Below are 72089 nucleotides of genomic sequence, written 5' to 3' on the forward strand. Positions count from 1 at the left end.
GTATTGGTCAGGAGGTTCCACCTGCGTTTCCCCAGTAAGCCAGGTCCACTTAGAAAGGGTCCGGTGGCCCCTCATAAAAGGGGGGGTACTGTAAAGGATCTGCCAGGCACTGCTTCGGGGTTAACTCCCAGAATTAATCAGTCAACACCTGAGTGTACATCCCTGAGACAGACACCAGCTTCCTCCACTCAGGCTGGCAGGCTTAGGAGTGGGAGAGCCTATCGCAACCTGGCCAGACTCAGCTAGCTCCCGCCCTCGGTCTATTTAAGCCTGCTCTTCCTGTCCATCTGTGCTTGTGAATTCTTTCCTTGAGGTTTCCTGGCCCAGCTACAGCTCCTGCTACTTTTTGATCCTGCTCCATACAGACCCCGGCTTACCGACTACTCTTCTGCTTTTCGCTTTGTACCTCGCACTCTCCTGGCTTGACTCGGCTCGTTCACTACTCTGTTGCTCACGGTGTTTCCGCGAGCAACTGCCCATTTCCCTTGCTTGTATTCCCTTGTTTGTTTGTCGTGTTTGTCATGCACTTACTGAGCGCAGGGACCGCCGCCCAGTTGTACCCCGTCGCCTAGGGCGGGTCGTTGCAAGTAGGCAGGGACAGAGTGGCGGGTAGATTAGGGCTCACTTGTCCGTTTCCCTACCCCCCCCACCATTACAATATATATATATATATATATATATCTATCTATATGAGACAGCATATCTATAGCACCACGACCCTAAAGCTATGGATAAGATTAGATACATTGTCTTAGCAGACAGTAGCACACATTATAGGATTAGATACAGTGGCTCAGCAGACAGTATCACACATGATAGGATTAGACACAGTGGCTCAGCAGACAGTATCACACATGATTGGATTAGTTATAGGGCCCAGCTCGTTGACATTGCAGCTCCAGCGCTGGACCCAGGAAAGGTAAGAATAATAATTATTTTCCTTTTTGACGTGATCCTAATTATTTTTGTGTGTTTGTTTTTTTACAAGTTCGGTGGTTGGACTACTTCAGATTCGAGGACTCCTTTGATAACTGTGTTTTATTTTATTCTTAATAAAATGGATAACGAGGGTTGTGTGGAATTTTTATTTCAATAAAATATTTTATCTGTGTCTTTGTATTTGCTTAAACGTTATAACTACCGCCCTAGTAATTGTCGCTGGCTGATTCACAACGCTCATTACTAAGGGGGGGACTTAATGTTAGACATGAAGAGGTTAACACTAATACCCATTATTACCCTGGTACCCAGCGCCACCAGGAAGAGCCGGGTATGATCTAGTACCCGACCATCTGTAGTGACAGAGGGGCACTGGGGCGGCCGCAGTCTGGTATTATTAGGCTGGGAAAGCCCAAAAACTGTGACCCTTCCCACCCTGGTAATGCTAGGCGGCTGCTGCTGCTGCTATGTTGTATCTGGCTGGTTATAAAAATGGGGGAACCCCACATCGTGCTGTCCAATTATTTATTTTAAAAAATGACGTGGGGTCCCCCACATTTTTCATAACCAGCCAGATACAACACAGCAGCAGCATGCTAGCATTATTAGGGTGGGAAGGGCCACTGTTTTTGGCCTTTTCCAGCCTAATAATACCAGCCTGCGGTCACCCCAGTGCCCGACCATCACTACAGATGGTCGGGTACTGGATCGCACCCGGCTCTTCCTGGCACCCCTAGTGACGGTGGGTACCGGGGTAATAATGGGGATTAGTGGTAGCCTTTTCACCGGCTAACACTAAGCCCCACCTTAGTAATGGACGCTGTCAATCTGTCAGTGCCATTAGTAAATAGGCAGCGATAAAGTTAAAAAAAAATACAGACATAGAAAAAATAGATTTCTTAAAATAAAACACCCCCACACAACCCTCATTAACCATTTTATTGAGAATAAAAAAGCCACCATCGAAGTAGTCCTCGAATCCGACATAGTCCAACGACCGAACCTGTAAAAAAAAACACAAAAAAAAACATTAGTAAGCGCCTGTTCACATCACCGCTGACCTTCAGTTGATGGGTTCTGTCGGGTTAACCCCTCAACAGAAAGCCAAACTGAAACCTAAGCTTCAGTTTCCCTCACCATTGAGAGGGAAACGTTGCTAAAGAATTCCGTTTGTCACCGTTGTGACAGGGTTCCGTTGTTTTGCATTGTCGACTGTGCTATTGATTCCGCCAAAACAACGGGACCCGTTCACAACGGTGACAAACGGAAACCATTAGTAAAGTTTCCATCACCTTTGAGATCAATGGTGATGCAAACGGAATCTAAGATTTCCGTTTGCCTTTACGTTGAGGGGTTAACCAGACGGAACCCCTCAACGGAAGGGCAGCGGTGACGTGAACAGGGCCCATGTGCATGTGTGATACGGTTTGTTGGACCCTGTATCGAAGCCTAATGTAGGCTTAGATACAGGGTGCAGCAGACAGTATTCTTATGCAGTATAAGCTGGGGCCCTGTATCTAAGCCTAACACACGGTAGGCTTTAAAGGTTGTCCAGTCCCTAAACATTGATGGCCTATTTTCAATATCGGCCATCAATAGCCTATTGGTTTGGGGTTAGACACCCGGGACTCCCGCCAATCAGCTGTTTTGAAGGGGCTGCAGCCGCTCGTACGAGTGCTTCTTCCCCTTCATTTCCCTCACTTGCTCACACTGTGAATCGCTGACACGTCCATGTCGGCGATTCAGTGTGAGAATGTGACCGTAATGAAGGGGAAGTAGCACTCGTACGAGCGGCTGCAACCCCTTCAAAACAGCTGATTGGCGGGGGTCCCGGGAGTCTGACCCCAACCCATCAGCAAGACACTAAAATTCAATTTACCTCCTCTTCGGCCGCAGGTCCTCACTCCATCAAGTGTCAGGAATCTGTGCGCAGCACATAGCATTGTGACGTTATGCGCTGCGCATAGGGCTGTAACGTCAGAACCTCTGATGCGCTCCAGGAAGAGGAGGGTAAGTACTGTCAGTTAATTTATTACATAGGCCCCAGTTACTATAGTAACTTTTCACTGATGTGGTGTGGGGGCTGCGGGCCCCCGTGGATTCTGGGCCCGGTCGCAATTGCGACTACTGCGACCCCTATAGCTACGCCACTGAACGGCACTACCTTAGCTCGATTTCATCTATATTTATATGAAGCAGTAGAACATTTTTAAACACTACAAGCAGATATTAGGCTCAATGTTTGCGGAGTACGTTCATCATATGCACCAAGTGTATCCATAGAGCCCCAGTGACTTTTTTTTTTTTTGCAAGACCTCTCTAGATGGAATAGTGTAGCCTACTATGCTATTCCATACCAAAAATTCTATATACTAGTCCTTCTCAATGAATTAGAATATAATCAAAAATATCATTTTATTTCAGTAATTCAATTCAAAAAGTGAAACTCATATTATATAGAGTACACAGTTTGATCGATTTCCAGCCTTTTTTTCTTTTAATGTTGAGGATATAAAAAAGGACACACCTCTCCACACACCCAGTCTTTAGAAAGAACTCAGGATCAGAATTAGTTATCTTTCATTCATATATACACCTTGTGTGTATAGACACGGTTACGGCACAGGGTGTGGACCCACTAGGCCGTACCGCGTAGCGGGATAGCAGCTGGCCAACTAGGTACAAAACAATGTCTATAGTCCAGAACGGGTACCTGAGGCAATGCAGACAGTAGCGGTGACACAACTTGACTTTCACTATAGATGGCACAGTACATGCAGTGGAAGACACGACTTGACTTTCACTGTAGATGGCACAGAGGCACGGTAGCATGGGATACAGGGTACAGGGTACAGGCAGCAGGAACAGGTAACACTGGGAACTGGAAAACACTAGGAGACCATTTGCAAGACAAACTTTAGGTATACAACAACGCTCAGGCAAGGGTCAAGTGGGCAGAGCCCCTTTTATATGCGCTAATAACTGATTAATGACAGCTGGACGCATACTGGCCCTTTAAGGCCGTGCGCGCGCCGTGCGGGAAACAGTCCCGCAACCCGGAAGTGAGTGCCGGCGTCTCCCTGGATGGAGATGCCGCCGAAAACACAGATGTCCATGGCCGGGGCCGTCAGAGGGTATGTCTGAACGACGGCCCTCGGCCATAGATGTTACAGACACACACCCGCATTTATTTATTATATCATTTTTTTTGCGCCGCCTTAGTGAAAAGCCACCCCACACCATAAATCTATATTTGTAGTCATATATATCCTATATACAAGAGATACCAAGGAAGTTTACTGAAGGGGGGGGACGACGACGACTAGGGGGGGTGCTGTCATAGGTTCATGAAAAACCGATTACCGGTAAGTAATCCATCTTTTACCCTTTCACCTATGACAGTACCCCTGGAGATGTAAAATAGAACCCCAGTTTTAGGGTGGGACCACAGCTTGTAGAACTTTCCTACCAAACGCTAAGTCAGAGACTGAATGCAACTGTAGTCTATAATGTTTAATAAAAGGTGTAGGGTGAGCTCCATGTAGCCACCATGCAAATCTGGGCTAGAGATGTGTTGGCTCTTTCAGCCCAAGAAGTAGATACAGCTCTGGTGGAATGAGCTCCAAAGAAATCTGGGGGATTAGTGTTCTGGCCCACATAGGCTAATTGTATGGCCTGTTTAATCCACCGTGCTATTGTTGGTCTGCTAGCTGCTGAACCTCTATTTGGACCCTGGAACTGAATAAGGAGATTCTCTGAAGACCTCGAGTCCTTTGTGACCTCCAGGTAGTGGACTAAGCATCTCCTTACGTCTAAAAACATTAAATTCCTGTTCTCTTGGATTTTTCAGGGAGTCACAAAAGGAGGGAAGAATAATTTCTTGGTCTTGATGAAAAGGGGAAATTACCTTTGGCAAAAAACCTGGTAAGGTCTTCATAATTACTCTATCGTCCAATACTAAAGTGTAAGGGGGAAAGGCTGAGAGGGCCTGAATTTCACTTACTCTTCGGGCGGTGGTAACCGCTAGTAAAAACTTCATTTTTAGAGTGAGAAACTTAAGGGACAGTGGGTCCAAAGGATGAACCAATCAAAGCAGTAAGGACTAAGTTTAAGTCGCAAGGTGGGACTGAAGACCTTATTTGGGGTCTTATCCTGGAGGCCACAATCAGGAACCTTCTAATCCAGGGGAGTTCTGCTAATCTGGAATCATAGAAGGAGTTTAGGGCAGAAATCTGTACCTTTAGCGTACTGGGCTTGAGGTTTTTTGTCTAGCCCTGCCTGGAGAATGTCTAAAATTAGGGGAATATCTGGATCTGCTAATGGATCTATATCAATTCCTGTAAAGGTAAGAAAAGCTTTCCAGACCCTTAAATATATTTTAGAGGTAACCTGTTTCCTACTTGACAGTAAAGTAGAGATGACAGTTTCAGAGATACCTCTTTTCCTGAGGATTACTCGCTCAGCCTCCATGCTGTAAGATGCAGCCTGGAGATGTCTGGATGAACTACTGGGTCCTGGCACAGGAGATCTAGTCTGTCTGGAAGGATCCATGGTTGGGTTACGGACAACTTCCTCAGCCAGGTGAACCACGGCCTCTTTGGCCAAAATGGAGCAATCAGGATTACCGAGGCTTTGTCTTCTCTGATCTTTTTTAAAACTCTTGGAAGTAGACAGAGGAGGGAAAGGCATAAACCTGTTCCGGGCTCCAACTCTGGGAGAGAGCATCTACCGCTTCTGGATATTCCCTGGGATCTAGGGAAAAGAATCTGAGCACCTTCTTGTTCTCCCTGGTAGCGAACAGGTCTATGGAAGGATTCCCTCACCTGGCCACAATCACCTGGAAGACGTCCTGATTCAGGGACCACTCCGACTGCAGCAATTGCCTTCTGCTCAAGAAGTCTGCTACCTGATTGTCCCTTCTCCTTAGATGGACAGCTGAAAGGAACGATAGATGCAGCTCGGCTAGGGAAAAGATGTCTGTAGCTAACTTCATCAGAAGCCTTGATCTTGTACCTCCCTGATGGTTTATGTATGCTACTGTAGTCGTGTTGTCTGAAAGAACCTTTACCCTTCTTCCCGAAAGTATAGGAATTGTGTTTTTTATTGCCTGAAGTACTGCCTCTAGCTCCCTGTAGTTGGAAGATCTTATGGAGGTTTGAGGATCCCACTGACCCTGAAGGCAGAAGGATTCCCAATGGGCTCCCCACCCTCAAGGACTGGCATCTGTTGTAATGTTCAGGGTTGGGGACATTTCCCATGAAACACCCTTCCTGAGGTTCTCTACATTCATCCACCACCTGAGCGAGAGTCTGGCTACCGAGGAAAGGAGCAGGGAGTGATCTAGTGAGCGCTTGCTCTTGTCCCACTTTTCTAATATGTCCCCCTGCAGAGGTCTGGACCTGAACATTATGGCCGGGATACAGGAGGTCAAAAGGCCTAGGACCGACATAGCCCTTCTGAAGGAAGTCAAATGATACAAAAATAGGACTGAGACCCTTTCTATCAAAGGCTGGATATTTCCCTGAGCGAGAAAAGACATCTGTTTGGAGGAGTCTAGAAAGATCCCCCCAAAAAAATGCATCTTTTGGATGGGGTTAAGTTTGATTTGTTTATGTTTATATTCCAACCCAGATCTATCAAAGTCGATTGTACTGACTGTAGATGGAGTGTCAAAGTCTGGGCGGTGTCTGCCCCGATCAAAAAGTCATCTAGGTAGGGAATGATCAGAATGTCCTTTGTTCGTATATATGATGTCATTTCTGATAGAAGCTAGGTAAAGACTCTCGGTTCCTGAGAGATGCCAAATGGGAGCGCCCTCTATTGGAGGTGGATTAGGGAGTCGTTCAAAACTACTGCCACCCTCAGATACTACTGGTGAGTGATGCCAACAGGGACATGGTAATAAGCATCCTCCAGATCTATTGATGCCATCATACAATCCCTGAAAAGATTTACTGTAGAGAGGATACGCTCCATCCAAAAAAATTTGTAAATCAGAAAGGAGTTTAGCTGCTTTAAATTTATTATGACCCTGAATCGGCCCTCCTGTTTCTTTACCACAAAAAGGGGGGGGGGGGGAATAGTAGCCTTTCCCTATCTTTGGTCTCGGGACTGGTACCAGAACCCCCTTCCTGATAAGAGAAACAACCTCTGACTCCAGGGCCTGCTGTTTCTCGGAATCCTTCTACCTCTTTGTGGGGAGGAATCTGTCTGGAGCAGGGGACATAAATTCTAGCGTGTACCCGGTCTTTATGATATCTAGAACCCATTTGTTTGAGTAGATCCTTTCCCATTCTTTTTTTTTTTTAATTCTGTTTTTATTTATCAAAGGTGCTTGACAGAGAAATAGAACATTTCAGGACTCGGTGATATACAGTTGTTACATAGGAGCACAAATGAAAATTATACAGACATAGAGAATTCAAAGAAAGAGAGTGAACAGGAAAGGGGAAGGGAAGAGGGAAGAGGAAGAAGGGTATAGAGGGGGGACTTATCCTCAGCATCCACCCCATAAGCAGACGTCTCTTAGGAGGAATACGTAAAGTCAGTTGCACACTATTGGGACAGCAGAGCGATATACTCCGAAGAATTCTCATAGCTTACCCAGGTTGACCACACTCGCATAAACTTATCATGAGTGTCCCGCAAGGAAGCCGTAAGTTCCTCCATACGTTTCACTTCCTGGATCTTCTGAAACCAAAGGTGCACCGTGGGGGGCTCGACCTGTTTCCACATAGCATGTATGCAAGCACGTGCCGTGTTGATCAGATGTCGTACTATTGACTTCTTGTATGTGGAGATCGGGATGTCACACAGATGAAGCAGGAAGAAGCCCAGGGATCTGGGCAACGTATAGTCAGTAAACCTAGAGGCTACACTCCAAACCGTATCACAGAAAGTTGTTAATCGCCGACAATCCCAAAAGGTATGTAAAAGATCACCGACCCCCACCCCGCATCTCCAACATAAAGGAGACACCTCAGGGTAAAATTTGTGAAGTCTGGAAGGGACCCTGTACCATCTCGTCAGAATCTTATATCTCGCTTCCTGAATTCTACTTGATATGGAAGACTGGTAAGTCATGGTATACAGTCGAGTACGCACATCCGCTGTAATACTTAAGTCAAGGACCGTCGCCTATTTAGCCAAGTAGGATAAATGTGAGTCTGCCGTTGGGGAGTTTATGAAATTATATGTTACCGAAAGGGCGTGACTGACAGGGCCCGACATCGTGCATAGCATTTCAAATGCTGTAAATTCACATGAAAATTCGAAATGCAGGGGCGAGAGATAATAGAAAGTGACGGATTTGGGAGGCCTGTCAGAGTCTGTTAATTGATATGTCGTCTTCCAACTGTCATTACGGATATAATGGCGGGCCTGCGTCTCCCTAGCTAGACGTTTGTGAGAGAATGGTCTAGATTCACAACCCAGCTGAAAAGAGGGATTGCCTAATACTGGGTATAGTGGTGACGGTGACGGGGAGATACGGAAATGTTTGAATGCAAGCGTCGCAACTCGCAGGGTGGGACCGATAAGAGAGTGAGATCTCGCCGATGGTGGGATCTGATCCAACAACCATGGGGCCGCCGTTATGGAAACAGGTGGATTTATGTCCTCTTATGTTTTGATTTTTAAAGTCGCATTGTAGGGGGAATTTATATGCATGACGCCTCCCATGGTTGGTGAGGACCCGGGTCCCACTGCCTTTTTAGGCATAGGACCATATCCCTGCCTCCCCTGGAACGCCTCATGAATTCCCCCCGTATACATTTTGTCTTAAAAATTCTAATTATGCAGCAATTTAATTAATTAATAAATATTGACGGAGGAATTAATTCAATTTCTCTGGTTTAAATCATCAATTTTTGTCTTATGGAGACACACCACTGATTATCTATTATTTATACAGGGATTAAATATAATACCTTGTGTATGTAGATTAACAATAAAAATATGTATGTATTGTTTTTTCTCACATATTTTTTTGTGTTGGAATAGAAATAATAATCAATATACTCTGGAAGAAACATATACATATGTTTGCAATAGCCTGGATTTTTTGCATTGAATATTGTACCCTAATTATAGAACCAATAAATGAATGGACATATCCACATAAAGCTGGACACTATAAATACAACGTACTTGGCTGTACTTGCTAAACGGCTCTGAGGAAATCCCGATCAGGGATGAAACGCATCAGCTGATCAAATCAAGCTCGGCAGGTAGTGACGTCAAACCTTGCCTTGTAAATCTCTGGCTGTGCTGGAGACACACAATGGAAAATATTATCGTACGATTTGGAACTTACCTTCCTGGCGGCGTATGCTCTCGTCTCTTGGATCCTATGCCTCTTTGGGTGTGCCGTGGAGTGATCTTGTACATCTGAGAAAAAAGTAAGAGTTACTTGAAATGATAGCAAATTTAAAGGCATAAAAGAGTATATTGCCATATGAGCCGGAACTTACCTTGTGAGAATCCTCTGGGCCTCTTGCTGAATTTGCTGTTCCTCCACGTGGTCTCCTGGTGCTCTCTGGATGACTAGAGGTAAAAAAAAATCAATATATGCAATAGAAGTTGGAATTGCCGTATAAAAACAACTGGTAAAACGGCCTCTTGAAATAACGTTAGGGATCGGGGGGATCTATATTGACCTTATTGGTCTATGAACAGACTGTTGTTTACCCCTGATCCCTATAGAAACAGGCTCCAATATTTAAAAGGGAAGAGCTAAATAAACACGCCGCAAATTAATTTTTTCCATACATCGTGGCTATGTTCTTACGACAGGAACTATTATGTAAAGGAAAATCTTCCTCACAATCTCATTATCAACCCCTTTGAATAGGAACTTTCGCCAGCTTGAGGATAAGAATATATATATATATATATATATGTGTGGAAACCGCAAGTGTGAACACAACCCAGCGGTTTTCTCTTGTTTATGCAACTGACCTTGTTAGGGGTATAAATATATATACATAAATGTTATCTATTTTGTAAGTGATTGAACCAGTGTATAGGAGGTAGTTTCCATTTGAACGTAATTTTGTTTCCTGGCCAGGAGATTTTTTTAAATATCTGTGTCCATTTCCCCTTTCCCCGTTTTCATATATTTAAAAAATTATTTGGAGTTCAATAAAGCATTTTTTATACTTTTCTAATAACCCAAGAGTGCCTTGTTATGTTTCTGAAACATGTTTTCTTTTCTTTTGTCATACATATTGCTTCTTTCAGAAATGGCACCGTGTGATATATATATTACATTTTTTGGGAATTTCTATTAGGTATGGTTTCAAAAACCAAATTTAGTTTTTATATTGTTCCAACTTGACCCATGGTTTGGAACCGCCATGCCTACACCAATCTATGATGCGCATCAAGTGTGCCGAATGGTAGTATTGATAAATATCAGGCAAGCCCAAACCACCGTCAAACCTCGGGCGGGTCAGAGTCGTTTGTGCAATGCGTGAGGGTTTGTTTGACCAAATAAACTTAAGCATTAGGGAAGAGAGGGAGGTAAAGACGCGGTATGTAGATAGGGAGTGCCTAAAAGAAGTACAACATCCGTGGCAACACATTCATCTTGAATATGGCGCAACACCCAAACCAAGTGAAGGTCCCTTTAGACTATCTTTCAAGATCTCCCTTTAGTGTTCATAATATATGGGGATAGTTACATGCATAAAGGTGTGAGGGCCAATTCGCAAGCCAAATGCCTAGATATTTAATGGAACTAGCCGCCCAATTGAAGGGGAAGGAATCCGCCAAGGCTGCCACTAATTGGGGCGAGAGGGAGACATTGAGAGCTTCTGACTTTTGGAAGTTTATTTTAAAGTTGGACAGCGCTGCAAACGACCGAAATTCAGCCATCAGGTTCGGTACCGAGATGCGGGGCCGTGAAAGGAAAAAGAGTAAGTCATCCGCGTATGCTGCGACTTTGTGAGTCGTATCCCCCACCTGGACACCCGCAACATCTTGGTTAGCTCAAACATGACTTAAGAAGGGTTCCAAACATAGCGTGAAAATCAAAGAAGAGAGCAGGCAGCCCTGGCGGGTTCCGTTAGGAATGGGGAAGCAGGAACAGTGGTGACCGTTGGCCTTCACCGATGCCGAAGGGGAGGAGTATAGACTCAAAATCCAACTGAGCATACCCTGGCCCAGACCTATATAAGATAAAGTCTCCTGGAGAAACGACCAATCAATCCGGTCAAACGCTTTCTCGGCATCGGTGGATAGCAAAAACGCTGGAACCGAGGAGGCGGTAATGTGCTCAATGAGATTGACGGCTCGAATGGTATTATCCCTGGACTCTCTTGAAGGGAGAAAGCCTGTCTGGTCCAAATTAATTATTTTCGATAAAAATGGAGTGATTCGTGTAGCTGATATCTTTGAGAAAAGTTTTAAGTCTAAATTTAGAAGGAAATGGGGCAGTAATTACTGCATTGGGAGGGGTCCTTATCTTCCTTAGGGATTACTGTAATGTGGGCTCTTAATGTGTCTATAGGCAGCGATCTACGGTCTGGAATGGAATTAAAGGCCGCCAAAAGAGGACTAGTAAGGAGGGGAGTAAGTTTTTTATAATAGGCCAGCGAAAAACCATCAGGGCCTGGGGCCTTACCAGAAGGGGGTGCTTTGAGAGCTTCAAGAAATTCATCTGCCGTGATCGGGGCGTCTAGTGTTGTTACCGCCTCCTGTGGAATCTGGCTTAATCCCGAAGATTGAATGTATGATCTGATGGCGTCACATCTAGTATCGGGGAGAGGAAAGCCCTCAGTATCCCGTAGGTTGTATAACTTTAAATAGTAGGAATGAAAGGTTTCTGCAATTTGTCCCGGCGAGTGTACCTTGGTGTGGTAATGCAAGGGACATATGTGCGCGTCCTCCGCGCTCGTAAAGCACATGCTTACGTGCGACTCGGCTTGTTGCCAAATTCATAGTAGTGTGTACGGCATTTAGTGAGAGAGGCTTTGGCAGCTGAGAGTGTCCGAGTACGTAATTTATCCCGTAACCTTATTAGTTCCGCTCCTGAACCCGGGTCTAATAGCCTTTTGTGTGTGAGTTCCAGGGCGTGTATTTTCCCCACTAGTTCTGTAAATACTGCAGCGCGTTCCTTTTTGAGTCTGGAGCCAATCCGTATGAGAACTCCTCTCATAACACATTTATGTGTTTCCCAAACTGAAAGAGGATTAGAGTCTGCCGTAGCGTTGGTGTCCAAATAGATTCGGAGTTCAGATGTCACTTCCTCCAAGACCGCAGAATCTTGAAGCAATGAGTCGTTTAAACGCCACTGCCACGGAGTCGAGTGTAAGGAGGGGAGGGCCAGGGTTTGGTGGTGCACACCTGATGTAACTACACAAGGGCATCCCTGTGGATACTTTTTCATATAAATACCAGGGTTAGAGTTATCATGGCATGGTCCGAAAACAATATACAATCTATAGAATGCCGAAGCAGAAGGTAGTCTAAACGTGAGTACATATTGTGCAAGTGTGAAAAAAATGTATAGTCCCTATCATTTGGGTGTATTATGCGCCAGGGATCTACTAATTGATGGGAGTGGAGCGAACGCTGTAGGCGACGAGTGAAAGGTCTAGAGACGGCAGGCTGGCCCGATGTGGTGTCCAGTCTGGGGTCTAAGGGCATATTAAAATCTCCTCCCATAACCAACGTGCCGTCCGCAAATTCGTCTAGTACATTAAGGGCCTCTTCTAGTAGTTTCAGTTGACCCGAGTTAGGGAGGTATATGTTTGCAAAAATCATGGCGCAGTCTGCGATCTTACCTTTTACGAACAAGTATCGTCCGGCGTCATCTGTGTGACACCCCAAACACTTCCAAGTTACAGAGTTCGCCACAAGGATGAATACGCCTTTGGTTTTAGAGTCCGGAGAGAAACTGTGGTATACATCTGGGACTCTTGAGTTGCGGAGTGACGGGAGCTGGTCCGAGCGGAAATGCGTCTCCTGTAAGAAGACTACTTGAGCCCTTTTTTTAAAAGAAGACGTAGCAGTGAAGACCTCTTTTCTGGTATATTGAGACCCTGTGCATTTAGAGAGGTAATAGTTAAGTTAGACATGATGCAGCCGGTGCTATGACCCTGAGGATAAGGTGGAGTAGCGGGGGGGGAGGGGGGAGGGGAACAGACAAGAGGACAGGAGGCGAAAAAGGTACAGGGAGGTGGAAAGAGTAGAGCGAAAAAGAAGAGAGCCCAAAGGCTCCGAGGGACTACTGTGATTTGCACAACCCAAAAACAGGAAGAGTAAAGCCACAGGTCAATAAATGGAGTCGTAGAAAGGCACAGCAACATAAGATGTCCGGAGCATGCGGACAACACACTGCAGAAATGATATTAGGCAATAACATATTGACAGCCAAAAACCATAGACCGTCATAGAACCCAAGTGGAGAGAGAACACACACCGCCTCCCTTATGCAGTAACGTAAAGAACATGGCCTCCATCTCCCACAAGTCCAACAGTCTCATCAGTTCTCAAAGACCCTGTGGACAGGGGGGAAAGCCATTTTTGCGGACAGCACCATGGGTCATACGGTGAAACCGACCTCCAGGCCTATAACAACGAACACGGTCAACTTTCAACTCTGCTTACGGAAACCAAATGGTAGCTGGTAAAAAAGGCCAGTCAGTCCCATCAAACATCGTTCCCACTTCGAGGACTACAAGCTGGGCGCCTGGATCCCTCATCTCGCAGCTCTGGCCGTCGCAAAAGTGTCACCAGTTCTCTTCTGGGTGGTAGTGGAGGAGGAAGGTAGGGTCCAATCCGGGACCGGGACCCTCTCGGACTCCAGGAATCGGAAGGCCTCCGGGAGATCTAATGGAGTTTTACACGGCAGAGGTTTGGCCAGCCTTCCGTAGGATTATATGAAAAGGGTGACCCCAACGATATGAGGCACCCGCCCGCTTGGTGGCTTCCAATAGAGGTTTAACATTACGCTCCATATAGAGTGTTAGTCGAGACACATCTAGCAGAATCAGGACATCAGCCCCGTAGTAGGGAACCGAGCCGTGGTCCCATGCATTACGCAAAATGTCCTCCTTTTGTCTGTAGAAATGGACTCTACATATCACATCTCTGGGGCGGTCCCTGACTCTGGGGCCCACCGTGCGGTACACCCTGTCCAATTCCAACGGTGTCCCAGGTGCACGGTTCAACAGCTTATTAGAGATGGTGGACACCACCGCTTGCAACTCCTCTGGGGGCACTGATTCAGGGATCCCCCGTAACTTAAGATTGTTGCGCCTGCCTCGGATTTTAATATCATCCACATGAAAGGCAAAATCCTTCAGACGCATGGCCTGATTACTCACGGTTGTGGACAGCGTTGTCACATCTGAGGCTAAGGACCGGTTGTTGTTCTCTATTTGGGTGACTCGTTCATCCAGCGAGCGTACAGACTGGGATACCTCTAGCAGTGCTTTGGCCTGTTTCTACTCCGTGACATGTGCGCTGCCATGTCGGCTCGCGTGGGGAGAGCTCTCACCATCTCCCAGGGTCCAGCGAGGGTACGGTCCATCAGTGTGCCCAGCTCTGGTACCCCCATGGAGGACCCAGCAGACAAGGGTGAGGTCGACTGAAGAGCTGGCGGAAAGTCCTGCGACAGCTCCGTCAGGACGCACGTGGCCGGAGCAGTGGAGGACGCCATGACACTTGCAGGCGAGCGGCCGTCGGACTACTGCTGCAGAGATGGCGCTGGCTGCCGTAAACGAACCAGGGATGGTTCACGGGAGGCTCTGGGTGTGCTGGGCTTGGATTTGCCCCTTGGCATGACTTCTCGGGCAGGTAAGAGGTGGGTTATCGACTTGATACACTGATGTGTCCGAAGCTCCGTAGTAATGCTGCCTCACGCCGCCATGCCCAAGCCACGCCACACCCCCCCCTTTCTCATTCTTGATGGTGATCTTTATTCTTGGGACCGCTCTGAGGCCTAAACAAGAACCCCTGTTCTTATTAGGGAATTTAGAGGATCTAAAATCCTGTCCCTTGGGAATGGGTTTTCTATTAAATTTCCTGGGATGAAAGGAGTCTGGTTTGCCCTGGGTAGGAAACCCCTTCCTCCGCTTTCTCCAGATCATCATCCAGTGGGGTGCCAAACAAAAAATCTCCTGAACAAGGGATAGAACAAAGTTTCCCTTTGGAGCCTACATCTCCCTTCAATGTTTTCAGCCATATTGCTCTTCTGGCTGAGTTGGATAAGGCTGCGGATCTGGATGCAAGACGGACCAAGTCCACTGAGGCATCAGCCAAAAAATCTGTGGCCTTAGACAAAACTGGGAGGGAAGCCAATATCTGATCCCTAGGAGTCTTGTCTCTGAGATGAAGCTCTAACTGAGCTATCCAGATTTTAAGACACCTGGCTACACATGTAGCCGCAATGCGAGGCTTAAAGGCCCTCGCAGATGCTTCCCAGGGTCTTTTTAGGTAATAGTCTGCCTTCCTATCCATAGGATCGGGGGGAGACCCAAGATCCTCAAACAGTAAGGCATTTTTCCTGGATATCTTCGCTCCCAGGGCATCCAGTCTGGGAAAACTATCCCAGTCTTTATTTAAACCCTCCTCAAAGGGATATTTTCTCTTCAAAATCTTGGGAATGCCTAATTTCCTGTCAGGGTTCTTCCATTCCCTCTTAGTGAGGCTGGTTATATTCCCGTGAACAAGAAAAGTCCTCTGTTTCCTAGGACCCATGCCCTCAAACATAATGTCCTGAACAGACTGGGGTTCCTTGGGGTCATCGATATTCATATTGGCCCGAACTGCTTTAAGAAATTGTCACCCGCTGGGAATAAGTTCTTCCCTCCCCCATCCTCGTCAGAGGAAAACTCAAAGGAGCCTAGCTCCCCTTCCTCCTTAAACCTTTCCTCTTCACTAGAGGAATTAGAAACGCCTAGGTCTTGCCAGACGAGGTGCTAGGACGATCATGATACTTTCTGAGGGATCTAAGTGAGCTCTTAACCTCTGTATGCACTATATCTCTTATGCTAGAAGCAAGGCTAGGGGATTCTTCTGCCAGGATCTTATCTAAACAAAGCTGGCATAACCGTTTCTGATAAGGGGCTGCTAGCTTCCTACTACACACAGCATTCTTTATTGCGAGCCTTGTCCAATTTTTTCCTGGGACCCTCTCTGAACTAGGAAACATGCAATGTACAAGGAAGGACAAAATTAATAATGTGAAAAAAAAGGTTTATCCTACCATGCTTCCTAGAAAATCCCATGCCGTTTAAAGTACCGGACTGGAGGATCTTCCTGGGTCTGATTGCTCAGGTCGTTCCACGCGTCCTGCTGCTTCTCCTGGAGATTCCATGCTGGTTGCTTTGATGGAGAAGGAGCCGTTCTGGTTCAGGTCTAGAAATAGGCCTAGGATTGGCTGGGGAGGCTCCCAGGCCTTGACGTGCTGTAGCCCCTCCTCACCACATGGGCCGCTGGAGCATCGCTTCCTGGGACGTCCGTGCGTCATTCTCACCGGAAGTGACGTGTGCCGTGGCCGGAAGTGGTCACTGCAGTGTGCCGGAAGCGGCCGAACACTGGGTCAGGAGTCCTGGCTCTCTGCCTGTAACCCAGAGCCAGGCCTGACCCCATTTGAACTCCCCCCGCCGCAGAGGAGACCCCACCCACGGCAGGAATCTACCACCTCCGTAGAGGGAAGCAGTGACCGGGAGAGGAGGAAGATACCAGACCCGGACTACAGGTTGCTCCCCAAGAGGCTTATACCCTGAGAAAACATCCAGGAACACAGGTGAGTACCTGCTGGAGGGTCTGCAATCCTGGAGAGTGTCTTGATCCACAGGACAATCCCATCCGAAGGACAGGAAACCTGACTGGGTGTGTAGAGAGGTGTGTCCTTTTTTTTTATATCGTCAGGCTTCCTGTCCAGCGAATGGGATGTCTCTCCAGGGGTGCTGTCATAGGTGAAAGGGTAAAATTTGAATATTGGGTAAAAGTTGAAGATTGTAGACACTCTAATCCGCTAATCAAAACAAAACACCTGCAAAGGTTTCCTAAGCCTTTAAATGGTCCAACAGTCTGGTTCAGGAGGCTACACAATCATGAAGAACTGCTGACTTGACAATTGTCCAGAAGACAATCATCGACACCCTCCACAAGGAGGGTAAGCCACAAAAGGACATTGCTAAAGAAGCTGGCTGTTTAGAGTGCTGTATCCGAGCATTAATGGAAAGTTGAGAGGAAGGGGAAAGTGTGGTAGAAAAAGGTGCACAAGCAACAGGGATAACCGCAGCCTTGAAAGGATTGTCAAGAAAAGACAATTCAAGAATCTGGGGGAGATTCACAAGGAGTGGTCTGCAACTGGAGTCAGTGCTTCAAGAGCCACCACAGACGTATCCAGAACACGGGCTACAATTGTCGTATTCCTTGTGTCAAGTCACTCATGATACGGAGACCACGTCAGAGGCGTCTTACCAGGGTTAAGGTGAAAAAGGACTAATCTGTTGCTCAGTGGTCCAAAGTCCTGTTTTCAGATGAAAGTAAATTTTGCATTTCATTTCGAAATCAAGGTCCCAGAGTCTGGAGGAAGAGTGGAGAGAAGATTGCAGTCCAGTGTGAAGTTTCCACAGTCAGTGATGTTTGGGGAGCCATGTCATCTGCTGGTGTTGGTCCACTGTGTTATATCAAATCCAGATTCAGCGCCGCCATCTACCAGGAAATTTTCGAGCACTGCATGCTTCCCTCTGCTGACAAGCTTTATGGAGATGCCAATTTCATTGTCTGGCAGGACTTGGCACCTGCCCAAACTGCCAAAAGTACCAATACCTGGTTTAATAACCACAGTATCACTGTGCTTGATTGGCCAGCAAACTCACCTGACCTAAACCCCATAGAGAATCTACGGGGGTATTGTCAAGACGAGACACCACACCCAACAATGCAGATGAGCGGAAGGCCACTATCAAAGCAACCTGGGCTTCCATAACATCTCAGCAGTGCCACAGGCTGATCGCCTCCATGCCACGCCGCATTGATGCAGTAATTCATGCAAAATGAGCCCCGACTAAGTATTGACTGCATATAATGGACATACTTTTCAGTAGGCCAACGTTTCGATATTAAAAATAATTTTTGAAATTGGGCTTATTTACCGTATTTTTCAGACTACAAGACGCAGTTTTTAGCAAGAATAACTCTTCCTAAAAAGTCCCTGCGTCTTACAGTCGGCAGTCAAGGGACCCGGCCGCGTCCCCCTGACCGCTTCTTACTTAACCCCTTCCCAACCGATGATGTGTCAAGAAGGGGAGGGAATGATGTTTGGAGTGGGCTCACACGCTGAGCCTGCTCCATACACTGCAGGTCTAACAGCTCTGCTCTAACAGCCAGGAACAGCGATGGTAAAAAAAAAAAAAATGACACGGTCAATAGCTATTTATAGGGTTTCCCCATGAAAGACATTTATGACATATCCACAGGATATGTCATAAATGTCAGATAGGTGCAGGTCCCAGAGGTGGGACCCGCCTCTCTAGATCGGGGCTATGTTCTATCTTACCCAGCTCCGCTGTTTCCCGGCCAATTCCTGGTTAGGTGGTTGGAAGTTACAGAAATAGGTGAGTGCTCGCTGAGCTACGCGGTTTCCATAACTCACAAAGTAGTGAATGGGAGTTACGTTGACAGCGTAGCACCACAAGCTACGCTGTTTCCAGAACTCTGTAGCTCCGAAACCAGCGTACATGGTAGAGTTACAGAAACAGCATAACTCGCTGAGGTACGCAGATTCCGTAACTCCCATAGAAATGAAAATTTAGTTACGGAAACCGCATAGCATGCTACGCTGCTTCTGTAACTGCCATTCACTACTATGGGCGTTACGGAAACAGCGTAGCTCAGCGAGTTACGGTGTTTCTGTAACTCATCCATGTATTGCAGTGTATAGTACCAGTGATCTAATGATCGCTAGTTCAAGTCCCCTAGGGGAACGAATAAAAGGTGTATAAAACAAAAAAAAGTTAGATACATTTTCTGGAGTGTAAAAAAATATTAAAAGTTAAAAAAACCTTTACCAATGTAAAAAAATAGGAATGAAATAAAGTGATAAAAAAATTTTGTACGTACCAAAAAATGGCTCAGAATATGGTGAAACAGGACAAAATTTTTTTTTTTAACAAATAGTGTTTGCTGTGTAAAAGTAGTAAGAAAATAAAAAGTGTTTTCCTATATTTTGTTGTCTCAAACCTGGGTGCGTGTTATAGTCCGAAAAATGTGGTAATATTCTAATCTTCTGAGACCGTAAATGTTGGGTTTTCATTAACTGTTAGCCATAATCATTAAAAAGAAAAAAAAAATTCTGGCAAAAAAACAAAAACCGATCACTGTGTGTAATGAAGCTACAGGGTGGGCCATTTATATGGCTACACCTAAATAAAATGGGAATGGTTGGTGATATTAACTTCCTGTTTGTGGCACATTAGTATATGGGAGGGGGGAAACTTTTCAAGCTGGGTGTTGACCATGGCGGCCATTTTGAAGTCGGCCATTATGTATCCAACTTTAGTTTTTTCAATGGGAAGAGGGTCATATGACACATCAAACTTATCGAGAATTTCACAAGAAAAACAATGGTGTGCTTGGTTTTAACGTTACTTTATTCTTTCATGAGTTATTTACAAGTTTCTAACCACTTATGAAATGTGTTCAAAGTGCTACCCATTGTGTTGGATTGTCAATGCAACCCTCTTCTCCCACTCTTCACACACTGATAGCAACACGCAGAAGAAATGCTAGCACGCTTCCAGTATCCGTAGTTTCAGTTGCTGCACATCTCGTATCTTCACAGCATAGACAATTGCATTCAGATGACCCCAACGATAAAAGTCTAAGGGGGTCAGATCGGGAGGCATTTCTTCTGCGGTGTTGCTATCAGTGTGTGAACAGTGGGAGAAGAGGGTTGCATTGACAATAGAAAACAATGGGCAGCACTTTGAACACATTTTATAAGTGGTCAGAAACTTGTAAATAACTCATGAAAGAATAAAGTAACGTTAAAACCAAGCACACCATTGTGTTTATTGTGAAATTCTCGATAAGTTTGATGTCACATGACCCTTTTCCCATTGAAAAAACTAAAGTTGGATACAAAATGGCCGACTTCAAAATGGCCACCATGGTCAACACCCAGCTTGAAAAGTTTCCCCCCTCCCATATACTAATGTGCCACAAACAGGAAGTTAATATCACCAACCATTCCCATTTTATTTAGGTGTATCCATATAAATGGCCCACCCTGTATATAATATGAGTTTCTCTTTTTGAATTTAATTCCTCAAATAAATTAACTTTTTGATGATATTCTAATTAATTGAGAAGGACACACACACACAGCCATATAACAGCCTATTGGAGGCCAAATGAACACTTTTAGCCTCAGTCAGGCTAATGGATTCCCATGTAGAACATGAGCGTGTATGCCGGGAGGTCTCCCAACATACACACTAAGGCCAGTCACACGAGGCCCGTGCGGGTCCCGTTCTCACAGATCATCCCTCATAGACTGGAGCCTATCGAGGAATCTGTGAAAACAGAAGAAAATAGAACAGGTTCTATATTTAAACGGACCCTTCACATGGTCCGTTGAAACGCCGTGTGAACGACCCCATTGAAATACACGCGCCTGTGTGACGGCTGTCGTTTTAACGGCCGTCACCCGAACGTCTACTATGGTATTCTGTCTTAAGCCTAAATGTAGACAATGAACGTGGTGTGAAGGCAGTAGGAAATACACAATTCCGGAGCCTCATAGACATCAGGTTAATACTGCAGGCCATACAGGTCAGTGCGGGGTGTATCTATCTCAGTTTTCCCATAAAATGCATTACCATTGTATTGTGTGATATGAATCCCAAATACGGTTGTGTGCACAAGGTGTTAGGGTAAATATGCAGGATGGTAGGGAAACATCAGGCAATTTCAAGACATGTAAATTCTATGCATAACTAACCTTGCAAAGATTAGCTATGTACTGATGAGTAAATCTCAATTGCCCCAATTAGTCTAAAACGAAAAATAAAGCAATTTACAATATGTCTTGCTTAAAGAGGCTCTGTCACCACATTATAAGTGGCCTATATTGTACATGATGTGATCGGCGCTGTAATGTAGATTACAGCAGTTTATTTATTTAGAAAAATGATCATTTTTGACGGAGTTATGACCTATATTAGCTTTATGCTAATGAGCTTCTCAATGGACAACTGGGTGTGTTTTACTTTTTGACCAAGTGGGCGTTGTAGAGAGAAGTGTGACGCCTACCAATCAGCGTCATACACTTCTCTCCATTAATTTACTCTGCACATAGCGATATAGCTATATCGCTATGTGCAGCCACATACACAAACACTAACATTACTGCAGTGTCCTGACAAGGAATATACATTACATCCAGCCAGGACGGGATGTGTATTCAGCATCCTGACCACTTCTCTGCACCTCTGTGATCTACATCATAGCAGGCGTAGTCTCACGAGATTACGCTGTAAACTGTTATTTACAGCGAGCTCTCGCTGTGCTGTGCATCACAGAGAAGTTGTCAGGATTCTGAATACACATTACGTCCTGGCTTGAGGTAATGTATATTCCTTGTCAGGACACTGCAGTAATGTTAGTGTTTGTGTATGTGGCTGCACATAGCGATATAGCTATATCGCTATGTGCAGAGTAAATTAATGGAGAGAAGTGTATGACGCCGATTGGTCAGCGTCATACACTCCTCTGTACAACGGCCACTTGGTCAAAAAGTAAAACACGCCCAGTTGTCCATTGAGAAACTCATTAGCATAAAGCTAATATAGGTCATAACTCCGTCAAAAATGATCGTTTTTCTAAATAAAAAAAAACACTGCTGTAATCTACATTACAGCGTCGATCACATCATGTACAATATAGGGCACTTATAATGTGGTGACAGAGCCTCTATGTATGACTGCAGGATCAACCTACACAGGTCCCTTAGATTCCTCACCACCCTGCAACCCAAACCTAGATTTCGGCAATCCAGGAAAAGCTTGGGTTGCCACCTAGGCAGACGGCTGAGCACAGACAGGTATCCTTAGCGGTATGTTCACGCGCAGTGTTTTTAGGCATAATTCTGGAGTTTTACGCCTCGAATTACGCCTGAAAAAACGGCTCCATTACGCCTACAAACATCTGCCCATTGCTTGCAGTGGGATTTACGATGTTCTGTTCCTACGAGCCTTTATTTTACGCGTCGCTGTCAAAACATTGTGCGTAAAATGACGGCTTGTCAAAAGAAGTGCAGGACACTTCTTGGGACGCTTTTGGAGGTGTTTTTCATTGACTCCATTGAAAAACAGCTCCAAAAACGGCCGCGAAAAACGCGAGTTGCTACAAAAACGTCTGAAAATCAAGACCTGTTTTCACCTGAAAACAGCTCCGTATTTTCAGACGTTTTTGGTCACTACGTGTGAACATACCCTTAGATTCAGCGAGTGAAGGCCACTTGCCCCTAAACTTTGCAAGGCCTTCTGGCTCTGAGGGCTAGGGAAAAGGTTGGTGGGCCTTCTGTGGTGGCTTGCGATAGGCCACATCTTTGTATATATGCTGGTGTCAGTCTCTCTCATCCAACCATGTAGCCCTTCTCTCCGGACCTGCCCTTATCAAGAATTCATAGGGCAGTATTTTGGATACCATTGGAACGTTGGGGGCATCTAAAAAAAAAGAATCATAACTTAAGAGATCCATCTATGGGTTACCCATTATCCTCACAGAACCTTTGCGTATCCTTAACCCCTTAAGGACGCAGCCTAGCTTGGGCCTTAAGGCTCAGAGGCCATTTTTCAAATCTGACATATTTCACTTTATGTGGTAATAACGTCGGAATGCTTAAACCTATCCAAGCGATTCTGAGATTGTTTTCTCGTGACACTTTGGGCTTCATGTTCGTGGTAAAATTTGGTCGATATATTCAGTCTTTATTTGTGAAAAATTGCAAAATTTAGAGAAAATTTACAAAAAAATAGCATTTTTCAGAATTTAAATGCATCTGCTTGAAAAACAGACGGTTATACCACCCAAAATAGTTACTAGTTCACATTTCCCATATGTCTACTTTAGATTGGCATCGTTTTTTGAACATTATTTTATTTTTCTTGGATGTTACAAGGCTTAGAACATAAACAGCAATTTCTCATATTCTTAAGAAAATTTCAAAAGCCTTTTTTTGAAGGTACCAGTTCAGTTCTGAAGTGGCTTTGAGGGGCCTATGTATTAGAAACCCCCATAAAACACCCCATTTTAAAAACTAGACCCCTCAAAGTATTCAAAACAGCATATAGAAAGTTTTTTAACCCTTCAGGCATTTCACAGGAATTAAAGCAAAGTGGAAATGAAATTTTCAAATTTCATTTTTTCTGCTGAATTTCAATTTTATTCAATTTTTTTCGTGTAACACTGAAGTTTTTACCAGAGAAACACTACTAAATATGTATTGTCCAGATTCTGCAGTTTTTAGAAATGTCCCACATGTGGCTCTAGTGCGCTCGTGGACTAAAACACAAGCCCCAGCAGCAAAGAAGCACCTAGTGCATTTTGAGGCCTCTTTTTTATTAGAATATATTTTAGGCAGCATGCCAGGTTTGAAGAGGTGTTGAGGTATCAAAACAATGGAAACCCACCAGAAGTGACCCCATTTTGGAAACTACACCCCTCAAGGAATTAATTTATGGTTTTTGTTATCATTTTGACTGCACAGTTTTTGCACAGCACCTATTTAAATTGGGCTGTGAAATGAAGAAAATGATATTTTTTCCAATAAGATGTCATTTTTTATCAAAATTTCTTATTTTCACAAGGAACAACATATCCAATTTTGTTGCCCAATTTGTCCTTAGTGCGGCAATACCCCATTTGTGGTGATAAACTGCCGTTTGGGCCCATGGGAGGGCTCAGAAGGAAAGGACCACCATTTGGCCTACTGGAGCTTTTCTGGTGCTAAGTCATGTATGCAGAAGCCCCTGAGGTACCAGTAGAGTTGAAACCCCCGAGAAGTGACCCCATTTTAAAAACTACACCCCTTAAGACATTCATCTAGAGGTGTAGTGAGCATTTTGACCCCACAGGTACTGTGTAAAAGATAATGCGCAGCAGATGGTGCAGAGTGAGATTTGCAATTTTATATATATATATGCCATTTCAGTGTCCGATATAGTGTGCCCAGCATGCGCCACCGGAGGTATACACCCCTTAAATTGTAATGTGGGTTCTCCTGGGTACGGCAATACCCTACATGTGGCTGTTATCAGCTGCCTGGGCATACGGCAGGGCTCAGAAGGGAAAGATGAGGGGGGTAAGCTGTGCGGAGTGCATCAGGGTAAATTAAAAATCAAGGGATGTATGATACATTTTAAAACAATCTTTTATACAGAGCCCTGGTTTTTCGGGACGCGTGTCACATTGGTATAATATGTCCTCCCTTATCCCCCTCTTATAGCAGACTCCGCACCTCTTTTGACTCTTTCCCTTTCCACCGGTTTGGGGAACTTCTCCTGGAAAGTGTTGCCGTGGTACGATGCGTGTGGCCCCCCTTCCTGGTCCCTAAAGATTAGATCTTGAAATTACAGGAAAGTTCCCCTCTGGCCTGCACATCGACGTAGCACGTACCCATTGTACAAAGCCATCTGTATGATGTGCCCGGCCAGCTTCTTATACCACACCGCATGGCATTGTAGGGCTTCAGGACTTGATTTGACAAGTCCATCCCTCCCATGTACCTATTGTAGTCCAGGATGCAGTCTGGTTTGGGGGTGGCCTTTCCTTCATATATCCTAAATCTGTAGGTATACCCTGATGCACTCTCGCAGCTTATACATCTTCACGCCATACCTTGCCCTCTTACCCGGCAGGTACTGGCGGAATTGAACCCTCCCTTTAAAATGTACCTGGGACTCATCAATAGAATTACACTTCTCGGGGGTGTATGCTTGGGAAAACCGGGCACTGAAACGGTCTAATAGGGGTCTCCGTTTATACAAACGGTCAAAACTGGGGTCATCTCGGGGTGGGCACAGCTCATTATCAGTATAATGTGAGAAGCGAAGTATTGCCTCATTTTTTTTTTTTTTTTTTAGGTTCCAGTTCAGTTCTGAAGTTGCTTTGAGGGGCCCATATATTATAAACCCCTATCAAACACCCCATTTTAGAAACTAGACCCCTCAAAGTATTCACAACAGCATTTAGAAAGTTTATGAACCCTTTAGGTGTTTCACAGAAATTTAGAGCAAAGTAGAGGTGAAATTTACTTTTTTTTTTTTGTCAGAAAATCCTCTTTATACCATTTTTTTTCTATAACACAAAAGGTTTTATCAGAGAAACGCAACTTAATACTTATTGCCCAGATTCTGCAGTTTAGAGAAATATCCCAAATGTGGCCCTCGGGCGGTAATGGACTGAAGCACCGGCCTCCGAAGCAAAGGAGCACCTAGTGGATTTTGAGGCCTCTTTGTTATTAGGCACCATGTCCGGTTTGAAGAGGTCTTGTGGTGCCAAAACATTGGAAACCCCCCAAAAGTGACCCCATTTTGGAAACTAGACCCCTTGAGGAATCCATTGTAGTTTTCATGTCATGCATGCGACTTTTTGATCAGTTTTTATTCTATTTTTAGGTGGCGTGGTGACTAATAAACAGCAATTCTACTATTGTTTTTTTACAGCGTTCACCGTGTGCTATAAATGACATATTCACTTTATTCTGCGGGGCGATACGATTACGGCGATACCAGATGTTTATAGTTTTTTTTTTATGTCTTATGGTGTTTGCACAATAAAATACGTTTTGTAAACAATCATTCACTTTTATATTGCCTTATTCTAAGAGCCAGAACGTTTTTATTTTTCAATCAATAAAGCCGTGCGAGGACTTATTTTTTGCGTAACGAACTCTAGTTTCGATCAGCACCATTTTTCGGTACATGCGACTTTTTGATCTCTTTTTATTCCATTTTTTGGGAGGTGAAGTGACCAAACAATTGTGATTGTGGTACGGTTTATTAATATTTTTTTTTACGGCGTTCACCGTGCGGGATTAATAACAAAATAATTTTGTAGTTCAGGCCGTTACGGACGCGGCGATACCAATTATGTATAGTTTATTTGTTTGTTTATATATTTTTATTAATAATAAAGGACTGATAAGGTAAAAAGTGGGACTTTTACTTTTAAAACTCTTATTTTCTTATTTTTACACATCTTTTTTTACTTTATTACTTTGTCCCACTAGGGGACTTGAGGGCAGGAGGCCCTGATCGCTATTCTAATACACTGCACTACATGCGTAGTGCAGTGTATTAGAACTGTCAGCTACTCACTGACAGCAAGCATAGTGGGTCCTGACGTTGTCAGGACCCACTAGGCTTCCGTCTATGGCATAGCTGGACGCCATTGTTTGGTGTCCGGTTGCCATAGTCACCATCGCCGGCCGCTATCGCGTAGCAGGCCGGCGATGGCGGATTAACCCCTAAGAAGCCGCGATCGCTATTGAACGCGGCTTCTGAGGGGTTAATCGGCGGGGGAGCTCCGCGATCGGTCCCGGCACATTGAGCAGTGATAGTCTGCTGTCGGAAACAGCAGCTATCACAGCTCATGAACGCGCCCCGCGCGAACGGCACCATGTTTACTCCATGACCTACTATTAGGTCACGGAGCGCGAACGCTACAGTTAGCATGACCTAATAGTAGGTCATGGAGCGTTAAGGGGTTAACCTTTTTAGCTTACATTAAAATTATTATTTTATTTTTGTATTTACACACTTAACACAAGGACAATTGATAGTAATGGTCTGGAACACTCTGTACTGTGCAAGGACTCTCCGGATTATGAACGTGCCTTTGGGGCATGAATGCTGGTTGATCCACATACTAGAACTAAACATTGTGCTGGGGGAAAAAAAATAAAAAATAAAAAGTACCTCCTACTGTAGAAGAACAGCATTATGTACATTTTATCTCTACTTTTATTGCTTTGTTCAATCAAAGATCATGTGTTCAACCCTGCCCTTAGGGGCAAAATTATAGACATTAGTAAATAGAAACACAAACCATCATGACTTTCCAGAATCAGAGGTTCACGAGTGTGTCTACAAATAGAAAATGTCCTAGTCATAACACAAGTCAAAAAAAACTATATACATACAAACAGTTACATATCAATGTGAGCACAGCCTGAAGCCATCTATAGACAGTCCACAGCCTAGGCTTGTAAGAAGGTTAAAGGGATTGTCCACTTTGGACAATCCCTACTTGTTAGAAGGGTTCCTTGACAATAAGCCGATCAAAGGTTCCCCCCTGTGATCAATTTCCCTGCAGTGCCACCACAGGGGAAATGTAGAATTACACAGTTGTCATTCAAAGAAATTGGATGTCTGTGTAAGGCAGGACAGGACAGGACCTCCAGAGCGAGAGACACTCATTATAACCACTCTACTCTGACCAAGAGATGAGGTTCCTGAACAGAGGACCCCCCTCTTTATTAACTAAGAATTCCCTTATAGATCTATGAAAATGGGTTTTCTAAACCGGACAACCTCTTTAAAGGGGAATTAAATAAAAATAAAAAAACACGTTTGGGTTCTGTTGTAAATGGAGTGACTTGAACTATAGTTCTTGTTGTCTTGGAATACAGAAATATCCCAACATGTATTTGGCCACCAGAGAATGCCAAAACCTGTCCATCCTCTAGAGCAGAACCTTTACTAGTGGTCCAAGGATGACACACGAGATTGGATATGGTTCTAAATGGGGTGGGATACTTTGTCTCCAGACATTTCCCCACCACTGGTGCTCTTAGATCTTCTGAAACAATTTTCCGTTTAAAATACAAGAGACAACAAAAAGGAGGTTGTGTACCGTGACACTTTTTATTCTCATACATTAAAAGTGGTATAAAATTTTTTTTTAAAACAGTGTCACCTAAACTCAAGAAAAAAAAAAAATACAACTAATTGGCTGACGTTAATTGACAACATAAGTGTCTAGTTGTGCGTTTGGTCACGTTGTACTACATCTCAGATTTTATGTCCTGTATTTAGCTCCTGGGCAAACCCTACATCCTACTAGTTCATATACATTTCTCTTGCTTACCCTTCGAATATACACCCTGAATCATCAACCTAATACTTCCTATCCATAAAACACTCCCATTAAAAACGTTCAGTGTCTACAGATTTAGCTTTACCCTGATAGTGGTCGATCGCCTTGGGTAGAGATTCCACCATTTGGCACTATCGTATAAGGCTTTGGAGGAGTCATTTAAAATGTCTTTATAAACAAAACGGAAAATCGTTTTAAAAAGAAAGTCCTTAAAACGGAATAAAAATCCAAGGCGAATATGGAGGAATCCTTCATCCTTATACGGGAGGAGAAAGGTAGATCTTTAATTAATAATCACTTGGTCTTCATCACCTTGAGAACTGGAAAAAAAAAAAAAAAAAAAAAAGTTAGACTGAAGGAGTCAGTGATGGAAGAAGATACTATAAAACGCAAATGATAAATAAAAGCCAGCCAAGAATTCTTCAGCTGGCTGTTATGAAACTCAACCAAATCTGGCCAACAGGCATGTGAAATGATATGGAGGGGTTAGTGCTCCTGAAAGAATTGGTGGGAAAAGAAACTTCAGAAAAGGATGTAATACACATTTCAATTACAACTAAAGCCCCATGCACATGACCGTGCCCGTAGTCACGGTCCATGATTACGGGCATGGACGGCTGTGGACAGCCATTCAAATTTGCGGACCGTGCTCCAATTATAAAGTATCCGTATTTATGGTCCATAGAATAAAAAATAGGTCAGGTCCTATTTTTTACAGAAGCTTTCTAGGGCATGGACACTTTCCCAGAAATTTACGGGAAGGTGTCAGTCGGCCATAGAAATGGTGCTGCTCCACCTGCAATTGGTGGACAAATAGATTGTATGTCCCCAGTGTGTAATTCAGAGACTGGAACAATAGCAAATCTCTCAAGAACCTGTACCTAAATCATTCAAAGTTATGGCTACGTGTGTGACGTTATTGCTGCATCATTGTACAAATTAATGAAGACAATCGGTTCAGGTTCATCTTTTGCAGTAAACCATCAATCGATTAGACCTCTAAGGCCGGATTCACACGAGCAGGTTCGGTCCGTGATATACGGACCATATGCCGACAATATTTCCCGGACCGAACACAGTGCAGAGAGCCGGGGTCCTAGCGTCAGTTATCTATGACGCTAGGAGTCCCTGCCTTGCTGCGGAAAACTGTCCCGTACTGAAAACACGATTACAGTACGAGACAGTTTTCCCACAGCGAGGCAGCGACTCCTAGCGTCATAGATAACTATGATGCTAGGAGTACGGCTCCCTGCAGTGTGTTCAGTCCGAGAAATACTGCCGACATGCGGACCGTATGTCACGGACCGAACACGCTCATGTGAATCCGGCCTTAGGATGTATTCACAGAGTACAGCTTTACCACGTGGACGAAAAGCGCACGGAAAAAAAAAAAACGAACATTTTTTGCCACGGTTTTGAAAATTGCAGTAAAAATGCATGTGCGGCAGGTTTGTTGCAGAAATTTTAGTGTTGGTCTCAGACATCTGAATGGGATTTGCAGAAATTGCATGGATTTCTGCAAAAAACCTGCATTGTGTGAATATACCCGAATATGTCCGATGTCTTCTGTTTGGACTACAAGATAAAGATCTGAATAGATGGAATCTATTTTCAAAAGCTTAAAGCTACTCTCTACTATTAAACACCTTCGGACATATTACAGACATGTCAGGAGATTGCATCAGGGAAGGCCCAAGAGCTGGGATCTCCAGTGCTCCTCCATGTACCCCTTTTCCTTTTGAAAAGTCCCATTCAATCTTATCCTCAAAAAAAGGCCATCAATATCGGATTGGAGGGGGCCTGAATACAGGCAACCTCACCAATAAGCCGTTTTGACGGGGCCGCGTCGCTTTTACGAGAGCTACTTCCCCTTTATAACGGTCACTGCTTGTACTGTGAATCGCTGACACTTGTAGCAGTGGTTCACAATATTAAAGCCTTCAGTGAACTGTCGCTACACGTGTGTCAGTGATTCAAAGTACGAGAATGTAAAAAATAAAAGGGGAAGCTGCGCTCGTACAAGCACCGCGGCCCCGATCACAGCTGATCAGCGGGGTGCCATCAATAGCTTATGACTGGACAACCCCTTTAAGGTTGAACTAATGTAGACAGTACTGAGATCCATAGTTTTCCAGCCGAAAAACCTAAGGGTTATGAACATCTAAAGGGAGCCTAGGTCACAGACTACCATTCCAGTCTTCTGAGGGGTCCCAGTAGCAGGAGACATGACACAAGGAAAGAGGCGAAAGGCTAGAGACAGATTTTATTAAGAACTGTGTAACGTGTAGAAGCAGGTCATTGACGATACTCACGGCTTAGAACAGCAGCAGAAGATAGAACAATTGGTGGAGCTTGCGGTGCGGAAGTTCCCTGAGCTGGGGCTGTCCTTACACTCCGCGATGTATTGATAGAGTGCGGAAACATTTTCTTCTCCAGCATTCTGAAACTGAGGAACAAAGAAGAAGACATCAATGCCAAGTTATACGGGGCAAGACCAGGAACTAGTCATTGACTGCCCTAAATGGTTACCTTGATGGTCTCATAGGCTCCTGTGATCAAGGCAATGAAAAGACTGAGGACCATGTAGATAAAAAGACTGATGAAGGTATATAGATAAAGCTGACTGAACATCCACACGAGGTAACTGCTGTTCTGCATCTCTGAGAAGGTGACAAACATGTCGTCACCATTTATAAGAGAGAAGAGACATTCGGACACCATCGAGAGGGAACGGAACTAGGAGGAAAACCACAATTTTACTACAAACATGAGAAAAAAAAACGCTTAACACTAGTGGATATGAAAGCTGTAGACCGAACCAGTAACATAAGAATAGAGAATTCACACACCTTAACATGATAGGGTCCAAGCACAATCCAGCCGCAAAAGCAATATCCCAAATAAATCACTGCCGCACAACAACAGAAACGGATGACATTGGGCAAAGCCACTCTGAGTGTGACAATGAGAACCTGCAGAGGAAAGACCAGACTAAGCAAGTCAAAAATAAGACCTGGTGGAAGCATTGGTCAGAGCATGAGATGTTGGCATTATTAAAAAGGGAGCTCGTCATGTTGAACATGCAGTCCGATTAGTGGGCAACAGGTTATAGAGTAGGAGGAGTTTAGCAGATGGATATAAAGTTTTGTGGCAGAAGATCCAGGGCAAACGGCAATTTCTTAATAAAAAAAAACAAAAAATAAATAAATAACCTGAAACCCTGCTAACTGTGGGCGTGATAATCCAGTGGGCAGTCCTAATCAGTGATAGGCAATCATTTATTTTTTTATTCACACTTAAACAATCAATGGTTAAGACCGCCTACTAGACTCTTTAGCTCACAGTTCGCAGGGATTTATATAAAGAGGTTATCCTGAATTTTTTCCCACAAACAATCAATCTGCCAACAGATCGGACAGCATCTTCGACGTAACAGGTTTCCTTTAAGGCATATCTCTCATCAATACAAATGGTGGAGAAAGTTTGAGTTGGTCTTCCAATAGACAAGAGGATCTCTCAACCATGATCAGTGAGATACCTCCCAGTATTAGCAACATTGTGAGATCGTGGATACTCAGACACCCATTATCTCTAGCCTTACCACATAGTCTGATCAGACCATGTATGTAAACACGTCAGGTAAGTGGAGTATCGCTGACAAAACAGATCAAATTCATTAGAAAGAAATACTCACATTGTATTTCTGGAAGAAGCTCAGATAGCGGATCACTCCAACCCAAACCAGCAAGGTTGAGGTTCCCAGTAGAATGCTGCAGACATCGTAACTAGCAAAAGTCTAGAAAATGGGACAACAAAGCAAAATAAATATTACGAGTGACTATATGAAAACAAGACTATGATGTCAATTTGTTTTCCATTTCAAATCATTGACATTTTACAGGTCAGCACGTAGGATCAAGGCTCTTTAAGGGGTTGGAAATCAGCTTACAGGGTGGAGAGACTATTTTCTCTTTCTTCTGGCTAGAACACATGGGCACTTAATCTCTTTTTAAAAATGGGCACTAAACCTCAAGTGAAGTTGATGTACAGTAATGACCTCAGGGGCATTTTGATACATATTTTTTTTTTATAATTTTTGAATTGGCAGCAGGACAAATTACCCATTCTATTTGTCATCTGCTGCTTTTTAAACAACCGCTCTCAGTATTATGTGCAAAGTGCATGCAGGGGGCGGATAGAGCAGGAAGGAGAAGCTTCAGCCAATAGCTGAAGAGCAGGAAGTGGTGTCATTTTGGCAACTTCTCCTATATAGCCCAGTAATATGCAGCTATTTTGTGATTTCCTGTAGTGTTGAGGGCCTATACTGTACAGAGCACCTTGGAAAGCTTTATGTGAAGGACCAAAGTGGAAGAATAAACTACCCAGTATGTAACATGACTAGTGGCTCCATTATACTAATTATATACATTTGCCCAGTTTCACTTTAAAATGTGACTGACAAAAAAAACAAAAACTGCGAAGGACAAGTACAATAGGACCCCGACAAGCAGAATATATACCGGCAATAGGAATGATTTTAGAATGTATTCCAGAAGAAGTAAACATGCGCAAAACTTTTTATTCAAACAGTTAGGTTGCTCAAGCTATTAAGAACAGTGCCATTAAAAAGTAATTGCAGACATTTAAACAATTAAGTAGACTGAGGTCTAGAACAGAGGTCAGCAACTTGTGGCACCGATGCCACAGCCAGCACGTGGGGCATGGTTTGCTGGCAAACTTAGCTCTCCCGGTGTCCTGAGCGGTTATGTGCTTGGCGACACTGAACAGACAGAGAGTGAGCTTCATTATGCAATTGGCAAAGCGGATCACCAGGTGACAAAGCGGTGCTTCATTGCATTTGTCGCTTCTGAACACTTGGCAAGCCCACAGTGCAGCACTCTTCTTTCTTCTGGTGTTCAGCGTCACCAAGAGCATAATGAAGCGCTGCTCTCTCCTGTGATCAGAAAAGCAAGGACATCTTTTGCACTTATGTGCAGCGCTCCCAAGCTGGTGTTCAGTAGCCGGTGTCTCTCCTGTGTGAAATTCCCCCTAGCTGGTTTTCAGTAGCCGCTGTCTCTCCTAAGTGCACCACTTCCCTCCCCCAGCTGGTGTTCAGTAGCCTTGTATGCGCTACATTTGAATCATCTTTGCAAAGAAAGTTAGGGAATAGGGTCACACTGAAATGTAAGTTTATTTAACTGAATAATTGGTTTATATACAGATGTGGTAAGTTTGTGTTCTATAACTCATGTTCGCATGAGTACGTCACCATTTTTATTTTTAAATCGGCACTACATACATAAAATAAAAAATAAAAAAAGTGTTTGCCTACCCCTGGTCTAGAATAACAAGGTGTAAATCTTTGTTTTCTGTCTCTTTGGGGTTTGAGACTACTTGTAGTCTGCCAGTAGAGAATATAGCAAAGATCATAGATTCCTTAGGTTGGAGATTGGAAGTCTGGCTCAAGACTGTAGTTACAAGACTCACTTTGCATAACCATGTTTCTTCAGATTAGAGAAGCAAAAGAGCTGGCCTCCGTAAGAAGGTAACGGTCTCTAGAGCCACCTATAGGTCACTAACCTGTAAATAAAAGTCCAGCCCCTTAAAAGAACTCCAGTCACTTCTGGAGGAGAGCTAATTTGCATTATTTTTTCCCAGGGGGCATTGCCCGGTAGACTCCCTACTAGTTGGATCTCCACAAGTAGAATCAGCACCTCCTGTGTTCCAGATTACGGATGCTCTCGCACGTGCGATTTTCATGCAGTTTTAGAAGCCGATGCCAGGTTAGGCACCGTAAAAGATGGAAAAGTATATAGAAAAAGATTCTGCTTCTCTTAATCCACTTGTGGTTTAAATAAATTCAACGTGTATGAGAAATTTTTATTTTACCTTGTAAAGTTGAAAACAATTTAAGGGCGCATTGCCATGGCCGTATTGTATTGTTAGTCCATGTTAGGTCCACATATCTTTGCGACAATAAGGGGTAGATCCCATTAGAGGATAATAATAACATTCACCCTTTTTGACAAGAAATACGTGGATCTAGAACTTATTAAAAACCAGACCGTGGGAATTGTGCTCAAAGTTAGAAAAAGCTTACGAATGGGATCTGAAAAAGGGAAGGTCTCCTTTAAAAAAGGAACTATAAACACATGAATTCTACTGCATGTTGTACTTGAATGCTATTTTTTATGGAACAGACATACATTTGTGGATGGAATCGTGGTCATCCCCTACACTTACCAAACATTAAAATGGATCAAAATAAGTCACTAAAGAATGAAACTAAACAGAAGTGATCCTACTATTAGCCCACTTGGGTCCGTTGCGATTCCTGCTTCTTCAATGGCAGCAAGTCCACTCTGCCACTTACCTGATGTCCAGAGACATTATCTGGGGCGAATGAAGACTCCTATTAGGCAATACAGGTGGCTGTCTGACTATGTTGGTAGCGAAGGAGGAATTAGGTGGAAAAAGCTACAATTGGGTATCATAAGGATCTATGGCGATTATATAGGTGCGTTAAAAAAAAAAAAAAAAAAAGCTTAGCGCAGCAATTGTGCCACTTGGGAGATACCTTGGATTCAATGCCGATCTTCATGACTGTGCCAGACACAGTGAGGATGTCACTTATGATGAGCAGCAGGTACCAACCATTCACAAACTCCAGCCGATCAGACAAGGATACAGTCAAAGAGTGCCGAGTCTGTACAAACGTAGCAAATTCCTAGAGACACAGAAGGAGATGCCATATTATCAAACAGCCCGGCTACCGCCTGAGCGACAACACACGCAAAACACAGAACCTACACTCTGCAGTTTCAAGCCTCGTAGGATGGATCTTGCGCACAGGATGAAGGAGAGGACACAGGAAATTATTACGAAGATGTCAAAAACCAAACGAGAGTGGTTGTCACCTGTTGGGAGACATGACACATTCAAATACAGCCACTAGATGGACATCACCCAGTCAAAGTCAATGTGTGCGTTAGAGTTAAAGGGGTTGTGCCACTCTTACCCTCTGGCATTGCAGCTCATCCCCATCCAAATGAATAGGGCTGAGCCGCGATACCAGACGTAGCTAATGGACAAGCGTGACACGGTTTCTGGAAATAAGGCCAGATCCATATTTGTAATCCCGGACAATCTCGAATATGCCTCAAGATGTGTTCCTGCACTATTGGCTGCCTACCACACAGTTCATAAAAGAAACGCATGTATATATCTAGGTGTAAGCATAAACATTGGTATTAAAATAAAGGGATGGATCTCACATACAGGTTCGGACTGGTACTCACCTCTTCCATATACACTTGGGTCCTTGCACTCCTTAATGGTTGCATCATTGTCCAGTTGTATTTTAATTCTCCCACTGTGCGCTTGGTTATCAAACATGATCTGAATCAGAAACGTCAAAATAATAAAAATCTATAAGTGTCAAATACAGCCACATGCGATCACATCACATTTCCTTCAAGAAAACAGCCGAACTCCCCTCCTACACATGATCATTTCTCCAAGCGTTACTCACAGTGATTGTGAACGTGTAACAGTCTGGAATCTCGTTATTAATTATGGTCTGGATGTTAATTGCTTTTAACTGAAATTGTACCGTGATGTTAATCAGCCTGAGAAAAGAAAAACAAAACAAACCTCATATGTAGAGATCAAATAAATGCTATAAACGGTATACACATACACAACCATATACACACACACACACACACAGAGTATACGCTTACAAACACTTCTATCTGGCGATTCAGTATTATACATTTTTAGTAGTTAATTTGAACGCACTTAAAGGGGACCTATTATCTCTCCTGACTGTGTAGGGACACACCTTAATCATCTGAGCACAGTACAATTAGTACGGCGCCACCCAGGATAAAACAGATTATATGTAAGGGCTGGTCCACACGTAGCGGAATTGCGGATGGAAAATACGCAGCAGACTACGGTAGCAGAAAATTGGGTGAGATCTAACAAATCCCATCACACGCTGAGTAAATATTCCGAACAGAAATTGACCTGCGGTGCGTATTTTTCATACCGCAGCATGTCAATTCCTGCTGCGGATAGTGGACTAAATTGCTGCCTTTTTCAGAGGAGAGGTCACCATCCCCCAACATTGAGAACAACGCAGCAAAATCCGCACCATTTTCTGCAGTCAAAAACACAGAAAATAGTGTGGGGTTTTTTTCCGCAGTGGAATGTCTGCTACTTTCAACGGAATTGCTGCAGAAATTTTCTGCAGCAATACCGTTACGTGTGGACAAGCCCGACGGATGGGGGAAAAAAAAAAGGGACAAGGGAAACCCTGGGGAAAAATAGGCACTCGACTGAGAAATTTTCTGCAGCAATACCGTTACGTGTGGACAAGCCCGACGGATGGGGGAAAAAAAAAAAGGGACAAGGGAAACCCTGGGGAAAAATAGGCACTCGACTCAGAAATTATAAAAATATCAAAAAAAGTTTTAATCTAGAAGTATAAAATATATGCAAAAAATACATGTAATGACCTAAAGCACATGGAAAAATTTCCTAAATAATATGTAACAATACAATGCAGAAAGGTCATTACGTGTACTTTTCCAATTGGATTTATGTACGCCAATCCCTCATTTTGGTGGTCATACTTCTACTCGGCCAGGATTATGAAGTCTCCTCTGTGATGCAGGATCACATATGATACAGATTCTGGTTTTACATATATTTTATATTTATTGATAATGAAAACTTGATATTTTTGATAACCCTTAAGCCGAGTGCCTATTTTTCCCAGGGTTTCACTTGTCCCTTTTTTCATTCTTACATATACATTATCAAATTAATTCCGTGCTGACTGCATCAATATACAGATGTAGCAGAGCTAGTTTCTTCACGGTGATAGGACTGCAAGTACACCTACATGATCTTCACTATGTAAAATTATCGATAATACAAAAAGTTAAACAATTTGTTTTTCAAAACCACTAAATCAGCTCTGCTTCATCTGTGTGAGGCGAGGAGGAGGAAGAGAAAGGAGCGCAGCCTCCCTACAGCTGTGTCTGGTGCTTCAGGACAGTAATTCTTACATAGAAATCAATTATTGGCAGCTGCAGGAAGACGGGAGTTCCTGAATTTAGGATTAGTATTCAACCCGTTCAATTGTGCGATATTCTGCTGCAACACTTACTTGTGAAATTTAATAGTAAAATTCCTGTAGTGGTGAGTGTTCTCGGTGGGATCTACATATACGCAATCTGAAGAGGGGACACAGAGACCGTGATTGAATCATTTATACTGTAAGAGAAACGGATTCCAATTTGGTACCAAATAACACATTTACCTGTGACAACTTTTGGATCAATATTAAACGTGTCGTTGGCAGGATCGATGTGGCCCTTGCGGTAATACTGCTGACACACCGAGAGAGCTGATTGGTTGGCAGAGCGGGTGTAAGCATAGCGAGCTGTAGTTTGGTTGGGTAATATGATGTACTAAGACACAAAAACAAAAATAGGCGTCAGGATTTGCGGGATTCTTATATATAGGAGAACTGCATCAATATTAGGACTTGAAAGGCACCGATTCTTCGTGAAGAGATCCAGCTGGTAGTGAGTCTTAAGGGTAATGATCTCTGGGAAACGTATGCAAAATAGCTCTCCCCCAAAAGGAAGAAAAAAAAAAAACAACTGTCTAGTGCCACCTATAGGGGACTACCCTACTAATGTTCGACCCTTTATAGAGCCTTGAAACATGAGCGGAGTTAATAGCCAAACCAGAGACGCCCAACTGTACAAAGTACTGTTTCAGGGTTGTTGCTTCTCATCAGTAAAGAGAAGTGTTGTTTTTGGCATCTAAGTGGTTAAACAGCAGAGATCGGAGTTCTCTCCGATCCTGGCCATTACAGTTAAGCGTCGGTTGTAAAATACAAGCAGCCGCCACCAGAGGGCACTTAAGGGCTTCCTGTATAACGATGTATTATTCCTATAGTGACAGAACCAAGTAACAAGTATTCAGTTAGTACTAGGGCATATGAATGTGTGGATAACCTAATTATCTGGAGATCTTTTAGATGGAAATCTAATATTCAAACCAGACAACTCCTAATTATTTGGCTAGCAAAAGATGTGGAGGTCTTACAGAAAACTAGAGCTCTGGCCCCTATTCATTTTAGAATATATATTTTATTGAAAAGTACAGACTTTACAGCTTCTGCCTAGAGGTGACAACTTTGATTTGCTTTAGAGGTCCTACAGAGGTATGGCTGTACCTTCATAGGGACTCACACATCCACATAGCAAGAAGGCTCTCCCGTGGTCACCATTATAAGGGAGGGGGGGCCTTCTGTGACAACCAGAGCGGTCAGACTATATTAATGGGTGGAGTAGAGGACATCGGAGGGTGGATTAGGTCAGGGGATAAGGAGATCATTGCCTTTCCTCCAATAGTGACGACAAATATGGAAATAAAATTCAAGAAATCACATTGGACGGCATACTGAAACTAAGTCTCCAGCCTTAGAGAAATAAAGACGTTACTGATTTTCCTCAGTGATAATAATCTGGTAATGATCATGTTCACGCAGAGTTTTTTTGCGGGCAGAAAAATCTGCCTAAAATTCCTTCTGGAATCTCGAGGTAGATTTTTACCTGGCGGTTTACAGTGTACGGAGCCTTCTGCTTCCGAATCCAGGCACTGCATAACATCCTGTGCGTGGGGGCAGCCGATACAGCTGATTCATAGGTCATCCGTATTAAAAACCGCCCCATTTTTCCATTGTAGGAAAAATATTTGAGTGGCCCTTTAGGGACTATATACAGGAGTATGTCACAGAAAATAGCATTATAAGTGACAGCCAGCACAGTTTTACTAAGCACAGAATTTGTCAAACCAACCTGATTTGTTTTTATGAAGAGTTGAGCAGAAGCCTAGACAGAGGGGCAGATGTGGATATAGTGTTTTTGGACTTTGCAAAGGCATTTGACACTGTCCCCCATAGACGCCTAATGGGTAAATTAAGGACTATAGGTTTAGAAAGTATAGTTTGTAATTAGATTGAGAATTGGATCAAGGAACGTATCCAGAGAGTTGTGGTCAATGATTCCTACTCTGAATGGTCCCCCGGTTATAAGTGGTGTACCCCAGGGTTCAGTGCTGGGACCACTATTATTCAACTTATTTATTAACCCCTTGCGTACCTTCGACGTAATAGTACGTCGCTGGCCGCTTATTCCAGCGTACCTTCGACGTACTATTACGGCGCACTAATAAACTGTCACTATGTGAAATCACATAGTGACAGAACAGCGGCGGCAGCTGTCATTGACAGCTAACCGTCTCTACCGGCCTGGGGACCAATTAGCAGTCCCCAATGCCGGCGATTGCTGTGATTGGTCAGTCTCTGAAGACTGACCAATCACAGCCGTCTGTGACGTCGTCTGCAGGAGAAAGCACCTGTCACTTTCTCTGATCTCCTCACTTCTGTGAGATACGTGAGGAGATCAGAGAAAGCGGTGTAAAAAAAAAACACTATTTTTATTAACCCCTTCCCGAAAATGGGCGTATAGTAATGCCCTGAGGATGAAGCGGGCACAGGAGCTGTGCTCGCTCCATCTTCATCGGATGTCGGCTGTAATATACAGCCGACATCCCACTGCAACTACAGCGATCACTGTCCTCTCCGATCGCTGTAGTTTAACCCCTTAAATGCCGCTGTCAATAGCGACAGCGGCATTTAAGTGATTGATACAGAGGGAGGGGGCTCCCTCTGCACCCTCTGGTTGCCAGGTACAGGAGCCTATTAGGTCCTGCCCAAGGCAGGACGTAATAGGCTCAACGGTCAGTTGTAAAGTGACAGTTACAATACACTACATCAGTACATACAGAAGTAGTGCAGTGTATTGTACATGGGATCAGAAGATCAGATCTTCCAGTCCCCTAGTATGTGTAAAATAAAAAGTGAAAAAAAAAGTAAAAAAAAGTTTTAGATAAATAAATAAATACAAGTTTTACGTAATAAAAACAATAATCGCCTTGTTTCCTTGATCAAGCCCTTTATAATTAGGAAAAAAAATGAAAAAAAAAAAAAGACAAAAACTAGACATAATAGGTATCGCCGCGTTCGTATCGGCCTGACCTAAAAAAAAATATCATATTATTTATCCCGCACGGTGAACACCGTAAAAAAAATACCAGAAAAAACAATGGCAGAATTTCCATTTTTTGGTCACGTTGTTTCCCAAAAAATGGAATAAAAAGTGATCAAAAAGTCGCGCGTAGCCAAACATGGTACCAATAAAAACGACAGTGTGTCACGCAAAAAATTTATGTACTCCGCACAGATTACATATGCCCCCACATTATAAACTGAAACACCAGTAAAACACTAAACAAAACTACTACCAAGCAAAATCTGTGCTCCAAAAGCCAAATGGCGCTCCTTCTGGGCCTGGCAGTGTGCCCAAACAGCGGTTTATGACCACATATGGGGTATTACCGTACTCTGGAGAACCGCTTAACAATTTATGGGGCGTATGTCTCCAGTGGTACAAGCTGGGCCCAACGCATTGGGCACTGGAATAGCATATATGTGGAAAATGTCAATTTTCAATCTCAACATCCACTGTGCACTAATTTCTGCAAAACCTTTGGGGGTCAAAATGCTCACTACACTTCTAGATGAATTCCTTGAGGGGTGTAGTTTCCTAAATGGGGTCACTTCTCGGGAGTTTTCACTGTACTCGTACCTCAGCGCAATGCAACATGGCGTCAAAAACACATTTTGTAAAATCTCCACTCCAAAAACGAAATTGCACTTTTTCAGTTTAGACCCTTGCCGTATGTCCAAATAGCCGTTTACAACCACATATGGGGTATTTCCGTAATCAGGAGAAATTGTGTAACACATTTTGGGGTGTCTTTTCTCCTGTATTCCTTGTGGAAATGAAAAATTCTGAGCTAAAGCTACAGGTTATTGGAAAAAAAAGTTTATTTTCACGGACCAATTCTAATAAAATCTATAAAACACCTGAGGGCTCAAAATGCTCACTACACCTCTAATTTAATTCTTTCAGGGGTATAGTCTCCAAATTGGGATCACATCTGGGGAATTTCTACTGTACTGGTACTTCAGGGACTCTGCAAATGCGACATGGCCCCCAGAAACCAATTCAGCAAAATCTGAGCTGCAAAATCCAAATGGTGCTCCGTCCCTTCTGAGCCCTGCCATGGGTCCAAACAGCAGTTTATTACCACATAATGGGGTATTTCCGTAATCAGGAGAAATTGCTTTACAAATGTTGAGGTGCTTTTTCTCCTTTATTCCTTATAAAAATTAGAAAATTCTGTGTTTTTTCCAAAAAAAAGTCTCTTTTCATCTTCACAGACTAATTCCAATAAATTCAGCAAAAATCTGTGGGGTCAAAATGATAACTATACCACTAGAAAAATTCCTTGAGGGGTATAGTTTCCAAAATGGGGTCACTTTTGGGGGGATTCCACTGTTTAGGTCCCTCCAGTGTGTTGCAAACTTGACACGGCACTGAAAACCATTCCAGTAAAATCAGAGCTCCAAAATCCAAATGGGGGTCCTTCCCTTCTGAGCCCTGCTGTGGGTCCAAACAGCAGTTTATTACCACATATGGGGTATTTCCGTAATCGCGAGAAATTGCTTTACAAATGTTGGGGTGCTTTCTCTCCTTTATTCCTTGCAAAAATTAGAAATTTTTACGTTTTTCCAGAAAAAAAAGTACCGTATATGTCGGCGTATAAGACGACTGGGCGTATAAGACGACTGGGCGTATAAGACGACCCCCAACTTTTACCCTTAAAATATAGAATTTAAGATATACTCACCATTTCGTGCAGGAGCGCTTCACTATGGCCATCGGCGGCAGGACCCAGGACTCTCTGTCTCTTTGAACTCGCGCATGCGCAGATAGGCTGCTTCATCGCGCGAGATCGGAGAGGCAGGGAATGAGAGGAAAGGGCGGGCCAGAGGATCTTACAGAGATGTTCCCTGGCGGCTAATACCGGCTTCCCTCAGATCCGTGGCGGATTCCGTGCATCCCGGGAGCCTGTGTACCGGACTGCAGGCTCACAAGGTAACACACAACCTGTGTGTAGACAATATGTAGACTAGGGATGTCACGATACCAGAATTTGGACTTCGATACCGATACTTCGTTTAGTATTGCGATTTCGATACCAATTTCGATACTTTTGCCAACAGTAATAAAAAAAAAATTCTCCCGTTTTCTGATGTGAGGCGCGACGTGTGATGAATTTTGAACGCGCCTCACATTAATAGTAATTAATCCCATCATGTTTCTCAGTCATATTGGGTTAATGTGCGAGGTACATGATGGGGTTAATTACTATTAATGTGAGGAACATGGAGGGTAAATTCATCGCACCTCGCTCCTCACATTAATAAGTGAATGAAAGCCGTGTTTATTTCATTTTTTTACAGCGTACACATCATAAATGATGCAAAAACATTGTTGTCCGCGCCATTACTGAATGTGTGTATTTTATGTATTGAGACTTATTTTAATGTTTATTGTAAAAAAGGTGAAGGTGTATTTTTTTTAAAATTTAACAATACTTTGTTTTTAAACTTTAATGTACTGACATATATCAGATATGTGCCAGTACATTAACCTGTGGACGGATAATACACAGGCAGTTGTTAGGACATACTTGGGTATGTCCTAACAACATGAAATATGGTAAGACAGCCCTGGGGTCCGTCAATAGACCCTGGGCTGTCTGCCCATATATGGTATGGCCCTCGATCGCGTCACAGGAATTCCCTGTGACGCGATCCAGGGGCATCCCCCCTTCTCACTTTCCCCTGAATGCTGCAGTCAGCTGTGATCGCAGCATTCAGGGGAATAACGGCGGAGATGAGCGGTTTCTCTGATCTCCGCCGTTATAGAGCGGGGCTGCGGCTGTGTAATACAGCCATTGCCCCGCTCCTGACAGGAAGTGCGCGCGCGGTCAGCATGAGGTGATGCGGCCGGCGCTGCACTAATGAGCGGCAGTTCAGGCACTGAAGACAGAACATGGGGGTGTTTTGTAGCGCGCCCGCCATGTTCTGTCTCCAGTGCCGCCGCTCATTAGTGCAGCGCTGGCCGCATTGCATCATCCTGACCCCGCGAACTTATCATGACTCAGGAGCGGGGCTGTGGCTGAATTACACAGCCGCGCTCCCATACATTCATGTGTTACTATACTGAGCTGTGCGGCTGCAACGTGCATCCCTAATGTAGACAATATCCGGCATATAAGACGACCCCACACTTTTGACATTTTTTTAAGGGTGTAAAAAGTCGTCTTGTACGCCGATATATACGGTAGATTTATTTTCACAGACTAACTCCAGAAAATATAGCAAAATACCTGTGGGGTCAAAATGCTAACTATACCCCTAGATAAATTCCCTGAGGGGTGTAGTTTAAAAAATGGGGGTCACTTTTGGGGGGTTTCCACTGTTTTGGCACCACAAGACCTCTTCAAACCTGACATGGTGCCTAAAATATATTCTGAAAAAAGGAGGCCCCAAAATGTAAGAGGTGCTCCTTTGCTTCTGAGGCCTGTGTTTCAGTCCATTAGCGCACTAGGGCCACATGTGGGATATTTCTAAAAACTGCAGAATCTGGGCAATATAAATATTGAATTGCGTTTCTCAGGTAAAACCTTCTGTGGTACAGAAGAAAATGTATTACATATGAATTTTGTAAAAAAAATTAAATTTGAAAATTTCAGCTCTACTTTCCTTCAATTCCTGTAAAACGCCTAAAGGGTTGAAACACTTTCTGAATGCTGTTTTGGATACTTTGAGGGGTGCAGTTTTCAAAATGGGGTGTTTTATGGGGGTTTCTAATATATAGGGCACTCAAAACCACTTCAGAACTGAACTCGTCCCTGAAAAAAAAAAATCGCTTTTTGAAATTTTCTTAAAAATATGAGAAATTGCTGCTAAAGTTCTAAGCCTTGTGAGGTCATAGAAAAATAAAAGGATGTTCAAAAAACGATGCAAACATAAAGTAGACATATGGGAGATGTTAATTGGTAACTATTTTGTGTGGTATTACCATCTGTTTTACAAGCAGATGCATTTAAAATTGGAAAAATCATAATTTCTTCATATTTTCGCTAAATGTTGGTGTTTTTCACAAATAAGCAATGAATTTATCGACCAAATTTTCGCACTAAACTAAAGTACAATATGTCACGAGAAAACAATCTCAGAATCAATTGGATAGGTAAAAGCATTCCGGAGTTATTACCACATAAAGTGATACATGTCAGATTTGAAAAAAATGGGTCTGGTCCTCAAGGCCAAAATGAGCTGGGTACTCAAGGGGTTAATGATATAGAGGATGGAATTAATAGCACTATTTCTATTTGTGTAGATAACGCCAAGTTATGTAGTAATATTTAGTCTATGGAAGAGGTTTATAAATTACAAGTCAACTTGGATATACAGTGTTTTGGCATCCACTTGGCACATGGCAAATGAGTATCTGGGTACCAACAACCTGCATGTATCATATGTCCTAGGGGGAGCTACACTGGGGGAGTCACTTGTTGAGAAGGATCTGGGTGTACTTGTAGATCATAAACTAAATAACAGCATGCAGTGTCAATCAGCTGCTTCAAAGGCCAGCAAAATATTGTCGTGTATTAAAAGAGTCATGGACTCACGGGACAGGGATGTAATATTACCACTTTACAAAGCATTAGTGAGGCCTCATCTAGAATATGCAGTTCAGTTCTGGGCTCCAGTTCATAGAAAAGAAGTCCTGGAATTGGAAAAAAAAAAAAAAAAAAGACACCTAAACTAATAAGGCGAGTGATGTGTAAAGTCTCTGGTTGCGGAGCGTACACACTGAGTGTGTATTCCAATGCAAAGACAACTTTTGTCCACTCACATAACAGTGGCTATACAAATGAATAATTCCCTTATGCAGGGGATACAATAAAAGCACTTGGGGGTACAATACGGGCACTCTCCCACCTGATCCACTGCATAGTGGAGGTGTTCGTAGACATCGCTCTGGGTGTAGACGGCGTAGGTCTTCTCTGAATCATCTGTGTAATCCTTCAGGAAGAGATGTTTAAACGCCACCGTGTTCTCTTCCTTAAACTGCACAACCACCTGATTACTGAGACCAAACAGGATAAGCTGCAAGAGATCGGACAGTTATGAGGGATGTGGTCATGCCGGCAGCCATGTCCAACATATACATAGCTACAATAGAATGCAAAGCACTGATCGCAGGGTGATAACGTTCTCCATATCTATACAACCAGCCTTCAAGTGCATGCAACATGGGTGCGTCCACCCTGGTTATTAGCTGCCTGAGCTTATTTCAAGCAGAAACACTGGACCCCACTGATAAGGTGACTCACATGCATATGCCAAATTCTACTACACACAATGCGGTCTGTCCTCCACCATCTGCATTTCTGCCAGGTCTCCGTGGTTCTGTACTCTGGTTTCTGAGATGCCAATTTGACTATGCTCTTTCTAGACAGACCTCCTATGCCGAGAATACATAAATGGTGGTCTGCCAACACGGACAGCAGAATTTTTCTGGTTTGGACCATCCCATTAAGAGAAACCAACAAAGACTAGTTGGCTGCTGCCGAAACCCCCTAAAACCAGATGTTCATGCTGAGGAAAGAGGCTGGTGGGTCCTCATTTTCACATGAATGGATACTGGGATATTATTCTTGTGCAGCCTGTCAAGTCATTAAGTCCAAAATGGCGGCATCTTCTGACCCGAGTATAAGTATGCGTGCGTGTTATGTAAGCAATACCTGTATGGTGACCATCATGATCTTGATGAGCTGCAGGGCCAATTTGTAAGGTTTCCTCCCCTTGGCTCTGTACTTGTCACAAGGGCTCATGAAGAAATACTTTAGTCGGCGACGAAGCTGCACCTCCTCTGGGCTGGAGCCTTCACATAACTTGGTGCCATAGCACGGCGATGGAGAAAGGAGGCGCTGGCACTCCGCTACAAAATGAAACAAGGAACTGGTGAGAACATCTAGATGAATGTGAATAGACACAAGGACAGTGGTACAGAGATGCTTGAGAATCTAGGGCTCTTCGGGATGTTGTATAGGTGTGCATGCGTGAACACAATTATTCCCATACAGTCCCAGGGAGGTGGTGCTTTGCTCAGGAAACACTGCAATGGATTTTGAATATGTAGAACAAATTGCAGAAATTACAAAATCTTGTTAGTTCATATGAATCAAGGTAATGCAGGATCTAATTCTTATTAACTTACATCATATGACTGCAGGATCTGACTACACAGAGCTTGTTTGTAGTCTGTTATCATGGAGACACAAAGATCCGCATAGGAGATGTACACACCAAATAATCTTAATTAAAAATCCCTACTATTTGAAAAGTGGTTTACATTTTCATTTTACCAGGATTCACTGACAATTTATTACCTAGTTGTACAGTCTGACAGTTCAGCCAGTGCAAACAAGGATTAAATATTTTTGAGCTTTAACTCAAACTATCCCTATGTGTGACCCGTTGACACGCAGCTCCAGAGATGTCAAGGCAGCAGCTTATCTGTACACACCATTGAAACGGTCAGTCATGCAGAACATGTTTATTAATGGGGGAGTCAGGGAACTGTACATCTTTGAAGTAGACATTTAAATTTTTTTTAATAAATAAATCTGTGATTGGTGCAGCTTTCTAAATACTTTTTATTAAAAATGATTTTTACTTTGAGATACAGCTGTTTTGTATCCGATGTACAGAGCAGCTGCATCTAGCGCTGAAACCTGTATCCAGCAGGTCAGTGGCACTGACAGGTTCCCAGTCAGCAGGTCCTGCATGTCTCGGACACGCAGGATCCACATGTCATCGATCACATCTAAGTTTTGAACTTCAATGTGATCGGTAACAGCTCGATCCGGCGTATCAGAGACACAGGACCCGCTGTCACTAAACCGGTCAGTGCCGCTGACCTGATTGATAAAGGATTCTGCGAATGATACAGCTGCCCTGTAAACAGGATACAAAGCAGCTGTATCTCAAAGTAAAAATTATTTTTAATAAAAGGTATTCAGAAAGCTGCACCAAATCACACATACTTCAAAAGGTGTACTTAGACTTGGTTGGACCATACAATGGCTACAAATAATTAAATCACAGCAGCAATACCGTAGAGTAGATGGTGGACTTTACATTACAAATTCAAACAAAAGGAACAAGTCCATGTGCCTGAGCCACTGATAGACAAATGAGGAATCAGAAGAATGGGGGAGCGAGACTAAAGAATGTCAGAAGTGGGTCAGTACAGAAGAATGGGCCATTGGCCTTTCAGGACGTGAGCAGCAATGTGAAGTGAGTGGTAAAATTAGAGAGAAATATAAGCAAAAACAATTAAGTTGGATGAAATTTCAGATGACAGGTCTAGAAACAATGGGATCTATGAATTGGAACCACAAGTGGAGGCCCAGCGGAGATATGGGATGTATTCGAGAGTAAACTCTGTATATGCCAAGATGAGGGACTGGAAGAAATCACCGCCTTGCAACCACCAGGATGAATCACTCTACAAAATCAACAGAAGTATAGATAGAATTATCACAAAAGAAGAAGTAAAGTTGCACAAGGAAATTACAACTTACACAAATACGCTTCAAAAGGTAAAAGGAGACAGAGGAGGAAAAAGGAAGATACATGGAACTCATGAAATATATGGTTAGAAAATTACCTATTATTCCAAGTTTTTAGTTTAAACATTTTATTTTTGGGTGACTATCCAGATTTCCAAGGAGAAAAAAAACAAACAAACACATACTGAAATATCGCAGTTTACACATTAAGCTGATATTTCCTGTTTTCTGAAGCACACTTTTCATTCAGCTTTGCTGTGTAGACTTTGAGAGAATGAGCAAAGTCAGCTCATTATTATTAGGGGGTGACAACTCAATTGTGCAGCTAGAATCCTAGATAAGGAAGGAGAACAATAATATACACAGTTTAAAGGCTCTGTATGGAGCTCCCCTGTCACTCTCTGGTAGTGGAGTATACTCCATATTTTCTTGGAGACAGGAATGCTTCCATCCATTATTTGCAGCTGCCATAAAGCACGTGCACTCTGCTGCAATATCCACATAGACAATACAAGAAGGATGCGTTCACAATATGGATGAAATAAAGAAGTTAAACTTAGGTAGCCTGCCTGACATCCCCCTTCTATCTCATCACAGGCTCAGTCTTCTGCTGTCCCTCCCCTACACTTTACACTGCACCTCTGCTTGTTCAGGTTTGCTACTGTATATAAGCAAAAGCCCATCATACAAGCTCAAGAAGAAGTCCATTCATGCAAATACGTTTATACGGAGCGAAACATCGACGGGAAGTCTCCCAAAACTTAGGGACTGTGTAGAAAAACTTTAACCCATTCGCGCATGCTGGTTTCAGTGTTACAGACCACAGGTCAGAAGGTAGTCATGAGGGTAATATAAAATAAATAATGACTATTGTAGGAAAGTTGTTTTTTTTTAGCAAAAAAAAATCACAAGTACATGAAATTCATCCTTTCAGGTACTGATTATTGGATCCAGAGACAAAACCCCCAAAGCAAATGGGGCAAACTTTTTATTCAGTGGGCAGAAAGAAAAATTCCTTCTTGAGCCCACAAGGGCAGACTGACAACTTTTCAAGATTAAATTTACTCCATGCCATTCGGTCAATAACATTAGCCATAAAACGCTGGTTTAGTTCTGAATATCGCATGTCTCCTACTTCAGGCGTTCCATTGTATAACCGCCATATTGTAAAGGGCCTCTTACAGAGATATGGAAATGCCTCTCCTTTATGATTAACTGCAACACTCCCAAAAATGAAAAAAGTTGCTTGACTATACAAGTCTCGTTTGTCCTTTTGGCTCATTTGAAGCTTCAGAAGACTTCACACATTTCTGAGCTTTTCTAGTCTCTTCCACTAGTAACTGAAAAACACAACATAAAGTAACCAGCAGAATAGCCCAGGAAAACTCAAAACCCACGAAGCCAACCAAGAGCTCATGCACACGGCCACATTGTACAGAGCCGTAAGAGGCACCGCGCTGTACCTCTGTATGCCTTAGACTACATATGGAGCTTTTTTCTGTAGTATTTTGTGGCAAGTTCTATCGGACTATGTATTCTCCCTTAGGAGCAATGCGCCTTAGTTTTGTACATACGGCACACAGAGTCAGTACAGCAGCACAGGGAGACCACGTAGCTCAATACTAAGAAGCTGTGCAGCCTTAGGCCCCATGCACACGACCGTAAAAACTCTAATAGCGGACTGTAATATGGTCCGCAGTTAGGACCCATTCAGTTCTATTGGCCGCAGACACCTTTCCGTAGCGCTACGGATGGGTGTCTGTGCCGTAGAAATGTTCCGAAAATTATGGAACATGTCCATTCTTTTGTATTTTACGGGACGTGCTCCCATACTTTGTATCGGGGGAACGCCCCGAAAAATGCGTGCGGCCGTCAGTGGCCGGCTGTGCCTGCAATCGCGGGCCGTGATTAGGGGCATGGCCGTGTGCATGGGGCCTAACAGGTTCCATAAATATGACCCTACTGTGTACATAATTTAGGGCAGTGACAGTACTTTAGTACTCTATGGTAGTGTTTTACTGCTACTACACAAAACCAGCACATCTGTTGTAGAGCATGGGGAAGAGAAAGGGGAAGAGAAAAGGCAAGTGTGATGGCGATTATAGATACCGGAAAACAATGAAGCCACAAGTGAAACAATGCGGTTCACTAGTGGCTACAAACATTGCATACTCATTGCAATCCTTCGCCTAATGACCTTTTACCCAAAATAATTTTCACCATTGTGTTATTCTATAAAAGCCAAATAGTCAGGAAAGTGTCTGAATTTTTATATTTTTAAAAGCTGCAAGAAAATATTGTCAAACCATAAATTGAATTGAAGACTGAACAATTTAGAAAATAATGATCCCCCGGGTGGCCACCCACTACCCCTATTCTAAACAAGAGCAGGAAAAAAAAAAAAAAAGTGATGACCTTTGCTGTTTTACCATATATCTGATCATCGAGACCAGGAGGGAAGTACCTGACTACAACACAGTGACAGATGAGCTGATTCAACACATGCAGAAGTTGCTCCACCTGAAGTTCATACCACATAGACCTGTCACTGGTAGGATTACCAAAGGAATCCAGTACTACACGCGAGACTGGGCAGGTTGTCACCTCATAACTATGCAGTACGTTACCTGTAATAAATGTAGAGCGTGCACTGTAATTGTAGGGAACACCATAAACATCTGCCACATAATGCACACAACAGCTTCACCACTACTACTACGCCTGTTCACCAGTGCTTACAGTCTATACAAAGTAAATCTTAGGCATAAAAAAAAAAGAAAAAAATTGAATATATCCGAAAATTCTAAAACAAGAACTTCATGTGACCCAGTCTTACCACTGTGTAGCCTCAGACTTCAGCTTGGTTCAAAGTCTTAATGTTTCCTAAGTCGCTAACAATTTTCTTTACCCATGGGGGAATAACTTTTATATGACGGAGCACAACTTCCGATTTACAGTAACATTCATGTGAATGGCGTTTTCACAGCGTAATTATTTCCTTGTAGAAATTCAAGCACGCATTGCAAAGGGAGAAATCCACTGAAGATCTACTCCAATTTACGCACGGAAATAGTTACAATAAGAAAAAGCCCACCCACATGAATTGTACGGTAAATTACAGCAGATTTGTAGTGCAGAATGCACTCTGCAAATCTTAGGCAATTCCGTCGCATGTGAATGTTGCCCGAGCTCCTGTGTAGCTCCAACTAACAAGAAATCAGGGCTGAACCAGGTGGGAAGTCTATGGCTCTTTCCAGGACAGGGATGGCCTAAACAATGCAGATTTTGGGCTCTGGTAGACTTGTGCTGAAGCCGGGGAAAAAAAAAAAAAAAAGTAAGTACCAACTCTATGGTCACAGGCCACGATCCAGCCCTTTATTAAAACGACTTTCAGCGGATTTACCTATTCACTTCAAAAACATGCGTGGTTCACCAGGAGATAAGAGATTTGACATACAGGAGATGGAATTCCCACATTTAAGGGTATGTTCATACAGCTTATTTTCATGCGGATTTTGGAGCAGAAAAGCCTGGCTTAAGTTCACATTGAGGTTTTTTTGCATGCTGAAAATTCTGCCTGGAAAAATCAGTTCCGGTGTTTAAGTGGTTTTGCACCACAGGCATTTTCTACAAGTTTTTTGACACATTTTTTTTACCCATTTATTCAACAGTCCTCAGCAGAGAGGAATGATTCTGTAATCAGGTACCACGTGTCATGTCTCCAGCATATGGACAATCAGATGAGTCAGAGGTGCAGCCACAAGACAAAGTGTCCTCATTGTCCAGCCTACACAAGGGGGTCATCAGGAGGAACCACCATCACTCAGCTAGACTGCAAACCAGCAATCCAAGCAGATCCAATTATCTCCCCCACGGTTCTCATCCTGGCTGTGGCAGACAATAGTTGGGCAATACACATAATAGTACAAAAGACACAACTCACATACAGACAGTAGAACTACAAACTAAAGTCATTAGAACAAACGATGGTGACTAGAAACTGCCAAGATGTTCCTCCCCCTGAGGGGTATACAAGGGCTTGTCCTGGCGAGGATGGAGATCTCCTGGATGTTGACTTTTACGGGAGCTGAAGCGGAGGCCGGCGCTCTGAGGTGTTTCCGGTGATACCTGATTTTGTGGACTGTGTGCGGTTCCTGCATTGAAGGCTACTTGTTCTGTCAGCATTGGAAACAATAAACCCTGTTGGAGTTGCCCTGTCTTCATTGGCTCTGTTGATCGTGTATCAACCGAACGAACCCCATGACAGTAGATTTTGACATAAAACACGTTAAAAAAAACACTTCGGCCGTTTGCATTTTTTTTCCACCTCCCATTGATTTCAAAGGGGTTTTCGAGGAGGAAAATGCCTCAAGATAGGGCATGTCGCTTCTTTTTCAACGCCTCCACCTCCCATTGAAAACAATGGGAGGCAATTTCGGCCGTTTTTAGCCGCGGTTTCCATGTCAAAAAATGTTTTGGGGTTCTCCTGCTAATCTGGTAAAAGGACTATTTTTGCCAACTGCCATATTACAATATCTTCAGAATAAGGGTATGTTCACACGCTTTTAACAAAAAACGGCTGTAAAAGACATAGCAGTTTTCAAGGGAAAACAGCCTCTGATTTTCAGCCATTTTTTATGCATCAGGCATGTTTTACAGCCGTTTTTGGAGCTGTTTTTCTGTTGACTCAATGAAAAACGGCTCCAAAAACGCACTTCTTTTACGGGGAATTTTTTCAAACGGCCGTGTAAAAAAAACAAAAAAACTCTGTCGGAACGAAACACCGTTTTTCCCATCCAAATCAATGGGCAGATGTTTGGAGGCGTGTGAACTTGCGCTAGAAGGGAATATTACCCAAAATGAACTAAGAAGTTAAAATAAATCATTGGTAGAAGTTTGTGAGCTAACACCACCACCAATTCCCAAAACGACGGGTGGTTAGAACTGTCCTCCATCGTGAGCGGCAAGTTAAAGATTTCCCCATTTGAAGAATTTTTACTTTTCTATACAGATATATAATCCAGTGTAATTCGCTCTTCCTTTAATAAAGAATTACACAAATAAACCATTCCTGGCAGCAAACACCATGGATAATATTCTAGAAGAAAGAGTCTGGCTTCATTCCCATGAACATCATCCCACCCCAGGCAATGATCTGGCTTGAGGCCTGTCCCGTGCTCCGTCCCTTGTGAGTCTAATAGGCGACTTGAGGCATTATGTTCTATATAGAAATTTGCTATCACCAAAGAACTCAGACGCAAAGGGCACAGATCATAAAGAGGTTTTATATCCCAATCCAGGACCTAGATTATCCATGGAAATGAGAAGTAGGGTATGTTCACACGCCCTATTTACGGACGTAATTCAGGGGTTTTACGCCTCGAATTACGGCCGGAAAAACAGCTCCAAACATCTGCCCATTGAATTCAATGGATCTTACGATGTTCTGTGCAGATGTGCTATTTTTTTTTTCTACGCGCCGCTGTCAAAAGACAGCGCGTAAAAAGACGTCCGCCTCAAAGAAGTGCATGTCACTTCTTGGGACGTAATTGTAGCAGTTTTTCATTGACTCCAATGAAAACCAGCTCAAATTACGTCCGTAAAAGACGCCGCGAAAAACGTGTGCACTTGTCAAAACGTCTGAAATGCAGGAGCTGTTTTCGCCTGAAAACAGCTCCGTAATTTCATACGTAATTGGTGTTGCCGTGTGAACATACCCTTAGTCTCAGCGGTGATTTGGTTTCCATGAGTCCACCATGGCGTCATGTATTCAGGCATGATATCACGGGGAGCACAATAGAAATAAGATTTGATACACTGGTCACTTAGGTTTCTATGGATGGACACAAAATGTGTGTCCTTAAAGGGTAATTAATATTTGACCAAAACCTAAATTTGGCATGGAGAGATCCCAGAAGCGCTTGGAACTTACTGCTGGCGCCCAACGAAATCGTCATGTTCGGCTGTTCTAAATGTAACGAGTATGGCCATCTTAACAGCAGACCTGTCACTTAGGCTAGATTCACACGAACGTGTCCGTTTTGCACGCGTAAACTATGCAGCATTTTTCTTGCTTTGCAGTTCCGTGTACGTCTGCGTTTTTATGCGCATATGTCATGCGTTTTTTAGGTCTGCAAAAAGACAAACTGAAGGTGTTTTTTTTCCCTCATCACTTCTAAAGCAACTGGTGCGTGAATCACGGATGATGTCCATGTGCGGTCTTGTTTTCACGCACCCATGGACTTAAAAAAAAAAAAAAAAAAGACGCACAAAAATAAGAACTGCAGTAAGTTTCACGCAGGACACGCTGCGTGAAAAACAACGCATGTCTGAATAGTCCGATTGAATTACATAGGTCCGTGTGACAGCCGTAAAACACGCTCGTGTGAATCAGGCCTTGTACTGTAGGCAAATTGAGATTATTCATATGGGTTTATCATGGGGGCAGGAAAAGCAGTCAACCACCCCCAGAATATAGCATCGGGGTATGATCACACGCAAACTCAAAAACGTCTGACAATACAGAGATGTTTTCAAGGGAAAACAGCTCCTGATTTTCAGAATTTTTTTGAGGCGTTTTTTTTTTTATAGCCGTTTTCAATAGAGTTTATGAAAAACAACAGCTCCAAAAACTTCCCAAGAAGTGACCTGCAATTCTTTTTAAAAACAGGCGGGCAAAAAAACAGCCCGTCGGAACAGAACGCCGTTTTTCCCATTGCAATCAATGGACAGATGTTTGGAGGCGTTCTGCTTCAGATTTTTCGGCCGTTTACGACCCGCCCGAAAATAGCCCGTGTGAACATACCCTTAAAAAATGCTACTGACCCTAACAAAAATGTTACAAACCAAAACGCTGTGTATGTAGGCTGCCTCATATTTTACTATAGGCTTTAAAATAACATCTGGCCGCAGTGTTTTTGGCCAAAAAAAGTCAAAAAAAAACAAAAACAAAAACGCAGAAGCAGCGGTTCCCTGGAGTAGGAGCATTTTTCAGGCATTTCCCCGTGGTGGAGGTTGGGAGTCACTGGTCTACAGTTTACATAGAAATACATATATGAGGATCAGAAACCAAGTCCAAAGAAATCCTTACTCCGACACGGTTTGGCTGGGTTCACACATCCTATTTACGGACGTAATTTGGGCGTTTTACCCTCAAATTACGTCCGAAAATACGGCTCCAATGCGCCGGCAAACATCTGCCCATTCATTTGAATGGGCTTTACGATGTTCTGAGCCGACGGTCATTTTTTTTAAAAAAAAGACGCCCGCGTCAAAGTGCATGTCACTTCTTGAGACGTAATTGGAGCAGTTTTCCATTGACACAATGGAAAAAACAGCTCCAATTACATCCGTAATGGACGCAGGGACAAACGCCTGCAACATGCCATTACGTCTGAAATTCCGGAGCCGTTTTCTCCTGAAAACAGCTCCGTGATTTCAGCTGTAATCGACGCTGCCGTGTGAACATACCCTTAGAGTGAGTGGTGAGGTGAATGATGTATTTTCTTTTGTTTGTTTACAGTGGTTTCTCTGCCCCACCAAAAATCTAGAATGATTATTCCGTTCCAGAGACCCTCAAAGTTAAGCAAGTCCCCTTGGTCTCATCAGTGCCGGTTGGATATGTCCGTATGAAAGCTGCACACCGATTCGTGGAAAGGTCTCAATACTTTAGAGAGCAGCAGGACCCATCTGAAAAAGTACAAGATTGGACAAGACCCGGTCGCCACGAAGACTAGAAAATCAGCCCTGGTGACAGGCCTTTGCTTCCTTCATTCGGCGGCCGGGTGTAAGCAATGATCAAGATGACCGCTACAGTTAAAAATAGTCCTTCCTTCATAAATTTATGGTCTGTGTCAGCCGAGCACCCAACCTGCGGCGACACCGTTCCCTATACAGCCACTATTCCGGAGCAATGTGTTTTTCTGGTGCAGCAGAATAAAGCCCCTTAGTGGCCGCCATAACAACATGGTGTGTGGTGATCATGGGGTTAATTTATCTAATAATCTTGAACCATCTGCACCTTGAACTAAAACCAAAATCATTTTTCCTGCATTACAGGACGTGACTAGGACAAAAACAGACAATAAAAACCCTCACAGGGGAAAAGGGCGGGAATGGACTGTCTCAGCGGTTCTGCCTATACTATTAGAGACCGGTTACAACCTGCTGTGGACCATCTATTGTCATGTTACGTGTCCCAGCTGTGCAAGGAACGGCAGCCCGGCCCCTGTCACTTGAATGGGGTTGTGCTGCAGCTCCATGGACAGTTGTGTGGCCGGGCACCGATGTGCAGGGAACACTTAAAAGGGGATGCAGCGCTAAATCAGCCCTAGACCCTCTTCATTCTCAGGATTGGGGGTGGTCCCAGACATCGGACTGCATTTCCTAGGGATATGAACAGTTTATTAGATGGGATTAAACCTTAAGGTCCTGTTCACACAGTTTTTTGCAGGCAGAAAAAAAATCTGCCTCAGAATTCCTTCAGGAATTTTGAGGCAGATTTTGAACTGCCTGCACATATTTGCCAATGCAAGGACCGCTGGCACAAAAAAAACAAAAAAACTCACAGGGTTTTTTTTCTGCCTCCTATTGATTTCAATGGAGGGTCAAAAGGGAGAAACCGCATCAAAAGAAGAAGAAGACCTGCCGAATGTCAAAATATTATGAGAAGACAATCATTGGGGTTAGGGTATGTTCACACGCAAACTCAAAAACGTCTGAAAATACGGAGCTGTTTTCAAGGGAAAACAACTCTTGATTTTCAGACGTTTTTAAAGCCACTCGCGATTTTGGCGGTGTTTTTTTACGCCCGTTTTTGGAGTGGTTTTCTATAGAGTATGAAAAACAGCTCCAAAAACGGCTGAAGTAGTGTCATGCACTTTTTTCTAGCGCCCGTCTTTTTAAAAAAACGGCCCGTCGGAACAGTTCTGCTTCCAATTTTTTGGGCATTTACGGCCCAAAAAACAGCTGAAAATAGGCCGTGTGAACATACCCTGTGAGATCAGTGTTGTATTACAGAGGTTTTCTCCCATAGACGCAGAGTTCCTAGAGGCCTGTAATACAGACCCACAGGGACTTCATATACCGCCGTATAAGCTCCGTGCAGACACCATGGCAATGTGTATGGATCCTTAGGCTATATTCACACGTTGCGTAATTTGGGGCAGAAAATCCACAGGTAAAAATCTGTACCCAACATCACGTTTTTTAATGTTTTTAAATTTTGATGCGGAGATAGGTGCGGTTTTATGGCACGGATTTTGGCAAGCTTTTTTTTTTCCATAAACTTGTCAGATAAAATACGCAAGCGGAAACGCAAGATAAATTGACATGTTACGGATTTTAAGATACGCGCCGCAGGTCAATTTACGTGCGGAAAAATCTGCAGCCTGTAAATAAGATTTCTTTAAATCTTTTACTTTGCTGGTAATGTGTTACACTTCGGATTTGCCGCAGGAAAATACGTGCGACAAATCCGCACTTAATACGCATCGCGCGCATTTGGCCTAAGGCTCCCTTGCACACCTAGTATAATTGCGGCAAATAGTGTATTACAGTTTAAAAATCCCAAACACACCGCAGAAAATTTCTGGGAAGGAACCGACCTGCGGTGCAGATTTCGGAAACCGCAGCGAGTCAGTTTATGCTGCAGAGTGGTTGCACATATGTTGCAGACTTTCCGCATTGAATTAATTGGGGGGGGGGGGCATACCAGCAGCACTTAAAAAAAAATAAAGCTCAATACGCACTGCTCCTGGCATCCCCATAGCGATGCCTCACCCCTCCTCGTCTGGTCACTATGCTGCCGGCCTTCCGGGAGGATGAAGCGTCGCCATGGAGACCAGGAGGAGGTCAGTATTGATTTTTTATTTTCCCCTCATCTGGTGTCCGCGGCGGCGAGTCTAGCCGAGAACCCGCACCAAATAAAACACGATTTTCATGGACCTTTGGCTGTAATGTTTTCTGCAGCAAGTCGGACCGGTGTGCAGGGGGCGGCAGGGTTCATTCAGGAATTGCGGTTGAGGGACTGTCGACACCACATCCTAAAAAGGCATCCATTTTTACCGTGACTTGATGCGTTTTCCAATGCGGTTTCATTTCTTTACTGTAAAAACACATGCGACTTTCAGAAGCTTTTTTACATTGCGGTTCTAACGTCTGAATACACCTGAAGTGTTAAAGACAACCAAACAAACCAGACACACAACATATCCGCCGATCACACCGTACACCTCAAGTTACTGCCGACTACCGGCCAAGTCTCGATTATTGGTCTATAACCGGTCAGAAAAGATTGAGGATAACCAGTTGAAGATGGCGGCTATTTATCTCATGTTTATGGACAGCATCAATCAGATCAGTAATTAGAATATTATAGGAGTTCAGCACTCCCTCCCCCGAACCATTGACTGGCGGACAGTACATATACATAGCGGCCGCTGCATATACAGGCAGATACATGGCGGCCATCAATCATTGCGGAGCGTTCCTGACCTGGATGATCCCTCCATCAGGCTCCGTATCCTCTCCAACAAGCGAATACTTCGGGGGGGGGGGGGGGCGTGGGGGGAATACCTCGGAAACGCAGCATATGGAGGAACAATATTAAGGATCAGTAATACAGCAATGTGCATGAGGCCCTAGTCAACCAACACCGCTCGTCTTATAGTGTACCAGTGTGGCCCATGGGTATGCATTTAGCTGCCCAATGTGTACAATTCAATACTGGTGCACTGTGCCAGGATAACCCAAAGCAACAGGCCAGGCGCCTATAAAAAAAGTTACAATTTACAAAATTATGAGTGGTGCAATAACAAACTCAACACAGCTGCACCTGACAAACTCGACTCTGCTGCACCTCCCTTTGAACTACAGTCTTCTGGAGGATAACACAGCGAGCGTGAACGGAGGAGGCAGCCACCGGACAGTACCTGCTGTTCCCACTCCAGGCTTGGGGTTGTCACTCAGGCTGCGGCTCCTGGGCATTGAGCCCATCATGTCTCCGGGGACCGTGCACTGTCTGGCTCATCTGCTGGAGGACGCGCTGTGTCTCCGGGATCCCGCTCAGCCTCCGTCCCATTAGGTCTCCCTCTGTCTAGATCTCTCAGCTGACCGACTCTTTGCAGGTCATATGATCAAAACAACTGCACCGCCCACCTGCTGCGTCACACCAAAGACTCCGCTCACAAACTTCCCCTAGAGCGAGAGTGAAAGGAACGGGCAAGCATGACGTCAATAGGGGCAGTCCTACAAACATCTTCTCTGTGATTGGCTTGTTTTTCCTGTGCGGCAGACCCCGCCCAGTCCTGTCTCCTGCTATAATAAAGAAAGGAATTAGAGAACTATTTGAGCCTACGAGCCACGCCCTCTAATCTGTGATTGACATGTTTATATGGATATTAATTAGTTCTATCAGATTGCTAATGGTGAGGTTATCATGGGTTAAACTGATAGACTGTTGAAAAGGTTGATGAATTTAATCCCTTTAAGGGTATGTTCACACGCACTAATTACGGACGTCTCAATAGCGTTGACAAACATCTGCCCATTGAAAGCAATGGGCTGACGTTTGTCTGTTCACACGAGGCGTATATTTACGCGCCGCTGTCAAATGACGGCGCGTAAATAGACGCCCGCGTCAAAGAAGTGACCTGTCACTTCTTTGGCCGTAATTGGAGCTGTTATTCATTGACTCCAATGAATAGCAGCGCCAATTACGTCCGTAATGGACGCGGCGTTCAAGCGCCTGCACATGCCGTTACGGCTGAAATTACGGGGATGTTTTCAGGCGGAAAGATCCCCGTAATTTCAGCCGTTACGGACGCTGTCGTGTGAACATACCATAACAGTTAATTAACCTTTGGTACAATGCACCATTTGTTATTTGTAAAGCTTGTGCTGCGTTCATTTCTCATAAGACTTCCTGTATTTTTCTTCATTCAAGTTTTACGTAATCTATTACAGAGGCAATGAGAAATTCAATGTGTTCTCGCCATCGGCGACTATTTATTCTGATTGCTTGACTTTTACCTACATATCATATCTGAGTATAATGTACATTCCCCAAACACAAGTAACAATTCAGCAGATTTTTTAATTTTACATCAATGTGCTCATTTCGATGCTTCAATGCCTTTTTCCCCTATTTTCATCATTGATATCGGGAAATGATCATGACATATATGCCGAATGTGTCCTAAAGAGTGTCTTTTTGGCATATATTGGGGTGGTATACATCAGTATACCTGGTTTTTACCTGTGCAGCAAAAATGTATACCATGTTTTACAATGCAAGTCAATGGGACTGTATGGCATACGGTTGTATACATCAGGGCTATATATCCGCCATATAATTCAGGAGCATTTCACAGAACGTAGGGGTATATATATATTATATATATATATATATATATATACACAGTAGAGTCACATTATTATGACCACCATCTAACATCCAGAGTCACCGCCGTGTGCAGCACGGACAGCAGCTAGAGGGGCTGGGAGTAATCAATAAAGTGCCGGTAGGTTGTCTCCGGTATCTGGAGCCGTGTTGACCACAGTACGCCCCACATTTGCTGGAGGGTGAGTGGGGGAGAATCCATAGAACGAACAAGACGATCGAGGTGGTGCCACATATGCTCAATTGGGTTCAAGTCTGGCGAATTATGGGGCCAGGGAAGTACTTGGAAGTCTTAGTCGTGCTGTAAAGGATCTGCCAGACACAGCTTCTGTGCCGAGCCCGTGGTTAATCAGTCTGCATCTGCTCCTAGGTTTGCTGGAGTGACTCGATCTGCTACCACTCAGGCTGGGAGGCTGAGGAGTGGGAGAACCTATCACAGCCCGGCCAGACGGAACTAGCTCCCACCCTCGGTCTATGTATACCTTCATTTGCTTCTTGTCTTTGCCTGTGATTCTATCTTGTTTCCTGGCTCTGCTGTTCCAGCTATTACTATTGACCTCAGCTTCATATCGACCCTGGCTTTACTGACTACGCTCCTGCTCTGCGTTTGGTACCTCGTACCCTCCTGGTTTGACTCGGCTCGTTCACTACTCTTGTTGCTCACAGTGTTGCCGTGGGCAACTGCCCCATTTCCCTTAGCTTCTGTGTACCCTTGTCTGTTTGTCTGTCGTGCACGTATTAAGCGTAGGGACCGTCGCCCAGTTGTACGCCGTCACCTAGGACGGGTCGTGCAAGTATTCAGGGACTGAGTGGCGGGTAGATTAGGGCTCACCTGTCTGTCTCCCTACCCCGTCATTACACGTGCTCTTCCAACCACTGTCGGACATTTCTAGCATTGTGACATGTCGCATTGTCTTGCTGGAAGATTCTTTCTGCCCCAGGGAAGACAAACAGATTCATACCCAGATCGGTTCAGAGTGCCTTCCACAGAGTGGGCCCAGAGAATGCCATGAAAAAATTCCCCAGACCATAACGCTGCCGCCACCAGCTTGTGTTCTTCCAGCAATGGCTGCAGGGTGTTTGTTCTCTGATGTTTCTCACCTGACACGCCAACATCCATCTGTTCGATGAAGCAGAAAACGTGACTCATCGGAGAAGGCAACCCTCTGCCAATCAAATGAAAGCCTTTTTTTCCGATGCACCCTTGTTAGGCCTGATTCACACGAACGTGTTAAACGTCCGTGGGACAGCCGTTGAAACAGCGGCCGTCCCACGGACCTATGTTATTCAATGTGGCCGTTCACGCAGCTGTTGTTTCAACGGACCGTGTGAAGGGTCCGTGGGAAATAGGACATGTCCTATCTTTTCACGCATCATGCATCCCTCCATAGACTCATCTATGGGGGATGTGAGACATAACGTCCCGCAGCGCCGAGCACGGATGCACCTCGGACGTGAAAAACTGCAGTTTTTCGCGTCCGAGATGTGCAGCGCTCGTGTGAATCAGGCCTTAGTATCAGAGCAGTGACCATCCGTCTGCTTCAGAGTCCCATACGCAGTGGGGTTCACTGAACTGTTGTTTTAGACACACAACTGGTAGCCCCTGGTTGATTTTCACGGTGAGCTGCTCCACCGTAGCATGCCGTTTGGCTCTCGTGCACCTTCGTACCTGACGTTCACCTCTGACATCAATGGCACGCGGTGCCTCGCAGTTTGAATGTCGGTTATTCCCAATGGGCCATTTGTCCACTCACGATACACTTTCACCACAGCAGCATGCGGACAGTTCACAAACTGCGCTGTTTGAGAAATACTGACACCCTTGGCGCGAAAGCAAATAATCATCCATTTGCAACCCTCATATATCTCCCCTTTTACCCATGGCAACAACAAGTGATATGTGTTCAAACTACCGCACATCTTATATACCCACCAAGCCAGCCCACAACACATCACTTCCTTCATGGGCTACGCGCTGCCTACGTCGAAAGTAGGAGGTGGTCATGATAATGGACTGTGTTTTTTTATATATATATATATATATATATATATATATATATATATATATATATACAACAAGAGCAGAAAAACACAGCACTCCACGAATCTGGAACATCAGGCCATGTGCTCGTTACCAGGGGATGAATCAATTCCTCCTCTTTTTAGACAGAAAACCAGCATAGAAAATAGTAACGGCACCAGGACTTCAAGACGGATGAAAAACAGGGTGGATTTATTCACCTCAAACACAGCAACGTTTCGGTTCAACAGGAACCTTTCTCAAGCCATCACAAACTAACAATGGTGTCAAATATAAATAGAGGGAACATACATCAGTTAACAATCACATCATTAAATATGTAATACCCATTAAAAATGTGTACAATACAAAAATATTATAGATTTTGGTATGGAAGTGAATATCTCTGAATTTTTAGAAAAAAACAGTAATACAAAGTGATACATATATATCAACAGTCATGTGTAAATATCACAAACAGTGTTAATAAGTGTCATTAGGGTAATATGGAAGGAGGCAGGGGCCAATTAAATCCAGGTGAAGGTTAAGTAAACTGAATAAACTTACAGTAAACAGTCTGTATGGAATGTCCACATAACCAGCGTGTGAATTCCGCGCGCGTCTCCAGTGCGCATGCTCAAAGATGGCGTCCAGACCGGATGTAAAGTCCGGTGGAACACATCGAACCGAGCAGCTGACACTGCGCATGCGCGAACACGGAACTTGCGTTCCAGTGTCAATGCGCAGGCGTCAGCATCATCAGGAAACGCTAAATAGATAAGAAAACTACTGCAGTATATAATATCTATAGCTGCATATCGTTCACACCATTCGTTTGGTGCTGCAATGCATCCACCATCGAAATTGGTGGAATATGCAGAGCAGCACAAAAAACACCATCTATAGTACTCTCCATACAGTGGCAATCAATCAAAGTCGGGTACATCGTAGACCCCCTCCACAAATGTGACAATAGTCATCACAGGAGCATCTAAAGGGACCCCAATTGGATAAGTAAACATCATCCCGTCCAGGGATGTAAAGTATATCGGACAAAAAAGATGTCCAGACAATAACAACCATAGGATCCCATATGTTTAGATTGCATGTTTGAAGCTGGTGTAATAAAGAAAAAAAAAATTTTTAAAAAATCTTTTATATATAGAATCAAAAGGTGTAAAAGAAGATCTTTCAATTTTTATTTTGTTAATCTATGTAGCATGGGTTGCAAATAAATATTATAAAGCAGCCACATCGCATAATAATTACATCGCAAAAAAGCCACGTAGGACATTACATAGAGGCTTATACTTGAATGACTGTAAACTGGTTTGATGATCCCGATGAATGGGCCTCCGCTGCCTTCCAATAACCTTTCAATGTTTGACAAAATACAGTGTATCTAAAAGTACAAGAAAAAGACAAGTAAACAAACAAAAATTACCAAGCAATATTTGTAAAGACAAACATAGTACAATAAAGAATAAAGTTAAAAAATATACATATCTAGATATCGAGTCAAAATTAGACTGCAAAAGGACTTATTTCCATAGTATATATAAGAGTAGCACCAACTACACCAGAAAGGACGCCGACCGTTAAAATGGACACTGTTTGTGATATTTACACATGACTGTTGATATATATGTATCACTTTGTATTACTGTTTTTTTCTAAAAATTCAGAGATATTCACTTCCATACCAAAATCTATAATATTTTTGTATTGTACACATTTTTAATGGGTATTACATATTTAATGATGTGATTGTTAACTGATGTATGTTCCCTCTATTTATATTTGACACCATTGTTAGTTTGTGATGGCTTGAGAAAGGTTCCTGTTGAACCGAAACGTTGCTGTGTTTGAGGTGAATATATCCACCCTGTTTTTCATCCGCCTTGAAGTCCTGGTGCCGTTACTATTTTCTATGCTGGTTTTATATATATATATATATATATATATATATATATATATATATATATATATATATATATATATATATATATTTACCATGATTTGAGGAGCAGCAACTCTGTTTTCTGTAGCTGGTCAAACACATTATAAATGTTATGCCCAATCCTATGATGATAATCTGGCCATACACATAAGATTACTGTTGGCCGAACCAAGGGCAAAAAACACTGACAACAGCGGACACTGACAACTTCGGACCTCTGTGCAAGAACAGTATTTGGGCCCTTTGTTTTCCAACCACTAATTTCCTACAGCGGGTTGCGAGCTATAAACCAACTCATTTATGGTTCCAGAAAATCAATGGTGTGCCAATCCACTAGTAATTGTGAGACGTGGATGGTATTGAGTGTACCCTTTACATGTGATCTAATAATCATGCACGCTCGACAAGAGGGGTGTAAGCCGCTGCCAGACCCTCCAAATAAAGGATCAGGATGCCCAAACCCTCATTCTCCTAAAATCTCTTGCAGGGGACAGTTAAGAGACCCCCATACACTTTAGATCATTGGCTGATCTAGCCAAAATTAAAAACAGGAGTTTCGGACGACTTTTATTTTACTTGTAGGGCCAGCTTTACTCACATCATACACACATGGGCTTGTGCTACTCCAGATAAACATGAGGATCTAGATAAACGTAAAAGACACTTCAAGGTACCCATCCGCAGCAAAATCTGCGTGTGTTACAAGCTGTGAAATCCGCTGTGGACGTCCGCAACAAAACGAGCATGCTGCAGATTTTATAACCTGTTGCATTCTCTGATTCCCGTGCGGATAATATTCAGCAGAATGTGGATGAGATTTGTTTCCGTTTTCTTCTTCATCCGGCCAAGGCCGACCATGACGACTTCTCTTGGCCATAACTTCTGTCTGCAGAATTTGGTTCCTTGCTTTTCCAGCACAGTCACCACCTTTTCCTTACCTTTACACAAACTCCCTTCCATAGTTCCCTATATGGTTATAAAGCCACCCTTGGTGCCCTACACGGTAATAGTACCCTCCTTTTGTGCCCCTTATAGGCCCGACACAGCAAGGGCTGCTTTTATATCCCCACACAGTAAAAGTGTCCTTATTAGATCCCACCCATTGATAGTGCAGGTTTTAGTGCCCCCCACATAGTAATAGTGCCCCCTTTTATGCACCACTAAGTAATAATGCCTCCTTATATGTCCCCACTGGTAATCTGCTACTGCCTATAGGCCCACACAGTAAGTGCCGCTTTTAGTTCCCTCACTCATTACTAATGCCCCTTTTATACCCCAAAAGTAATAATGCTCCTTTTCTGGACCACAGTAATAATGTCCTTTTCCTGCCCCCACACAGTACTAATGCCCCTTTTATGACATCACTCAGTTTTAATGCCACTTTTATAACCCCTCTCAGTCCTTCTATGCCGCATATTATAGTGTCCCCCCCATTAAAAGTGCCCCCTTTGCTCCCCTAAAAAGAAAAAAAAAACGTACCTAATACAGTCTGGCCGTTACCACAACGAGTTGGAACTTTTTCTCTCTGTGCGTTCAGTAGCATGGCGCAGGTGGCAGGATGCAGTGTTGTAATCACCGTGCTGTTATCAGCGTGCTTCCACTGTCTCGTAGGCTGCAGGCCTAAACCAGCCTATGACCTACAAGAGAGCAAATGGTGAATCGGGGAGCCAATGGCCATTAAAGTCATTGGGTTCCGTCAGCGACCGGCGGCCTTTCCGTCGGATGTCCAAAATCCAACATGTTCTGCTATCGTCTCTAGTAATCTCATACGGATCTGCGACAAATGCCCCTAACGGAGCCTTCAACGCAGATGTGAACGAGGCCTTATACATACCATAACATCTGAGTCAACTAGTGAAAATGTTTGTATTTTCCATTTTATTCTGTTTATTCAAATATTTCTCAAAATATTTTTCAAACTGGCACGGGCACCAAATGATGGTGCAAAACCCCCGATCTGTTATCCAAGCATGATATGGGAATGGTCAAAAAAACTTGTGATGTCACTAGATGCCCGGCTTTGTTGCTCGTCATGTAACCCCATAAAATTCCAATACTTTTCTGTTTTCTAGTAGTTCTTGCAGATTTCTCATATATTCTTGTATATTGTATGGTCATTGTATGGTCATATACAGTGAAGGAAATAAGTATTTGATCCCTTGCTGATTTTGTAAGTTTGCCCACTGTCAAAGACATGAACAGTCTAGAATTTTTAGGCTAGGTTAATTTTACCAGTGAGAGATAGATTATATTTAAAAAAAAAACAGAAAATCACATTGTCAAAATTATATATATTTATTTGCATTGTGCACAGAGAAATAAGTATTTGATCCCTTTGGCAAACAAGACATAATACTTGGTGGCAAAACCCTTGTTGGCAAGCACAGCAGTCAGACGTTTTTTGTAGTTGATGATGAGGTTTGCACACATGTTAGATGGAATTTTGGCCCACTCCTCTTTGCAGATCATCTGTAAATCATTAAGATTTCGAGGCTGTCGCTTGGCAGCTCGGATCTTCAGCTCCCTCCATAAGTTTTCGATGGGATTAAGGTCTGGAGACTGGCTAGGCCACTCCATGACCTTAATGTGCTTCTTTTTGAGCCACTCCTTTGTTGCCTTGGCTGTATGTTTCGGGTCATTGTCGTGCTGGAAGACCCAGCCACGAGCCATTTTTAATGTCCTGGTGGAGGGAAGGAAGTTGTCACTCAGGATTTGACGGTACATGGCTCCATCCATTCTCCCATTGATGCGGTGAAGTAGTCCTGTGCCCTTAGCAGAGAAACATCCCCAAAACATAATGTTTCCACCTCCATGCTTGACAGTGGGGACGGTGTTCTTTGGGTTATAGGCAGCATTTCTCTTCCTCAAAACACGGCGAGTTGAGTTAATGCGAAAGAGCTCAATTTTAGTCTCATCTGACCACAGCACCTTCTCCCAATCACTCTCAGAATCATCCAGATGTTCATTTGCAAACTTCAGACGGGCCTGTACATGTGCCTTCTTGAGCAGGGGGACCTTGCGGTCACTGCAAGATTTTAATCCATTACGGCATAATGTGTTACCAATGGTTTTCTTGGTGACTGTGGTCCCAGCTGCCTTGAGATCATTAACAAGTTCCCCCAATGTAGTTTTCGGCTGAGCTGTCACCTTCCTCAGGATAAAGGATACCCCACGAGGTGAGATTTTGCATGGAGCCCCAGATCGATGTCGATTGACAGTCATTTTGTATGTCTTCCATTTTCTTACTATTGCACCAACAGTTGTCTCCTTCTCACCCAGTGCCTAACTTATGGTTTTGTAGCCCATTCCAGCCTTGTGCAGGTCTATGATTTTGTCCCTCAAAAATAGATATTGGGATGCACTCCTCAATCAATTGGCGTGGTGCTAGTAAGGTAGGGACGAGAATCCCACAATATTGGAAATATATAACCCCATAAGTTTTATTGCATTTTATTGCAACAAAAGATGGTAAAGTTGAGGTGGAAAGCGACTTGGTAAAGACGTTTCGGCCGAACCTCGGCCTTTGTCACGGTCGCTGTAAGACGATACCACTGGTATGGGTTGTCCGCCGGATATTCCCTGTGTGTCGCTTTCCACCTCAACTTTACCATCTTTTGTTGCAATAAAACTTACATTTGTTTGCATCTGGATCTTTTGCGTACCTCTGTGTGTGCTGGGGTTATATATTTCCAATATGATCTTGTCCCTGACATCCTTAGAAAGCTCTTTGGTCTTGCCCATGTTGTAGAGGTTAGAGTCAGACTGATTAATTGAGTCTGTGGACAGGAGTCTTTTATACAGGTGACCATGTAAGACAGCTGTCTTTAATGCAGGCACCAAGTTGTTTTGGAGCGTGTAACTGGTCTGGAGGAGGCTGAACTCTTAGGCTATGTTCACACGGAGTATTTTGGGGGAGGAATATCTGCCTCAAAATTCCGTTTGGAACTTTGAGGCAGATATTACTCTCCCTGCACGCCGATTTTCGCGGCAATTATCGCGCCGTTTTTTGCCCGCGGCCATTGAGCGCCGCGGGCATAAAACAGCGAGAAATACGCTTTCTCCTGCCTCCCATTGAAGTCAATGGGAGGTCGGAGGCGGAAGCGCCCGAAGATAGGGCATGTCGCTTCTTTTTCCCGCGAGGCAGTTTTACTGCTCGCGGGAAAAAGACGCCGACGCCTCCCATTGAAATCAATGGGAGGCGTTCTCGGGCCGTTTCTGCCGAGCTTTGCGACGCGGTTTCCGCGTCAAAAAACTCGGCAAAATACCCCGTGTGAACATAGCCTAAATGGTTGGTAGGGGATCAAATACTTATTTCTCTGTTCACAAACCAGGATGAATCTTCACAGACATACAATAAAACAGGAGGTGGATACACCCGTGGGAAAACACTTCTCTGGACCAGACCACAGTTTGGCAGATTTAAAGGTACTCATTCTGAAGGGTCATTTTAAAAACAACAGAGAAAGAAAAATTTGGGAATTCAAGATGATGATAAAATTCCAGTCATTGACACAAGGCCTCAATCTAACACCAGGATTTATGAGCCACTACATGGACACACGTCACGTCCCCCATCAGACTGACTCCAGATGCCTTAAAGAGGCTCTGTCACCAGATTTTGCAACCCCTATCTGCTATTGCAGCAGATAGGCGCTGCAATGTAGATTACAGTAACGTTTTTATTTTTAAAAAACGAGCATTTTTGGCCAAGTTATGACCATTTTCGTATTTATGCAAATGAGGCTTGCAAAAGTACAACTGGGCGTGTTGAAAAGTAAAAGTACAACTGGGCGTGTATTATGTGCGTACATCGGGGCGTGTTTACTACTTTTACTAGCTGGGCTTTCTGATGAGAAGTATCATCCACTTCTCTTCAGAACGCCCAGCTTCTGGCAGTGCAGATCTGTGACGTCACTCACAGGTCCTGCATCGTGTCGGCACCAGAGGCTACAGATGATTCTGCAACAGCATCAGCATTTGCAGGTAAGTAGCTACATGGACTTACCTGCAAACGCCGATGCTGCTGCAGAATCATCTGTAGCCTCTGGTGCCGACACGATGCAGGACCTGTGAGTGACGTCACAGATCTGCACTGCCAGAAGCTGGGCGTTCTGAAGAGAAGTGGATGATACTTCTCATCAGAAAGCCCAGCTAGTAAAAGTAGTAAACACGCCCCGATGTACGCACATAATACACGCCCACTTGGACTTTTACTTTTCAACACGCCCAGTTGTACTTTTGCAAGCCTCATTTGCATAAATACGAAAATGGTCATAACTTGGCCAAAAATGCTCGTTTTTTTAAAATAAAAACGTTACTGTAATCTACATTGCAGCGCCGATCTGCTGCAATAGCAGATAGGGGTTGCAAAATCTGGTGACAGAGCCTCTTTAACTCCTAAGTCATCACCCCTATAACCTCAGTTTTATTGCCCCGGCTTATCTTAATGATGTATCACCTCATGTACTAATTGTCTTTGTGTAACATCTAAATGTTGTGCTTTTTTCTAAGTCATTCATTTGTAAACTGCCGGAAGAAGGGGCCTCTGTGCTCTGAAAGCCGCATATAGAACTTTTATGGTTAGCCAATTAAGGTATCATACCTATTATACTTTTGTCTTTTTTGACACAAAAGTATTTAACATTTCATATTGTCTCTGGCTAACACGGTACTACACAATTTTTTACTGTACTTCTGTTCACAATGCAAATAAATATATATAATTTTGACTATGTGATTTTCTGTTGTTTTCATTAGATATTCTATCTCTCACTGGTATAATTACCTAGCCTAAAAATTCTAGACTGTTCATGTCTTTGACAGTGGGCAAACTTACAAAATCAGCAAGGGATCAAATACTTATTTCCTTCACTGTATTTGTATAAAGGAGAGCCATATGTACTGCATACATTTGTGTGGGTTCATTGGCAAATGGGGATTGATATTGGGTGGCCGAATAATAGCTTTATGCACACTTGCAAACCTCTGGAGTATCCTACACCCTCAGGTTCGCGTGACTCCAGAGGCGCCAGCAGCTTCAAATACCTATTTGCTGCTTTGCAATGGCATTTTAGCAGCTGCTCTCCTAATCCTATTAATTTGTCTGGCAGAAACCTTCCTCATTATGCCTTTATCTGAATGAACCCGTCTGTGCTCTGAATCAGCCACAAATCTTTTCACAGTACGATGATCACGCTTACGTTTTCTTGAAATATCCAATGTTTTTTTTATACCTTGTCCAAGGTATTGCACTATTTCACGCTTTTCGGCAGCAGAGAGATCCTTTTTCTTTCCCATATTACTTGAAACCTGTGGCCTGCTTAATAATGTGGAACGTCCTTCTTAAGTAGTTTTCCTTTGATTGAGCACACCTGGAAAACTAATTATCACAGGTGTCTGAGATTGATTACAATGATCCAAAGAGCCCTAAGGGTATGTTCACACGAGGTCATTACGTCCGTAATTGACGGACGTATTTCGGCCGCAAGTGCCGGACCGAACACAGTGCAGGGAGCCGGGCTCCTAGCATCATAGTTATGTACGACGCTAGGAGTCCCTGCCTCGCTGCCGGACAACTGTCCTGTACTGAAAACATGATTACAGTACGGGACAGTTGTCCTGCAGCGAGGCAGGGACTCCTAGCGTCGTACATAAGTATGATGCTAGGAGCCCGGCTCCCTGCATTGTGTTCGGTCCGGCACTTGCGGCCGAAATACGTCCGTCAATTACGGACGTAATGACCTCGTGTGAACATACCCTAAGACACAATACCATCCATGAGTTTCATTGAAAAACTAATAATTAAATGTTTATGACACTTAAATCCAATGTGCATAATAATTTGGAACACGGTGTAATGCTAAATACCTGTTAAATTAATTAGTCAGGTTATTATGGTCATGTAGATATCTAATATGTGTAGGTTTTTCATTTTTATGTAATATATGGGCAATAAAATATATTTTATACTAAATAATAACTTTTTTGTGGACATTTCTTTATTATTATTTTTTTTGTTACACTTTGTTTTTTTAATCCCATGAAGGGATAACTTTTAACAACTTTATTTTACACTTATAATGTATTAGCATACTCCTGTATGCTAGTACATTATACTGTCACTATGACACAGGCTGCTATTAAAGAGGCTCTGTCACCAGATTTTGCAACCCCTATCTGCTATTGCAGCAGATAGGCGCTGCAATGTAGATTACAGTAACGTTTTTATTTTTAAAAAACGAGCATTTTTGGCCAAGTTATGACCATTTTTGTAGTTATGCAAATGAGGCTTGCAAAAGTCCAAGTGGGTGTGTTTAAAAGTAAAAGTCCAAGTGGGCGTGTATTGTGTGCGTACATCGGGGCGTTTTAAGTATCATCCACTTCTCTTCAGAACGCCCAGCTTCTGACAGTGCAGATCTGTGACGTCACTCACAGGTCCTGCATCGTGTCTGCCACATCGGCACCAGAGGCTACAGTTGATTCTGCAGCAGCATCAGCGTTTGCAGGTAAGATCGACTTACCTGCAAACGCTGATGCTGCTGCAGAATCAACTGTAGCCTCTGGTGCCGATGTGGCAGACACGATGCAGGACCTGTGAGTGACGTCACAGATCTGCACTGTCAGAAGCTGGGCGTTCTGAAGAGAAGTGGATGATACTTCTGTTCAGAGCGCCCAGCTAGTAAGAGTATTAAAAACGCCCCGATGTACGCACATAATACACGCCCACTTGGACTTTTACTTTTCAACACGCCCACTTGGACTTTTGCAAGCCTCATTTGCATAACTACAAAAATGGTCATAACTTGGCCAAAAATGCTCGTTTTTTAAAAATAAAAACGTTACTGTAATCTACATTGCAGCGCCTATCTGCTGCAATAGCAGATAGGGGTTGCAAAATCTGGTGACAGAGCCTCTTTAAGGCCCTTTTACACAGGGCAATTATCAGGCAAACGAGCGTTCACAGGGCAACGATCAGTTCACGAACCCCCAGACGA

The 72089-nt window shown here is 43.5% G+C and overlaps 2 protein-coding genes across 2 annotated transcripts in view; both read right to left on the reverse strand.

Moving 5' to 3' along the window:
* The window catches only part of LOC142750513 (patatin-like phospholipase domain-containing protein 6), an 84967-nt gene extending 70362 nt beyond the window's left edge, over positions 1 to 14605 (reverse strand). Inside the window, exons 1-9 of the mRNA XM_075859516.1 lie at positions 14444 to 14605; positions 14064 to 14390; positions 9411 to 9483; positions 9254 to 9327; positions 7543 to 7662; positions 5763 to 6395; positions 5376 to 5598; positions 5178 to 5276; positions 4671 to 4896 (exon numbers count right to left, since the gene is read on the reverse strand). Of these exons, the coding sequence (XP_075715631.1) occupies positions 4671 to 4896; positions 5178 to 5276; positions 5376 to 5598; positions 5763 to 6395; positions 7543 to 7662; positions 9254 to 9327; positions 9411 to 9483; positions 14064 to 14390; positions 14444 to 14605 (1937 nt within the window). The remainder of the gene's footprint in view (positions 1 to 4670; positions 4897 to 5177; positions 5277 to 5375; positions 5599 to 5762; positions 6396 to 7542; positions 7663 to 9253; positions 9328 to 9410; positions 9484 to 14063; positions 14391 to 14443) is intronic.
* Positions 14606 to 26907: 12302 nt separating this feature from the next.
* MCOLN1 (mucolipin TRP cation channel 1) lies at positions 26908 to 58929 on the reverse strand. The gene is made up of 14 exons (XM_075858765.1): positions 58647 to 58929; positions 45883 to 46079; positions 45077 to 45244; positions 37397 to 37547; positions 37244 to 37310; positions 35597 to 35693; positions 35364 to 35463; positions 34876 to 34982; positions 34643 to 34792; positions 31760 to 31861; positions 30915 to 31037; positions 30595 to 30801; positions 30378 to 30511; positions 26908 to 28385 (listed from the first exon to the last, which is right to left on the reverse strand). Exons 1-14 carry the CDS (start codon positions 58711 to 58713, stop codon positions 28349 to 28351), a joined length of 1707 nt encoding a protein of 568 aa, XP_075714880.1. The 5' UTR covers positions 58714 to 58929; the 3' UTR covers positions 26908 to 28348.
* Between the last annotated feature and the right edge of the window lie 13160 nt (positions 58930 to 72089).

Source organism: Rhinoderma darwinii, chromosome 3, assembly GCF_050947455.1.
Source record: "Rhinoderma darwinii isolate aRhiDar2 chromosome 3, aRhiDar2.hap1, whole genome shotgun sequence".
Classification (NCBI taxonomy): Eukaryota; Metazoa; Chordata; class Amphibia; order Anura; family Rhinodermatidae; genus Rhinoderma; species Rhinoderma darwinii.

Coding starts and splice junctions, on each gene's coding strand:
- MCOLN1 (XM_075858765.1), bottom strand. CDS start 58,713: ATGATGGGCTCAATGCCCAGGAGCCGCAGCCTGAGTGACAACCCCAAG. Junction 34,793..34,875: donor GAGGCTTGAAACTGCAGAGT/GTAGGTTCTGTG, acceptor CTGTGTCTCTAG/GAATTTGCTACGTTTGTACA. Junction 30,512..30,594: donor GAGCCTATGAGACCATCAAG/GTAACCATTTAG, acceptor TTTGTTCCTCAG/TTTCAGAATGCTGGAGAAGA.